Below are 56,738 nucleotides of genomic sequence, written 5' to 3'. Positions count from 1 at the left end.
TGTAGTTGTTACAGTCTGTGCGGTCCCCCTTCTTAAAAAAGGGGGACCACCAGGGCATCCTTCCAATCCTGCGGAACCGGTCCAGTGGTCCAGACTGTTGTTATGATGTCATATAGGGCAATCTGTGCACAAACGCCACCCTCCCTCAGCATTTCGCTTGGGAGATCATCTCTGCCCGCTGCCTTTCCTGGTCTCAGACTCCGGATCGCCTTCAGTACTTTCTCAACAGATGGCACCTCAGCCAGCCACTCACAGGGGGTGATTTCTTCCAATATTTGAGGCACCGCAGCCTCAGCAGAGTCATCCTCACTTTGTGCCACGATGTTTTCCTGGATAAGGGTTTTTCCCTCCCCCAGGACCTCACAGAAATGCTAAGCAAATCTGCAAACCTGTTCCTGGGGGTCGGAGAATGGATCACCTTTTTTTCCCCTAATGATGGTAATAGGTGTGGCGCTGCAGGTTACTTTTTGATGGAGTTAAATAGAGATTTGTGATCACGGGCCACTGAGGCAGACTCCACCTCCTCAGCAACCCGCGACCACCACCCATCCTTGCAGCGCCTCATGGCTCTCCGAACCTCTGAGCGAAGGCTACGGTAAGCCTTCTCATTCTCTGACGTGGGATTCTGTAGCCGATGACAGTGGGCCTGTCGCTTTTTCTCAACCATCCTGAACACCTCCTCTGTCAGCCAGGGTGTCTGGGGAGGTCTGGACCGCATACCCAAAGCAGCCATTGCAGCTGCATGAGTCACAGTCTTAAACCTCGCCCATTTACCTTCGACATCAGGAGGAGTCGGGGACGATGCCAATCTCAGCCACAAGCGATGATGAAATTCTCGCTTGCAACTTTCATCAGATAACTGAGACCAGGCCACTTTTGGTTGGAATGGGGTCCTGGGTGTACACCCACCACTGGAGTGGAATAATGGCAGGCGCATCTTACAGATGACTAGTCGATGGTCAAAGGGCAGATCAGCTCCACGGTAGGTCCTGGTGTCAAGGACATGGGCTCGCATCCGCTGGTCCGTCACTATGTAGTCCAGCAGATGTTCTTGCTTGGATCCGGCATGCATTCATGATGTTGTGTGGATGCGCCGATGCCGGAACAGCGTGTTGGTAATTACAAGCCCATGGGCTGCACAAAAATCTAGCAGCCTCCTACCGTTGTTATTGAGCTGATCTGGCCCATGCCCTCCAATCACTCCAGACCAGGTGCAAGCATCATGACCAACTCGGGCATTGAAGTCACCCAACATGATGACTCTATCTCGAGGGGCCACTTTAGCCAGCACCTGTGACAGGAGGTCATAGAAGGCATCTGACTCATCGGCTTTGCCTGCAGCCCTCCACGGATGTTCATCTTCGGTGGGGGCATACGTAACCACGACCACCATTCCTTGCCTCCGATTGATGGGAAGGCGAGCCCAAAGTAGCCTGGGGCTTACAGCTTCCCACACCTCACCACCACGCTCCCACGCCCCCTTCAATCTTTTGTTCAAAAGAAGAGTCACACCCTGTTGTTTGGCAGTCTGCTGCCTCGAGTAGAGGACTGTCCACCCCTCATGGGGGCAGGAGAGAGAACCGGTCCACCGGACCTCCTGAATGCCACATAGATCCAGGCGGTACCGGTCCAGCTCCCGACAGAGGAGTGGCAGCCTCTCCTCCGCAGTGAGCGTTCGAATATTCCACGTGGCCACACGAAGTGGCTTTCGTTGTTTCTGGAGGAGCCCCGAGGGTAGAGATTCAATCTCCTGGCTCCGCCAATTGTGGTTTGGCCAGGAGACGTCATAGTGGTAATTTATTGAAGGTGGAGGGGTTACCAGCCCCTTGCACCCGTCCAGAGCCCCCGTTTAGCCTTTGTGATAGACACAGACGCCATGAGGGTAGGAGCCAATCGGAATTGGCCCTCTCCCCAGAGCACTGTCCACGACAGAGTTGCCCGTTCGGCACCGTGAGGAGGAAGGGGGGGAGGGCGGGTTGAGAAATGTGACGTCACATCAAAAATGCGCAACTTTAAATAATTTTAATTTTGATTTAAAGCTTTCGTGACTGCAGTGATTCATATTCTTGGTTCTTTCGGTAAAGTCACGTAGAAGGGAAAACAATAAAATAATAAATATATATAACATATTCTTAGCTCTTTCGGTAAAGTCACGTTGAAGGGAAACAATAAAATAATAAAATAAATATAAAACAATAAAAATTCTCACGACGTTTCGACCATAACACAAACGTGACTTTACCGAAAGAGCTATGAATAAATATAAAACAATAAAATTCTCACGACGTTTCGACTGCAACACAAGCAGTCATCATCAGGTGTGAAAACCAACGACAAGAAACATTTGAAAGAAGTGGCGGTTTCTATTTAAATAATTTGTCATTAAATAGAATTGCTATAACAGCACTAATTTTTATTAATTGACATTATTGACTATTTGATTATTTAAATTCACTAAGGTCACCTTTTATTTATTCCACTGTAGTGTTGTAAGGACGAGCAGACTTCTTTAGGAGGCACACTGCTTTTATTGTATTATTTCCTTATACAACGCTTAACACACACAGAGGGATATTCAGTCCCCTCACCCGATACCCTAAGGAGGTACAGCCTCCGGACTTGGCGGGACTCACACGTCTACCGCCAACCTCCTTGATACCTAAGGAGGTACAACCTCCAGACTTGGCGGGACTCACACGTCTACCGCTATCCTAGTCCTCCGGCTAGGACCTAGGGGAGGCTATCTGACCCACCGCTGGCCCGGTGGGTCCTGACCACTGGGTATGCCGAGCCTTGGCCCTCAGAAGGGCTGGGAGGCTGGTCCAGGGTCCTAGCTAGGCTCCAGCCCAGTCTTCTATCTTCGTGCAGGGAGAGAACTCCCCGAGGTCCGTTGGGTCACCCGTCTTATACTCCTTCGGGGCCGGGCAGAACCAATCACACATTCCCACGTGGAACCGTCTGATTGGTTCGTACCAAACCCTGGCCACGATCCGTTTCACCTCGACTGACCCCAACCGTTGTACCCAGGGGTAATGCTGCACTGCCCTGGTGGCAATGCAGGTTGCGCAACAGCGCGTAGTTAACACCTCTACACCACGAAGGGGCATTTTGCCTCTCCATGGGAGAATGGAGAAGCATAAATGTTGTAAGAATTTTTTTTTCGAATAATTGTTATTGAACATTTTTAACTCTAATGATTCAACCAGGGCTTTTCATTCTGTGGAATGAATAAGTGATTGTTATAATTATACCCTCCAATTTGCTTCGTTCTACTACAAAGTTTCAAGTACTTTTTATTTTTTTACTGTGTAGGAACCTCCTGGTTATACCACCAGCCCACAGGGGATTATTGTGTCCGTCCGTCCGTCGTGCATCCAAACATGGGAGGGTTAGGGCTGGGTGGGGAGGGGAGGGTGGGAAGGGGCTGGGTGGGGAGGGGCTTGGTGGGGAGGGGCTGGGTGGGGAGGGGAGGGTGGGGGGTGGGAGGGGTGGGGCTGGGTGGGGAGGGGAGGGTGGGGGCTGGGTGGGGAGGGGCTGGTCACCCCGTGGTGCCCCCCTTATAAAACTCAACGTTTCACCAACTCACTCCAGGCTTGTGCCCGCCCTCACAGTCGGGCACATTGTTGCTGAACACACCACGTGGTGGTGGTGTGTTCAGCATTGTTGCTGAACGCACCACGTGGTGGTGGTGGTGTGTTCAGCATTGTTGCTGAACACACCACGTGGTGGTGGTGTGTTCAGCATTGTTGCTGAACGCACCACGTGGTGGTGGTGGTGTGTTCAGCATTGTTGCTGAACACACCACGTGGTGGTGGTGGTGGTGTTCAGCATTGTTGCTGAACACACCACGTGGTGGTGGTGTGTTCAGCATTGTTGCTGAACACACCACGTGGTGGTGGTGTGTTCAGCATTGTTGCTGAACGCACCACGTGGTGGTGGTGGTGTGTTCAGCATTGTTGCTGAACACACCACGTGGTGGTGGTGTGTTCAGCATTGTTGCTGAACGCACCACGTGGTGGTGGTGGTGTGTTCAGCATTGTTGCTGAACACACCACGTGGTGGTGGTGGTGGTGTTCAGCATTGTTGCTGAACACACCACGTGGTGGTGGTGGTGGTGTTCAGCATTGTTGCTGAACACACCACGTGGTGGTGGTGGTGGTGTTCAGCATTGTTGCTGAACACACCACGTGGTGGTGGTGGTGGTGTTCAGCATTGTTGCTGAACGCACCACGTGGTGGTGGTGGTGTGTTCAGCATTGTTGCTGAACACACCACGTGGTGGTGGTGTGTTCAGCATTGTTGCTGAACACACCACGTGGTGGTGGTGGTGGTGTTCAGCATTGTTGCTGAACACACCACGTGGTGGTGGTGGTGGTGTTCAGCATTGTTGCTGAACACACCACGTGGTGGTGGTGGTGGTGGTGTTCAGCATTGTTGCTGAACACACCACGTGGTGGTGGTGGTGGTGTTCAGCATTGTTGCTGAACACACCACGTGGTGGTGGTGGTGTGTTCACCACGTGGTGGTGGTGCCACCGTTGTTGTTGTTGTTGTTGACCCTGGCAAATTGACCGGGCAAGCCCGACGTTCCTACCAGCATCCCTCCGCGGGTAACGCGTTTATAGTCACAATCACTTTTTGATATATATATATTTTTTATAATTATAAAATAAATTCAGTATAATATTCTGAACATCTGCGGTTTTAGTTAGACGTTGAATAATTTTCAAGTGAATTTTATGCAAAATTTCAGCTTTCCAACGCCTGCTTTTTTAATACATCAGAGTCGCAACGTCGCATTAAAATATTAAATCCGCACTACAACGACAACAGTTTAAAGCGATTTGAAGCAAATTTTATTTTCAAAATGGAAATGTTTATATATATTTATTAAAACATTTTGGGGGGCGAGGGGATGTGGGGGGGGTGTGGGGCAGAGCTTTGTGACGTCATATTCGAGGGGGGTCTGACTTCTGGTGATGCCGTGTGACGAGGGGGGGGGGGGTGGGTAGGGTGGGGGTCAGAAATCGTCAAAAATCGCGTGACGTCATTTATGGACGGCCCCTTAACCACGACGCCATGGCGACCTGCCGCAGAAACCCTAAACGAAGTGGACCAAGTGGTGGCCGGGGATTTTGAAACGTGTGCGGAGTAATTCATCTGCAGCAGGGCCAGTGACGGATTATCCTTGGGGCCGTCCATAAATGACGTCACGCGATTTTGGACGATTTTTTACCCCCCCCTCCCCCACAAATATGACGTCACAATGCTCTACCACCCTCCCCCCCCCAAAAAAATATATATTAAACATTGCTTCAAATGGCTTTAAAACTATTGTCACATTGTAGATGCGTGTTTAATGTGGTGCCACACTCAGATGTTGCAGGAGAAAACATTTATTTAAAAAGTCTATTTAATTAAGTAGAAACGTGTTGTCTGTATTTATTTATAAAGTTGCCGCATTTTGATGTGACGTCACATTTCTCAAACACCACCCCCCCCCTCTCTCGTCACAAATGTCTGACCCCCCCCCCCTTACGTGCAAGACGACATTCATGGAAGGCCCCCTAGCAGCAAAAGTAGCTACAGCACGTGTAGTAGTAGTAGCTACATCACGTGTAGTAGTAGCTACATCACGTGTAGTAGTAGCTACATCACGTGTAGAGGTAGCTACATCACGTGTAGTAGTAGCTACATCACGTGCAGTAGTAGCTACATCACGTGTAGTAGTAGCTACATCACGTGTAGTAGTAGCTACATCACGTGTTGTAGTAGCTACATCACGTGTAGTAGTAGTAGCTACATCACGTGTAGTAGTAGCTACATCACGTGTAGTAGTAGTAGCTACATCACGTGTTGTAGTAGTTACATCACGTGTAGTAGCTACATCACGTGTAGTAGTAGCTACATCACGTGCAGTAGTAGTAGCTACATCACGTGCAGTAGTAGCTACATCACGTGTAGTAGTAGTTACATCACGTGTAGTAGTAGCTACATCACGTGTAGTAGTAGCTACATCACGTGCAGTAGTAGCTACATCACGTGTAGTAGTAGCTACACCACGTGTAGTAGTAGCTACATCACGTGTAGTAGTAGCTACGTCACGTGTAGTAGTAGCTACATCACGTGTAGTAGTAGCTACATCACGTGTAGTAGTAGCTAAATCACGTGTAGTATTAGCTACATCACGTGTAGTAGCTACATCACGTGTAGTAGTAGCTACATCACGTGTAGTAGTAGCTACATCACGTGTAGTAGTAGCTACATCACGTGTTGTAGTAGCTACATCACGTGTAGTAGTAGCTACATCACGTGCAGCAGTAGCTACGTCACGTGTAGTAGTAGCTACATCACGTGTAGTAGTAGCTACATCACGTGTTGTAGTAGCTACATCACGTGATGTAGTAGCTACATCACTTGTAGTAGCTCCATCACGTGATGTAGTAGCTACATCACGTGTAGTAGTAGCTACATCACGTGTTGTAGTAGCTACATCACGTGTTGTAGTAGCTACATCACGTGTAGTAGTAGCTACATCACGTGTAGTAGCAGCTACATCACGTGTAGTAGTAGCTACATCACGTGTTGTAGTAGCTACATCACGTGTTGTAGTAGCTACATCACGTGTAGTAGCTACATCACGTGTTGTAGTAGCTACATCACGTGTTGTAGTAGCTACATCACGTGTAGTAGTAGCTACACCACGTGTAGTAGTAGCTACATCACGTGTAGTAGTAGCTACATCACGTGTAGTAGTAGCTACACCACGTGTAGTAGTAGCTACATCACGTGTTGTAGTAGCTACATCACGTGTAGTAGTAGCTACGTCACGTGTAGTAGTAGCTACATCACGTGTAGTAGTAGCTACATCACGTGTAGTATTAGCTACATCACGTGTAGTATTAGCTACATCACGTGTAGTAGCTACATCACGTGTAGTAGTAGCTACATCACGTGTAGAAGTAGCTACATCACGTGTTGTAGTAGCTACATCACGTGTAGTAGTAGCTACATCACGTGTAGTAGTAGCTACGTCACGTGTAGTAGTAGCTACATCACGTGTAGTAGTAGCTACATCACGTGTAGTAATAGCTACATCACGTGTAGTATTAGCTACATCACGTGTAGTAGCTACATCACGTGTAGTAATAGCTACATCACGTGTAGAAGCAGCTACATCACGTGTTGTAGTAGCTACATCACGTGTAGTAGTAGCTACATCACGTGTAGTAGTAGCTACGTCACGTGTAGTAGTAGCTACATCACGTGTTGTAGTAGCTACATCACGTGATGTAGTAGCTACATCACTTGTAGTAGCTCCATCACGTGATGTAGTAGCTACACCACGTGTAGTAGTAGCTACATCACGTGTTGTAGTAGCTACATCACGTGTAGTAGTAGCTACGTCACGTGTAGTAGTAGCTACATCACGTGTAGTAGTAGCTACATCACGTGTAGTAGTAGCTAAATCACGTGTAGTATTAGCTACATCACGTGTAGTAGCTACATCACGTGTAGTAGTAGCTACATCACGTGTAGTAGTAGCTACATCACGTGTAGTAGTAGCTACATCACGTGATGTAGTAGGTACGTCACGTGTAGTAGTAGCTACATCACGTGTAGTAGTAGCTACATCACGTGTAGTAGTAGCTACATCACGTGTTGTAGTAGGTACGTCACGTGTAGTAGTAGCTACATCACGTGTAGTAGTAGCTACATCACGTGTAGTAGTAGCTACATCACGTGTAGTAGTAGCTACATCACGTGTAGTAGCTACATCACGTGTTGTAGTAGCTACACCACGTGTTGTAGTAGCTACATCACGTGTAGTAGCAGCTACATCACGTGTAGTAGTAGCTACATCACGTGTAGTAGTAGCTACATCACGTGTAGTAGTAGCTACATCACGTGATGTATTAGCTACATCACGTGTAGTAGCTACATCACGTGATGTAGTAGTATCTACATCACGTGTTGTAGTAGCTACATCATGTGTTGTAGTAGCTACATCACGTGTTGTAGTAGCTACATCACGTGTTGTAGTACCTACGTCACGTGTTGTAGTAGCTACATCACGTGTAGTAGTAGCTACATCACGTGTAGTAGTAGCTACATCACGTGTAGTAGTAGCTACATCACGTGTAGTAGTAGCTACAACACGTGTAGTAGTAGCTACATCACGTGTAGTAGTAGCTACATCACGTGTTGTAGTAGCTACATCACGTGTTGTAGTAGCTACATCACGTGTTGTAGTAGCTGCATCACGTGTAGTAGTAGCTGCATCACGTGTAGTAGTAGCTACATCACGTGTAGTAGTAGCTACATCACGTGTAGTAGCAGCTACATCATGTGTAGTAGCTACGTCACGTGTTGTAGTAGCTACATCACGTGTAGTAGTAGCTACATCACGTGTAGTAGTAGCTACATCACGTGTTGTTGTAGCTACATCACGTGTAGTAGTACCTACATCACGTGCAGTAGTAGCTACATCACGTGTTGTAGTAGCTACATCACGTGTAGTAGCAGCTACATCACGTGTTGTAGTAGCTACATCACGTGGTGTAGTAGCTACATCACGTGTAGTAGCAGCTACATCACGTGGTGTAGTAGCTACATCACGTGTAGTAGTAGCTACATCACGTGTAGTAGTAGCAGCTACATCACGTGTAGTAGCTACATCACGTGTAGTAGTAGCTACAGCACGTGTTGTAGTAGCTACATCACGTGTTGTAGTAGCTACATCACGTGTAGTAGTAGCTACATCACGTGTAGTAGTAGCTACATCACATGTAGTAGTAGTTACATCACGTGTAGTAGTAGCTACATCACGTGTAGTAGTAGCTACATCACGTGTAGTAGTAGCTACATCACAGAGGAATGGCAGACTCACCTCTACATACACACACTATAACCAGTCAACCGGAACCTCCTGTATTCTAGCTCCCGACAGCGGAATGGCAGACTCACCTCTACATACACACACACTAGATTCCAGTCAACCGGAACCTCCTGTATTCCAGTGATCCACGTGGCGCAGGTCCAGCTCCCGACAGAGGAATGGCAGCCTCTCCTCTGTTTGCGCAGAGTAACGTAGTCACTTTAAGATGTTTTTCTTGTTCATGTTTTCGTGTTTTTGCGTTTTTGTCGCGGTTGCAACCCGATTCAAGGCTCGAATGTCTCACAGGGCTCTACCAAACGAATGAATCTGAAACTAAATGAAATGAACGAAACTCGGTGCTCCAATGTGTAACCTAGTGCGGTGGTGTGCGGCTGGCGGGAGACGGTGGGGTGGTGGTGATGAAGGTGATGAAGGTGATGGTGGTGATGAAGGTGATGAAGGTGATGAAGGTGGTGGTGGTGGTGTGGTGGTGGTGGTGGCGATGAAGGTGATGAAGGTGATGGTGGTGGTGGTGGTGGGGTGGTGGTGGTGGTGGTGGTGTTGGTGGTGGTGGTGATGAAGGTGATGGTGGTGGTGGTGGGGTGGTGTTGTTGGTGGTGGTGGTGGTGGTGATGAAGGTGATGGTGGTGGTGGTGGGGTGGTGGTGGTGGTGATGAAGGTGATGAAGGTGGTGGTGGTGGTGGTGGTGGGGTGGTGGTGGTGGTGATGAAGGTGATGAAGGTGATGGTGGTGGTGGTGGTGATGAAGGTGAAGGTGATGGTGGTGGTGGTGGTGGGGTGTTGGTGGTGATGGTGGTGATGGTGGTGGTGGTGGTGTGGGGTGGTGGTGGTGGTGAAGGTGGTGGTGGTGGTGGTGGTGGTGTTGCCCACACAACCCCCTCGTGTGTCCACAGTGTCGGCCTTCAGAGGCGCCGCTACTCGTCAACAGCACTTGCTCTCAACAGCCTCATGAACGAATCTCTCATGGTAGGCTATCAACATATACGAGCACAGAGACAATTTCAACCGAGAAGATGGATTCTGGGCTTAGCAATCATTGGAAGGATTTGATAAACCATTTCAGGTTTTAATTGATTGTTCACGCTTACGGTGGATTTCAGACAGCACACATTAATTTTTCGTCTCCCCCCCTCCTCTTTTCCGAACATAGATGGACTACTCCTTCTAAACAAATTGTCAAATCGCTCTCCGTGGTGCTAACGTGAATAAATAAATAAATACAAGTCGCCACTTCTTTCAAATGTTTCTTGCCGTTGGTTTTTCACACCTGATGATGATTGCTTGTGTAGCAGTCGAAACGTCGTAAGAATTGTATTGTTTTATATGTATTTTATTATTTTATTGTTTCCCTTCTACGTGACTTTACCGAAAGAACCAAGAATATGAATCACTGCAGTAACGAAAGCTTTAAATCGAAATGTAACATAACTAGTATTTCATATACTTAGCTCTTTCGGTAAAGTCACGTTGAAGGGAAACAACAAAATAATAAAATATATATAAAACAATAAAAATTCTCACGACGTTTCGACCATAACACAAACGGTCATCATCAGGTGTGTTGGTTTGCATAAATTTATTTATTTTTAAACGGTGTATTTATTTATTTATAAAAACGTTAGCGCCACGCGCAACGATTTGGCAGATTATTTAGAAGGACTAGTCCATCTATGTTCTGAAAAGAGGAGGGGGGAGACGATTTTTTTTATAATGTATGCTGTCTGAAAGCCACTGTAAGCGTGAACAATCAATTAAGACCTGAAATGGTTTATCAAATCCTTCCAATGATTGCTAAGATAGAATCCATCTTCTCGGTTGAAATTGTCTCTGTGCTTGTATATGTGGATAGCCTCATGAACGAATCTCTCATGGCAGCCAGATGGCTTACAAAAAAATATAACTAGCATTCTTGGTTCTTTCGGTAAAGTCACGTAGAAGATAATTTTATTGTTTTATATATTTTTATTATGTTATTGTTTTCCCTTTCTTCTACGTGGCGGTGACTTTACCGAAAGAACCAAGAAGGCGAATCCCTGCAGTCACGAAAGCTTTAAATCGGAAGCTTGGTTGGGTTCATCTTCGTTGGGTCTTTGGTCTAAAGTTGCGTCGGTCGGTTCGAAAAAGAAAAAAATTAACGAAAATAAACCGACGACGACGTTTCGATGGCGACACGTGCTGCCACCTTGTGTGCTGCCCTGCAGGCTGTCACCTTGTGTGCTGCCCTGCAGGCTGCCACCTTGTGTGCTGCCCTGCAGGCTGCCACCTTGTGTGCTGCCACCTCGTGTGCTGCCCTGCAGGCTGCCCTGCAGGCTGCCACCTTGTGGTGCCACCTCGTGCTGCCTGCAGGCTGCCACCTCGTGCTGCCCTGCAGGCTGTCACCTTGTGTGCTGCCCTGCAGGCTGTCACCTTGTGTGCTGCCCTGTAGGCTGCCACCTTGTGCTGCCCTGCAGGCTGTCACCTCGTGTGCTGCCCTGCAGGCTGCCACCTTGTGTGCTGCCACCTCGTGTGCTGCCCTGAAGGCTGTCACCTCGTGCTGCCCTGCAGGCTGCCACCTCGAGCTGCCCTGCAGGCTGCCACCTTGTGTGCTGTCACCTTGTGTGCTGCCCTGCAGGCTGCCACCTTGTGTGCTGTCACCTTGTGTGCTGCCACCTCGTGTGCTGCCCTGAAGGCTGTCACCTCGTGCTGCCCTGCAGGCTGCCACCTCGAGCTGCCCTGCAGGCTGCCACCTTGTGTGCTGTCACCTTGTGTGCTGCCCTGCAGGCTGCCACCTTGTGTGCTGTCACCTTGTGTGCTGCCCTGCAGGCTGCCACCTTGTGTGCTGCTGCCCTGCAGGCTGCTACCTTGTGCTGTCACCTTGTGCTGCTGCCCTGCAGGCTGCTTGAGCGGCAGCCTTTGGAACTTGTCGAACTTCTTAGCCGCGTCGTCGGCGGCTCCGACCTACTAATAAACCCCGCGTTCAAATCCAATAACAGGTCCCTGCAGGGTGGGCTGGTAGGACAAGTCTCTGCGCTGTCTATTGCTGATTTTATACACCCCAACAGCACGAGATTTCACTTCGTTAAAGTATTGAAAGGGGACGGACGGACGGACACATTAATCTATTGCAGGCTGGTACACTCAGTTTACAACTTCGTTCCTACCAGTAAAAAATGTGTTTCATGCCATTTGTGGCGCCCATTGTAAAGCATAAACACAGTGAGATATTTACACCATTGGAAACCAATTATCACACCGAGATATCTCAGAATATTGAAGTCAGCCCCCCACCCAAAGTCAAAATCCTGGCTCCGCGATCGAAACGTCGTACTTTATTTGTATTCACGCGCTTTTATTTAACTCACTCTGTCTGTTGTTGTTGTTGTATCTTCAAATCTTGTAACTCAACTTTGAACCCACTTCCCTGCAATGTGATATCGCCTGAAAACTTGCTATACTCACGTGATACTGATGACAATGCGATAGTCCATCATTACAAAAAAACCAATTAAATATTTTTAAACCATCTTTTTAAAATGCTGTGTTTCGGCTTGTGTCTAATTGTCCACTCACGTTGGCTGTAAATCACCACGGGTCCCAATACGTTGTGGCCAAGCGTCAGGGCCAATTCCTTGGAGTTGTGGAGAGTTTTGCCATTACTAGTAGGGTACATTTATGATTTAAAGCTTTCGTGACTGCAGTGATTCATATTCTTGGTTCTTTCGGTAAAGTCACCACCACGTAGAAGAAGGGAAACAATAAAATAATATTATTATTTAAAATATTATTTTATTGTTTCCCTTCTACGTGGCGACTTTACCGAAAGAACTAATAATATAACAGAGGTTGTTTAAAAATATATTAATATTATTTATTGTTTCCCTTTTATTTTAAATAATATTATTTTATTGTTACCCTTCTACATGGTGGTGACTTTACCGAAAGAACCAATAATATAACAAAGATTGTTTAAAAATATATATTAATATTATTTTATTGTTTCCCTTCTTCTACGTGGTGGTGACTTTACCGAAAGAACCACGAATATGAATCCCTGCAGTCACGAAAGCTTTAAATCAAAATCTTTTTTTTGGACATGCTATGTTTCGGCTTTGTGTCTAATTGTAAATCACCACGGGTCCCTCTTACGCTGTGGCCAAGCTTCGGGGGGCCAATTCCTTGGAGTTGTGGAGAGTTCTGCCATTACCTGTAGGGTACATTTAAATTAAAAATCGTGTTTCTTAAAAAAAAAGTTTTTTTAAAATATAACTTTTCTTTTTAAACCTATCTATACGTGACTTTACAGAAAGGCCCGACGAAGATGAATCCCTGCAATTACGAAAGCTTCGAAGCAAGACTCGGATTGGGTTGTTTCCAAAGTGATGGTTTGGCATGAATTAAGTTTCCAGGAGGAGAGGAGGGGTGGAGCGGGGGTGGAGGGGGGTTTACGATCAGAGGAAACGAGAATATGCTCGGAGTAGTCGGAACTTTGTTTCGTTCATCATTTTGTTTTTGTGTTAATGCTTTGCTTTATGTAAACCCCCTTCTCACCCCCCCCCCCATTTTTAAATGAAATAGTTCTCTCTCCCCATCTCTTTTTCTTTCCCCCCCCCCAACTCATCCTCCTCCCATCTCTCTCTCCCTTCCTCTATCTTTCTCTATCTCTCTCTCCCATCTCAACCTCTCTCTCTCTATTTTACGATCAGAGGAAACCAGAAGATTCATAATAAAGGTTTTTGGGTTAGATCGCGTTGTTTATAAATGTGTCGTAACCCTCCACCACCCGACACGGCCAATCAGTGTCACGTTGACAAAAGACACAAATAGTTCACTACTTTAGCCCACCGGTGTGTTGTTGAAGAGTGAATCCACAACATTTACAGTTTGAGTTGTACTGTGACGTTTCGCTGGTAAATACATCCAGCATCATCATCGGGCAATTCGCCAGAATGGTAAAGCCCTCTCCACTTGCTCCCGGTTTTATATAGCAGCAGCAGCAGCAGGGTGACGTCATCACTTAACTATGAATAATATTGGTCGCGAAAGTCTACGTGTTAAACTGAAACCAGAAGATGATCGGTGTGGTCGGCACTTTTGCTTCGTTCGTCATTCCGTTTTTTGTTATTGCTTTGCTTTATGCAAACCTCCCTCAAACCCCCCTTTTAAAATGAAAGATTTAACGAAATATTTTACGCTCTGCTCTCCTTCTTAAACCCCTTCTCTCTCTCTCTCTACCCAGCCCCTCGCTCGAATCATCGCACGATCATGACCACAACCACCACCACCACTACGAGTCATATCATGGTGTTTAATACAATAATACATACCGTTATGTTTAAACGCACGTGCGCGCGCGCGTGTGTGTGTGTACACGTGTTCGCACGCGCACACGTGTACACACACACACACACACGCGCGCGCGCACGTGCGCGCACAGCTGACAAGAGAATACACAAACCCACTGGCGTCCATATACACGAGTGTGTGTACGTGTGCGTGTGTGTACGTGTGTGTACGTGTGTACGTGTGTGTGTACGTGTGCGTGTACGTGAGTGTGTGTACGTGTGTGTGTGTGTACGTGTGTGTGTACGTGTGTGTGTACGTGTGCGTGTACGTGAGTGTGTGTACGTGTATGTGTACGTGTATACGTGTACGTGAGTGTGTGCACGTGTATACGTGTATACGTGTACGTGTGTGTACGTGTGTATGTGTACGTGTATGTGTGTACGTGTACGTGCACGTGTGTGTATGTGTACGTGTGTATGTGTACGTGTGTATGTGTACGTGTGTGTGTACGTGTATGTGTGTACGTGTATGTGTGTACGTGTGTGTGTACGTGTGTGTGTACACGTTTGTGTGTACGTGTGTGTGTTTACGTGTGTACGTGCTGGTACGTGTGTGTACGTGTGTGGACATGTGTATGCATGTATATATAGGTGTATGTACATATATGTGTACATGTGTATATATGTTCATGTATATATGTGCATACATGTCTGTGTGTATATATGAGTATACATGTCTGTATTTTATATAACATGTACACGTGTGTGTGTGTATGTGTAGTATTGGAGAGTGTGTGTGGTAGTGGAGTGTGTGTGTGGTAATGGAGTGTATGTGTGGTAGTGGAGTGTGTGTGGTATTGATGTGTGTGTGTGTAGTATTGGAGTGTGTGTGTGTGGTAGTGGAGTGTGTGTGTGGTATTGGTGTGTGTGTGTGTGATAGTAGTGTGTGTGTGTGGTAGTGGAGTGTGTGTGGTAGTGGAGTGTGTGTGTGATATTGGTGTGTGTGTGTGGTAGTAGAGTGTGTGTGTGGTAGTGGAGTGTGTGTGTGTGTGGTAGTGGAGTGTGTGTGTGGTAGTGGAGTGTGTGTGGTATTGGAGTGTGTGTGTGGTATTGGTGTGTGTGTATGTGTGGAAGTGGAGTGTGTGTAGTAATGGTGTGTGTGTGTGGTAGTGGAGTGTGTGTGGTATTGGTGTGTTTGGTAAGAGTGTGTGTGTGGCAGTGGAGTGTGTGTAGTAATGGTGTGTGTGTGGTAGTGGAGTGTGTGTGGTATTGGAGTGTGTGTGGTATTGGTGTCTGTGTGGTAGTGGAGTGTGTGTGTGGTAGTGGAGTGTGTGTGGTATTGGAGTGTTTGGTAATGGAGTGTGTGTGTGGTAGTGGAGTGTGTGTGGTATTGGAGTGTGTGTGGTATTGGTGTCTGTGTGGTAGTGGAGTGTGTGTGTGGTAGTGGAGTGTGTGTGGTATTGGAGTGTTTGGTAATGGAGTGTGTGTGTGGTAGTGGAGTGTGTGTGGTATTGGAGTGTGTGTGGTATTGGTGTCTGTGTGGTAGTGGAGTGTGTGTGTGGTAGTGGAGTGTGTGTGGTATTGGAGTGTTTGGTAATGGAGTGTGTGTGTGGTATTGGAGTGTGTGTGTGGTAGTGGAGTGTGTGTGTCGTAGTGGAGTGTGTGTGTCGTAGTGGAGTGTGTGTGGTATTGGAGTGTGTGTGTGTGGTAGTAGAGTGTGTGTGGTATTGGTGTGTTTGGTAATGGAGTGTGTGTGGTAGTGGAGTGTGTGTTTGTGTGGTATTGGAGTGTATGTTTGCGTGTTATTGGAGTGTGTATGTGTGGTATTGGAGTGTGTGCATCTGTTTGTGCATCTGTTTGTGCATCTGTGCATGTACAGGGTGTTTCAAAAATGTTTTCATTCTTCTGAGAATTTGCAACAATACCACAATAAATGCATCTCCGGGCTCTGAAGACCAACCTGGAGACCACCTCCTGGAACAAGATTCCGCGTTGATAACGCTGACGAACAAGTGGAGACTGACTTTATGAAGCTATTAACATTACATTTGTTATCATGTTACAGAGTGCCTTGTCCCCGTTATTTTCCACTTAAAAACAATAGTCCTATATAGGTGTTAACATTTACTTTAAGCATCCTGTATATATGTGTGCGTGACTGTGTATGCGTGTGTGTATCTGTGTGTGTAGCTGTGTGTATCTGTGTGTGTATCCGTGTGTGTATCCGTGTGCGTAGCTGTGTGTGTAGCTGTATGTGTATCCGTGTGTATACGTGTATCTGTGTGTGTAACCGTGTGTCTATCAGTATGTGTATCCGTATGTGTATCCGTGTGTGTATGTGTATCTGTGTGTGTATGTGTGTGTATCTGTATGTGTATCTGTGTGTGTATCTGTGTGTGTATCTGTGTATATCTGTGTGTATCCGTGTGTGTATCCGTGTGTATATCTGTGTGTGTATCAGTGTGTATCTGTGTATGTATCTGTGTGTATGTGTGAATGTGTGTGTATCTGTGTGTATCTGCATGTGTGTGTGTATCTGTGTGTGTATCTGTATGTATATCTGTGTGTATATCTGTCTATCTGCGTGTATATCTGTGTGTATCTGTGTGTATATCTGTGTATCTGTGTGTATATCTGGGTGTATCTGTGTGTGTATCTGTCTGTGTGCATCTGCGTGTGTGTATCTGCGTGTGTCCTTGTCCTATGTGTACACGCGGCGTCTGTACGTTCATACAAACCCCAAATTCACGACGACGACGACAACAACAACATCGACATCACCACCACCATCAGCAGCATCATCATCATCATCAACACTGATTTTGTTCAAAGCAGGCAAATAACAGATCCCGTTCCAATACATAAGTTCTCCTCCCGGCACACCAAGTCCACCGTCGCTACTGATCCACATCTCTCCTGCCGTGTCTCCTCGCGGCACGCATAGTCCCGTACCCTCGGACCCAACTCCTCCTCTGTGCGTACGCACGGCACACCACGTCCAGTCTGCTCCCCCGGCGGCACACAACGTCCAGGCCTGCTCAGCCCCATCGCTTCATGTGTGTGTGTGTGTGTCTACCCGGTCACAGCATGTCCAGGCGACTGATCCACATCTCGCCTTCCACGTCGAACTCCAGCCATACCGCGTCAAGTATCGATCTCAACCATCTCTCGTTCTCTCTCTGTGTGTGTCATGCACGGCACACCACGTCCAGTCTTCTCCCGGGGTACACAACTAGTCCGGCATACTCCAATGCCTCTCCTCAACGTCTCTCTCTCTCTCTCTGTGTCTCTCTCTCTCCCTCTCTGTCTCTCTCCGTGTGTCTCTCTCTCTCCCTCTCTCTCTCCGTGTGTCTCTCTCTCCCTCTCTGTCTCTCTCTCCGTGTGTCTCTCCCTCTAACTCTGTGTCTCTCTCTCCGTGTGTCTCTCCCTCTAACTCTGTGTCTCTCTCTAACTCTGTGTCTCTCTCTCTAACTCTGTGTCTCTCTCTCTCCCTCTCTGTCTCTCTCTCCGTGTGTCTCTCTCCGTGTCTCTCTCTCTCTCCCTCTCTGTCTCTCTCTCCGTGTGTCTCTCCCTCTAACTCTGTGTCTCTCTCTCCGTGTGTCTCTCTCTCTCCCTCTCTGTCTCTCTCTCTCCGTGTGTCTCTCCCTCTAACTCTGTGTCTCTCTCTCCGTGTGTCTCTCTCTCTCTCCCTCTCTGTCTCTCTCTCCGTGTGTCTCTCCCTCTAACTCTGTGTCTCTCTCTCCGTGTGTCTCTCTCTCTCCCTCTCTGTCTCTCCCTCTCCATGTGTCTCTCTCCGTGTCTCTCTCTGTGTCTCTCTCCCCATCTCTCTCTCTTACCCTGTCTCTCTCACTCTCTCTCCGTGTCTCTCTCTCTCCCCATATCTCACTCTCCGTGTCTCTCTCTCTCCCCATGTATCTCTCACCGTGTGTCTCTCTCCCCCATGTATCTCTCTTACCGTGTGTCTCTCTCTCCCCGTGTCTCTCTCTCTCTCTCTCCACGTTTCTCTCTCCGTGTGTCTCTCTCCCCATCTCTCTCTCTCTTACCATGCCTCTGTCTCTCTCTGTGTCTCTCTCTCTCTGTGTGTCTCTCACTCTCCGTGTCTCTCTCTCTCCCCATGTATCTCTCTCTGTGTCTCTCTCCCAATCTCTCTCTTACCATGCCTCTCTCTCCCTCGCTGTCTCTCTCTCTCTCTTCGTGTCTCTCTCTCTTCGTGCCTCTCTCTCTTCGTGTCTCTCTCTCTTCGTGTCTCTCTCTCTCTTCGTGTCTCTCTCTCTTCGTGTCTCTCTCTCACTCTTCGTGTCTCTCTCTGTGTCTCTCTCCCCATCTCTCTCTTACCATGCCTCTGTCTTTCTCTTTGTGTCTCTCTCTCTCTCCGTGTCTCTCTCTCTCTCCGTGTCTCTCTCTCTCTCCGTGTCTCTCTTTCCCCATGTATCTCTCACCGTGTGTCTCGCTCTCTCCCCGTGTCTCTCTCTCTCCCCATGTATCTCTCTCTGTGTCTCTCTCACTCTCTCCCCATCTCTCTCTCTCTCTCCCCATCTCTCACTCTCCGTGTCTCTCGCTCACTCTCCATGTATCTCTCTGTGTGTCTCTCTCCCCATCTCTCTCTTACCATGCCTCTCTCTCTCCGTGTGTCTCTCTCTCTCTCTCTTTCCTCCTCCTCTCCTATATATTAGGCTATATCATTTATGTTATAATAGTTGTAGATTTGAGTGAAGCCATCTCGCTCTCTCTCTGTGTCTTCTCTCTCCGTCTCTCTCCATCTCTCTCTCTTTTCCAACCTCTGACCTCCGGCCTCTGAGTCTCTGTTTCTCTTCGGGGCAGAGTTCAATAGAGTTCAAGAGGCCTAGCTCCTGGTCGCAGTAGAAATCTGCGGAAGTTCCAACGGAGCAGAAATCCGCGGAGGCTCCGATGAGGTGGAAATCCACAGAAGCCGAGGAGGGATTCCTCTGGGGTTTGAAGGCGTGGGAGGTGGAGAAACCGAGGGACGAGACCTGGGGGAGAGAGAGATGAGAGGGATGAGAGGTAGGAAAGAGGGGGAGAAGTGGAGAGGAATGGTTGATGAGTGGGTGAGTGAATGGGTGAGTGAATGGGTGAGTGAATGGGTGAGTGAATAGGTGAGTGAATGGGTGAGTGAGTGGGTGAGTGAATGGGTGAGTGGGTGAGTGAATGGGTGAGTGAATGGGTGAGTGAATGGGTGAGTGAATGGGTGAGTGAATGGGTGAGTGAGTGGGTGAGTGAATGGGTGAGTGGGTAAGTGAATGGGTGAGTGAATGGGTGAGTGAATGGGTGAGTGAATAGGTGAGTGAATGGGTGAGTGAGTGGGTGAGTGAATGGGTGAGTGGGTGAGTGAATGGGTGAGTGGGTAAGTGAATGGGTGAGTGAATGGGTGAGTGAATGAGTGAATGGGTGAGTGAATGGGTGAGTGAGTGGGTGAGTGAATGGGTGAGTGGGTGAGTGAATGGGTGAGTGGGTAAGTGAATGGGTGAGTGAATGGGTGAGTGAATGGGTGAGTGGGTGAATTAGTGAGCGGGTGGGTGAATTAGTGAGCGGGTGGGTGAATGGGTGAGGGAATGGATGAGTGAATGGGTGAGTGAGTGAATTAGTGAGCGGATGGGTGAATGGATGAGTGGGTGAATTAGTGAGTGGGTGGGTGAATGGGTGGGTGAATGGGTGAGTGGGTGAATTAGTGAGCGGGTCGGTGAATGGGTGAGTGGGTGAGTAAATGGGTGAGTGGGTGAATTAGTGAGTGGGTGAATTAGTGAGTGGGTGAATTAGTGAGTGGGTGGGTGAATGGGTGAGTGGGTGAGTGAATGGGTGAGTGGGTGAATTAGTGAGTGGGTGGGTGAATTGGTGAGTGAATGGGTGAGTGAATGGGTGAGTGAACGGGTGAGTGGGTGAATTAGCGAGCGGGTGGGTGAATGGGTGAGTGGGTGAGTGAATGGGTGAGTGAACGGGTGAGTGGGTGAATTAGTGAGCGGGTGGGTGAATGGGTGAGTGGGTGAGTAAATGGGTGAGTGGGAGAATTAGTGAGCAGGTGGGTGAATTAGTGAGTGGGTGGGTGAATGTGTGAGTGGGTGAGTGAATGGGTGAGTGGGTGAATTAGTGAGCGGGTGGGTGAATGGGTGAGTGGGTGAGTGAATGGGTGAGTGGGTGAATTAGTGAGTGGGTAGGTGAATGGGTGAGTGAATGGGTGAATTAGTGAGTGGGTGGGTGAATTGGTGAGTGAATGGGAGAGTGAACGGGTGAGTGGGTGAATTAGTGAGCAGGTGGGTGAATGGGTGAGTGGGTGAGTAAATGGGTGAGTGGGTGAGTAAATGGGTGAGTGGGTGAATTAGTGAGTGGGTGGGTGAATGGGTGAGTGGGTGAGTGAATGGGTGAGTGGGTGAATTAGTGAGCGGGTGGGTGAATGGGTGAGTGGGTGAGTGAATGGGTGAGTGGGTGAATTAGTGAGTGGGTAGGTGAATGGGTGAGTGAATGGGTGAATTAGTGAGTGGGTGGGTGAATTGGTGAGTGAATGGGAGAGTGAACGGGTGAGTGGGTGAATTAGTGAGCGGGTGGGTGAATGGGTGAGTGGGTGAGTAAATGGGTGAGTGGGTGAATTAGTGAGTGGGTGAATTAGTGAGTGGGTGGGTGAATGGGTGAGTGGGTGAGTGAATGGGTGAGTGGGTGAATTAGTGAGTGGGTGGGTGAATTGGTGAGTGAATGGGTGAGTGAATAGGTGAGTGAACGGGTGAGTGGGTGAATTAGTGAGTGGGTGGTTGAATGGGTGAGTGGGTGAGTGAATGGGTGAGTGGGTGAGTGAATGGGTGAGTAGGTGAATTAGTGAGCGGTGGGTGAATTGGTGAGTGAATGAGTGAGTGAATGGGTGAGTGAATTGGTGATGAGTGAATGAGTGGGTGAATTAGTGAGCGGGTGGGTGAATTGGTGAGTGCATGGGTGGATGAATGGGTGAGTGGGTGAATTGGAGAGTGAGTGAGTGAGTGAATGGGTGAGTGGGTGAATTATTCAGCAGGTGGGTAAATTGGTGAGTGAATGGGTGAAAGGGTGAGTTAGTGAGCGGGTGGGTGAATGGGTGAGTGAATGGGTGAACGAATGGGTGAGTGAATTGGTGAGTGAATGGGAAGGTGAATTGGTGAGTTAATGGGTGAGTGAATGGGTGAATGGGTGAGTGGGTGAATCAGTGACTGGGTGGGTGAATTGGTGAGTGAATGGGTGAGTGAATGGGTGAGTGGGTGAATTAGTGAGCAGGTGGGTGAATTGGTGAGTGAATGGGTGAGTGAATGGGTGAGTGAATAGGTGAGTGGGTGAGTGGGTGGGTGAGTGAGTGGGTGAGTTAGTGAGTGGATGAGTCAATGGGTGAGTGGGTGAGTGAATGGATGAGTGGGCGAGTTAGTGAGTGGATGAGTAGGTGAGTGAGTGAGTGGGTGAGTGATTGTGAGTGAATGGGTGAGTGAACAGGTGAGTGGGTGAATTAGTGAGCGGGTGGGTGAATGGGTGAGTGGGTGAGTAAATGGATGGTTGAGTGAGTAGGTCAGTGAATGGATGAGTGGGCAAGTTGTTGGATGGGTGAGTGGATGATTGTGTGAGTGAGTGGCTGAGTAGATGGATGGGTGAGTAAGTGGAAGAGTGAGTGGATGGCTGAGTGAGTGAGTGGTTGGGTGAGTGGGTGGGTGAGTGGGTGGGTGAGTGGGTGAGTGGTTGGGTGGGTAGATGAGTGAGTGGGTGAGTGGGTGAGTAGTTGGCTGAGTGGTTGGGTGAGTAGGTGGGTGAGTGGGTAGGTAGATGAGTGGGTGGATGGGTGAGTGGGTGAGTGGTTGGCTGAGTGGGTGAGTGGTTGGGTGAGTGGGTGGGTGAGTGAGTGGGTGGTTGGGTAGATGAGTGGGTGGGTGAGTGTGTAGATCAGTGGGTGGATAGATGAGTGGTTGGGTGGGTAGATGAGTGGTTGGATGAGTGGGTGGGGTGGGTGGGTGAGTGAGTGGGTGGGTGGGTGAGTGTGTGGGTAAGTGAGTGGGTGGGTGGGTGGGTGAGTGGGTAGATGAGTGAATGGATGGATGAGTGGTTGGCTGAGTGAGTGAGTGGTTGGGTGAGTGGGTGGGTGAGTGGGTGGGTAGATGAGTGAGTGGATGCGTGAGTGGATGAGTGGTTGGCTGAGTGGGTGAGTGGTTGGGTGAGTGGGTGGGTGAGTGGTTGGGTGAGTGAGTGGGTGGTTGGGTAGATGAGTGGGTGGGTGGGTAGATGAGTGGGTGGGTAGATGAGTGGTTGGGTGAGTGGGTGAGTGGTTGGGTGAGTGGGTGAGTGGTTGGGTGAGTGGTTGGGTGAGTGGTTGGGTGGGTGGGTTGATGAGTGAGTGGTTGGCTGAGTGGGTGAGTGAGTGGTTGGCTGAGTGGGTGAGTGAGTGGGTAGTCAGTGAGTCACCACCTGTGTCTCAGGGCTGGGATCCAGGCGAGGGACAGGATGAGGAGGAGGAGGAGGCCGAGGCTGAGGCACCACACCAAGATGACCACGGGAAGCACAGCCTCAGTGTGAAGCCTGGAGTCTAGGCCTGAGACAGGAGGGGGGTTCAGTATCATCAGCAGCAGCATCATCATCATCAGCATCAGCAAAATCATATTCAGCATCATCAGCAGCAAGGGAAGCAGCATGTCCTCACCCAATGCTGCGTTTGTCTACAATGCTGCTGATGATGCTGGCACAGATGATGATGATGCTGCTGATGATGATGCCACTGATGATGATAATGCTGCTGCTCATGATGATGATGCTGCCGATGATGATGATGATGACGCTGATGCTCATGAAGATGATGATGCTGATGATGTCACTAATGATGATCATGATGACCCTGCTCATGAAGATGATGCTGCTGATGATGTCACTGATGATGTCACTGATGATGATGATGCTGCTGCTCATGAAGATGATGATGCTGATGATGCTGACGAAGCTGTTAAAGCTAACGATGATGAAGACGATGCAGACACTGACAATGTCTGTATCTTGAACTTATTTCGCACCTCATGGAGCCGGTCATGCTAATAAAAGTATTTGGGGAAGGAATTTGTCTTCAATCGAGATGATTTAAAAGTGCATAGCTCCACGCTCTTACAAATAGTGCTGCCGATAGTGATGATGGTGGTGATGATGCTGGTGATGATGATGCTGGTGATGATAATGGTGATGATGATAATGGTGATGATGATAATGGTGATGGTGATGATGATAATGGTGATGATGGTGATGATGGTGATGATGATGCTGGTGATGATGATACTGATGATGATGCTGATGATGCTGCTGATGATGATGATGGTGATGATGATGCTGGTGATGATGATGATGCTGATGGTGATGATGATGCTGATGGTGGTGATGATACTGATGATGGTGGTGATGATACTGATGATGATGCTGATGATGCTGCTGATGATGCTGATGATGGTGATGGTGCTGATGATGATGGTGATGGTGCTGATGATGGTGATGATGCTGATGATGGTGATGATGATGGTGATGCTGATGCTGATGATGGTGATGATGATGATGGTGATGATGGTGATGATGATGATGCTGTAGATGATGCTGATGGTGATGATGGTGATGATGATGGTGATGATGATGGTAATGATGATGATGCTGATGGTGAGGATGATGATGCTGATGAGGCTGGTGATGATGGTGCTGATAATGAGGCTGCTGATGATGCTGATGAGGCTGGTGCTGGTGAGGCTGGTGCTGATGATGATGATGGTGCTGATGATGATGATGGCGATGGTGCGGATGATGATAATGGCGGTGCTGATAAGGCTGCTGATGATGATGGCGATGGTGCTGATGATGATGGCGATGGTGCTGATGATGATGATGGTGCTGATGATGAGGCTGGTGCTGATGATGATGATGGTGCTGATGAAGATGTGGGTGATGATGATGATGATGGTGCTGATGATGGTACTGATGATGATGATGTGGGTGATGATGATGGTACTGATGATGATGGTGATGATGGTGATGATGATGATGGTGATGATGATGGTGATGATGATGGTGATGGTGGTGATGGTGCTGATGATGATGGTGATGATGATGGTGGTGATGGTGCTGATGATGATGGTGATGATGATGATGGTGGTGATGGTGATGGTGATGATGGTGATCCTCATGATGGTGATGATGATGGTGATGATGGTGCTGATGATAATGGCGATGGTGCTGATGATGATGGTGCTGATGATGATGGTGGTGATGATAATGATGATGATCATGGTGCTGATGATGATGATGGTGATGATGATGGTGATGATGATGATGGTGATGATGGTGATGATGGTGATGATGGCGATGATGGTGATGATGATGGTGATGATGGTGCTGATGATAATGGCGATGGTGCTGATGATGATGATGATGAGGTTGATGATGATGATGAGGCTGATGATGATGATGGTGCTGATGATGATGGTGATGGTGGTGATGCTGATGGTGATGATGGTACTGATGATGATGATGGTGGTGATGATGGTGATGATGATGGTGATGATGATGGTGGTGCTGATGATGGTGCTGATGATGATGATGATGCTGATGATGGTGCTGATGATGATGATGGTGCAGATGATGATGATGATGCTGATGATGATGATGGTGCTGATGATGATGATGGTGCAGATGATGATGATGGTGCTGATGATGATGATGATGATGCTGATGATGATGATGATGGTGCTGATGATGATGATGCTGATGATGGTGCTGATGATGATGATGGTGCTGATGATGATGATGATGATGCTGATGATGATGATGGTGCTGATGATGATGATGATGCTGATGATGATGATGGTGCTGATGATGATGATGATGATGCTGATGATGATGATGGTGCTGATGATGATGATGGTGCAGATGATGATGATGGTGGTGCTGATGATGATGATGATGCTGATGATGATGATGGTGCAGATGATGATGATGGTGCTCACCGGCGCTGCGTTTGAGACGTGTTGGGGTCGTCTGTTGCTCACAGCGCTGACCCGAAAACCCAGCCCGGCACCTGCAGGGTCATCATCGGGTCAAGGGGTCATGAGAGAGACAGCGGGGGTCACGACAGACGTAGGGGTCAGAAAGAAAGTGAAGTGGGGCATGTGGAAAATATCACCGACTTCTAGTGTCTCTCTATCCACGTGTCTCTCTCCCCGTGTCTCTCTCCACCATGTCTCTCTTCCCGTGTCTCTATCTGCCCTTGTCTCTCTCCCTGTGTCTCTCTTCCCGTGTCTCTCTTCCCGTGTCTCTCTCTCCCCGTGTCTCTCTTCCCGTGTCTCTCTCCCCGTCTCTCTCCCCGTGTCTCTCCCCGTGTCTCTCTCTCTCCCCGTGTCTCTCCCTCCCTCTGTGTGTTTCTCTCCCCGTGTCTCTCTCTCTCTCTCCCCGTGTCTATCTCTCCCTGTGTCTCTCTCTCCCCGTGTCTCTCTTTCTCTCCCCGTGTCTCTCTCTCCCCCGTGTCTCTCTCTCCCCGTGTCTCTCTCTCCCCTTGTCTGTCTCTCTCCCCGTGTCTCTCTCTCTCCCCGTGTCTCTCTCTCCCCGTGTCTCTCTCCCCGTGTCTCTCTATCCCCTTGTCTCTCTCTCTCCCCGTGTCTCCCTCTCCCCGTGTCTCTCTCTCTCTCTGTGTTTCTCTCACATGCACGACAGTCCCGTGTCTCTCTCCCCGTGTCTCTCTCTCCCCGTGTCTCTCTATCTCTCCCCGTGTTTCTCTCTCCCCGTGTCTCTCTCTCCCCTTGTCTCTCTCTCTCCCCGTGTCTCTCTCTCTCCCCGTGTCTCTCTCTCCCCGTGTCTCTCTCTCTCCCCGTGTCTCTCTCTCCCTCTGTGTGTTTCTCTCTCCCCGTGTCTCCCTCCACGTGTCTCCCTCTGTGTTTCTCTCACATGCACGACAGTCCCGTGTCTCTCTCTCCCTCTCTTCCCGTGTCTCTCTCTCTCCCCGTGTCTCTCTCTCTCCCCGTGTCTCTCTCCCCGTGTCTCTCTCTCCCCGTGTCTCTCTCTCCCCGTGTCTCTCTCTCTCCCCGTGTCTCTCTCTCCCCGTGTCTCTCTCTCTCCCCGTGTCTCTCTCCCCGTGTCTCTTTCTCTCCCCGTGTCTCTCTCTCCCCGTGTCTCTCTCTCTCCCCGTGTCTCTCTCTCTCCCCGTGTCTCTCTCCCCGTGTCTCTCTCTCCCCGTGTCTCTTCCCCGTGTCTCTCTCTCTCCCCATGTCTCTCTCCCCATGTCTCTCTCTCTCCCCATGTCTCTCTCCCCGTGTCTCTCCCCGTGTCTCTCTCTCCCCGTGTCTCTCTCTCTCCCCGTGTCTCTCTCCCCGTGTCTCTTTCTCTCCCCGTGTCTCTCTCTCCCCGTGTCTCTCTCTCTCCCCGTGTCTCTCTCTCTCCCCGTGTCTCTCTCCCCGTGTCTCTCTCTCCCCGTGTCTCTTCCCCGTGTCTCTCTCTCTCCCCATGTCTCTCTCCCCATGTCTCTCTCTCTCCCCATGTCTCTCTCCCCGTGTCTCTCCCCGTGTCTCTCTCTCCCTCTGTGTCTCTCTCACATGCACGACAGTCCAGTGTCTCTCTCTCTCTCTCCCCGTGTCTCTCTCCCCGTGTCTCTCCCCGTGTCTCTCTCTCCCTCTGTGTGTCTCTCTCACATGCATGATAGTCCCGTGTCTCTCTCTCCCTCTGTGTGTCTCTCTCCGTCCCTCTCTCTCCCCGTGTCACTCCCTCCCTCTGTGTGTTTCTCTCCCCGTGTCTCTCTCTCTCCGTGTCTCTCTCTCTCTCCCCGTGTCTCTCTCTCCCCTCGTCTCTCTCTCTCCCCGTGTCTCTCTCTCCCCGTGTGTCTCTCTCTCCCTCTGTGTGTCTCTCTCTCTCCCCGTGTCTCTCTCTCCCTCTGTGTGTCTCTCTCTCTCCCCGTGTCTCTCTCTCCCCGTGTCTCCCTGTGTGTGTTTCTCTCACATGCACGACAGTCCCATGTCTCTGTCTCCCCGTGTCTCTCTCCCCGTCTCTCCCCCCGTGTCTCCCTGTGTGTGTTTCTCTCTCCGTGTCTCTCTCTCCCTGTGTGTATTTCTCTCCCCATGTCTCTCCCCGTGTCTCTCTCTCTCCCCCGTGTCTCTCCCCGTGTCTCCCTCTGTGTCTCTCTCTCCCCGTGTCTCCCTGTGTGTGTCTCTCTCACATGCACGACAGTCCCGTGTCTCTCTCTCCCCGTGTATCTCTCCCTCTGTGTGTCTCTCTCTCTCTGTGTTTCTCTCTCTCTCCCCGTCTTTCTCTCTCCCCGTGTCTCTCCCCGTGTCTCCCTGTGTCTCTCTCCCCGTGTCTCTCCCCGTGTCTCTCTCTCCCCGTGTCTCTCTCTCCGTGTCTCTCCCCGTGTCTCTCTCCGTGTCTCTCTCCCCGTGTCTCCCTGTGTGTGTCTCTCTCTCTCCCCGTGTCTCCCTGTGAGTGTCTCTCACACGCACGACAGTCCCGTGTCTCTCTCTCCCCGTGTCTCTCTCCGTGTCTCTCTCCGTGTCTCTCTCTCCCCGTGTCTCCCTGTGTGTGTCTCTCTCACATGCACGACAGTCCCGTGTCTCTCTCTCCCTGTGTCTCTCTCTCCCCGTGTCTCCCTGTGTGTGTCTCTCTCTCTCCCCGTGTCTCCCTGTGTGTGTGTCTCTCTCTCTCCCCGTGTCTCTCCCCGTGTCTCTTTCTGTGTTACTCTCTCCCTGTGTGTCTCTCCCCGTGTCTCTCTCTCCGTGTCTCTCTCCCCGTGTCTCCCTGTGTGTGTCTCTCTCTCTCTCCCCGTGTCTCTCCCCGTGTCTCCCTGTGTGTGTCTCTCTCTCTCCCCGTGTCTCCCTGTGTGTGTCTCTCTCTCCCCGTGTCTCCCTGTGTGTGTCTCTCTCTCTCCCCGTGTCTCCCTGTGTGTGTCTCTCTCACATGCACGACAGTCCCGTGTCTCTCTCTCCCCGTGTCTCCCTGTGTGTGTGTCTCTCTCTCTCCCCGTGTCTCTCCCCGTGTCTCTTTCTGTGTTACTCTCTCCCTGTGTGTCTCTCCCCGTGTCTCTCTCTCCGTGTCTCTCTCCCCGTGTCTCCCTGTGTGTGTCTCTCTCTCTCTCCCCGTGTCTCTCCCCGTGTCTCCCTGTGTGTGTCTCTCTCTCTCCCCGTGTCTCCCTGTGTGTGTCTCTCTCTCCCCGTGTCTCCCTGTGTGTGTCTCTCTCTCTCCCCGTGTCTCCCTGTGTGTGTCTCTCTCACATGCACGACAGTCCCGTGTCTCTCTCTCCCCGTGTCTCTCTCCGTGTCTCTCTCCCCGTGTCTCCCTGTGTGTGTCTCTCTCTCTCCCCGTGTCTCTCTCTCCCTGTGTCTCTCTCTCCCTCTGTGTGTCTCTCTCTCTCCCTGTCTCTCTCGCTCTCTCCCTCTGGGTGTCTCTCTCTCCCCGTGTCTCTCCCCGTGTCTCTCTCTCTCCGTGTCTCTCTCCCCGTGTCTCTTTCTCTCCCCGTGTCTCTCTCTCCCCGTGTCTCTCTCTCTCCCCGTGTCTCTCTCTCTCCCCGTGTCTCTCTCCCCGTGTCTCTCTCTCCCCGTGTCTCTTCCCCGTGTCTCTCTCTCTCTCCCCATGTCTCTCTCCCCATGTCTCTCTCTCTCCCCATGTCTCTCTCCCCGTGTCTCTCCCCGTGTCTCTCTCTCCCTCTGTGTCTCTCTCACATGCACGACAGTCCAGTGTCTCTCTCTCTCTCTCCCCGTGTCTCTCTCCCCGTGTCTCTCCCCGTGTCTCTCTCTCCCTCTGTGTGTCTCTCTCACATGCATGATAGTCCCGTGTCTCTCTCTCCCTCTGTGTGTCTCTCTCCGTCCCTCTCTCTCCCCGTGTCACTCCCTCCCTCTGTGTGTTTCTCTCCCCGTGTCTCTCTCTCTCCGTGTCTCTCTCTCTCTCCCCGTGTCTCTCTCTCCCCTCGTCTCTCTCTCTCCCCGTGTCTCTCTCTCCCCGTGTGTCTCTCTCTCCCTCTGTGTGTCTCTCTCTCTCCCCGTGTCTCTCTCTCCCTCTGTGTGTCTCTCTCTCTCCCCGTGTCTCTCTCTCCCCGTGTCTCCCTGTGTGTGTTTCTCTCACATGCACGACAGTCCCATGTCTCTGTCTCCCCGTGTCTCTCTCCCCGTCTCTCCCCCCGTGTCTCCCTGTGTGTGTTTCTCTCTCCGTGTCTCTCTCTCCCTGTGTGTATTTCTCTCCCCATGTCTCTCCCCGTGTCTCTCTCTCTCCCCCGTGTCTCTCCCCGTGTCTCCCTCTGTGTCTCTCTCTCCCCGTGTCTCCCTGTGTGTGTCTCTCTCACATGCACGACAGTCCCGTGTCTCTCTCTCCCCGTGTATCTCTCCCTCTGTGTGTCTCTCTCTCTCTCTGTGTTTCTCTCTCTCTCCCCGTCTCTCTCTCACCCCGTGTCTCTCCCCGTGTCTCCCTGTGTCTCTCTCCCCGTGTCTCTCCCCGTGTCTCTCTCTCTCCCCGTGTCTCTCTCTCCGTGTCTCTCCCCGTGTCTCTCTCCGTGTCTCTCTCCGTGTCTCTCTCCCCGTGTCTCCCTGTGTGTGTCTCTCTCTCTCCCCGTGTCTCCCTGTGAGTGTCTCTCACACGCACGACAGTCCCGTGTCTCTCTCTCCCCGTGTCTCTCTCCGTGTCTCTCTCCGTGTCTCTCTCTCCCCGTGTCTCCCTGTGAGTGTCTCTCACACGCACGACAGTCCCGTGTCTCTCTCTCCCCGTGTCTCTCTCCGTGTCTCTCTCTCCCCGTGTCTCCCTGTGTGTGTCTCTCTCACATGCACGACAGTCCCGTGTCTCTCTCTCCCTGTGTCTCTCTCTCCCCGTGTCTCCCTGTGTGTGTCTCTCTCTCTCCCCGTGTCTCCCTGTGTGTGTGTCTCTCTCTCTCCCCGTGTCTCTCCCCGTGTCTCTTTCTGTGTTACTCTCTCCCTGTGTGTCTCTCCCCGTGTCTCTCTCTCCGTGTCTCTCTCCCCGTGTCTCCCTGTGTGTGTCTCTCTCTCTCTCCCCGTGTCTCTCCCCGTGTCTCCCTGTGTGTGTCTCTCTCTCTCCCCGTGTCTCCCTGTGTGTGTCTCTCTCTCCCCGTGTCTCCCTGTGTGTGTCTCTCTCTCTCCCCGTGTCTCCCTGTGTGTGTCTCTCTCACATGCACGACAGTCCCGTGTCTCTCTCTCCCCGTGTCTCTCTCCGTGTCTCTCTCCCCGTGTCTCCCTGTGTGTGTCTCTCTCTCTCCCCGTGTCTCTCTCTCCCTGTGTCTCTCTCTCCCTCTGTGTGTCTCTCTCTCTCCCTGTCTCTCTCTCTCTCTCCCTCTGGGTGTCTCTCTCTCCCCGTGTCTCTCCCCGTGTCTCTCTCTCTCCGTGTCTCTCTCCCCGTGTCTCCCTGTGTGTGTCTCTCTCACATGCACGACAGTCCCGTGTCTCTCTCTCCCCGTGTTTCTCCCCGTGTCTCTCTCTCCCCGTGTTTCCCTGTGTGTGTCTCTCTCTCTCCCCGTGTCTCCCTCTGTGTGTGTCTCTCTCTCTCCCCGTGTCTCCCTCTGTGTGTCTCTCTCACATGCATGACAGTCCCGTGTCTCTCTCTCTCTCACCGTGTCTCTCCCCGTGTCTGTCTCCGTGTGTCTCTCTCCCCGTGTCTCTCCCCGTGTCTCCCTGTGTTTCTCTCCCCGTTTCTCCCTGTGTGTCTCTCTCTCCGTGTCTCCCTCTGTGTGTTTCTCTCCCCGTGTCTCTCTCCCCGTGTCTCTCTCTCCCCGTGTCTCTCTCTCTCCCCGTGTCTCTCTTCCCGTGTCTCTTTCTCTCCCCGTGTCTCTCTCTCCCCGTGTCTCTCTCTCTCCCCGTGTCTCTCTCTCTCCCCGTGTCTCTCTCCCCGTGTCTCTCTCTCCCCGTGTCTCTTCCCCGTGTCTCTCTCTCTCCCCATGTCTCTCTCCCCATGTCTCTCTCTCTCCCCATGTCTCTCACCCCGTGTCTCTCCCCGTGTCTCTCTCTCCCTCTGTGTCTCTCTCACATGCACGACAGTCCAGTGTCTCTCTCTCTCTCTCTCTCTCCCCGTGTCTCTCTCCCCGTGTCTCTCCCCGTGTCTCTCTCTCCCTCTGTGTGTCTCTCTCACATGCATGATAGTCCCGTGTCTCTCTCTCCCTCTGTGTGTCTCTCTCCGTCCCTCTCTCTCCCCGTGTCACTCCCTCCCTCTGTGTGTTTCTCTCCCCGTGTCTCTCTCTCTCCGTGTCTCTCTCTCTCTCCCCGTGTCTCTCTCTCCCCTCGTCTCTCTCTCTCCCCGTGTCTCTCTCTCCCCGTGTGTCTCTCTCTCCCTCTGTGTGTCTCTCTCTCTCCCCGTGTCTCTCTCTCCCTCTGTGTGTCTCTCTCTCTCCCCGTGTCTCTCTCTCCCCGTGTCTCCCTGTGTGTGTTTCTCTCACATGCACGACAGTCCCATGTCTCTGTCTCCCCGTGTCTCTCTCCCCGTCTCTCCCCCCGTGTCTCCCTGTGTGTGTTTCTCTCTCCGTGTCTCTCTCTCCCTGTGTGTATTTCTCTCCCCATGTCTCTCCCCGTGTCTCTCTCTCTCCCCCGTGTCTCTCCCCGTGTCTCCCTCTGTGTCTCTCTCTCCCCGTGTCTCCCTGTGTGTGTCTCTCTCACATGCACGACAGTCCCGTGTCTCTCTCTCCCCGTGTATCTCTCCCTCTGTGTGTGTCTCTCTCTCTCTGTGTTTCTCTCTCTCTCCCCGTCTCTCTCTCTCCCCGTGTCTCTCCCCGTGTCTCCCTGTGTCTCTCTCCCCGTGTCTCTCCCCGTGTCTCTCTCTCTCCCCGTGTCTCTCTCTCCGTGTCTCTCCCCGTGTCTCTCTCCGTGTCTCTCTCCGTGTCTCTCTCCCCGTGTCTCCCTGTGTGTGTCTCTCTCTCTCCCCGTGTCTCCCTGTGAGTGTCTCTCACACGCACGACAGTCCCGTGTCTCTCTCTCCCCGTGTCTCTCTCCGTGTCTCTCTCCGTGTCTCTCTCTCCCCGTGTCTCCCTGTGTGTGTCTCTCTCACATGCACGACAGTCCCGTGTCTCTCTCTCCCTGTGTCTCTCTCTCCCCGTGTCTCCCTGTGTGTGTCTCTCTCTCTCCCCGTGTCTCCCTGTGTGTGTGTCTCTCTCTCTCCCCGTGTCTCTCCCCGTGTCTCTTTCTGTGTTACTCTCTCCCTGTGTGTCTCTCCCCGTGTCTCTCTCTCCGTGTCTCTCTCCCCGTGTCTCCCTGTGTGTGTCTCTCTCTCTCTCCCCGTGTCTCTCCCCGTGTCTCCCTGTGTGTGTCTCTCTCTCTCCCCGTGTCTCCCTGTGTGTGTCTCTCTCTCCCCGTGTCTCCCTGTGTGTGTCTCTCTCTCTCCCCGTGTCTCCCTGTGTGTGTCTCTCTCACATGCACGACAGTCCCGTGTCTCTCTCTCCCCGTGTCTCTCTCCGTGTCTCTCTCCCCGTGTCTCCCTGTGTGTGTCTCTCTCTCTCCCCGTGTCTCTCTCTCCCTGTGTCTCTCTCTCCCTCTGTGTGTCTCTCTCTCTCCCTGTCTCTCTCTCTCTCTCCCTCTGGGTGTCTCTCTCTCCCCGTGTCTCTCCCCGTGTCTCTCTCTCTCCGTGTCTCTCTCCCCGTGTCTCCCTGTGTGTGTCTCTCTCACATGCACGACAGTCCCGTGTCTCTCTCTCCCCGTGTCTCTCCCCGTGTCTCTCTCTCCCCGTGTTTCCCTGTGTGTGTCTCTCTCTCTCCCCGTGTCTCCCTCTGTGTGTGTCTCTCTCTCTCCCCGTGTCTCCCTCTGTGTGTCTCTCTCACATGCATGACAGTCCCGTGTCTCTCTCTCTCTCACCGTGTCTCTCCCCGTGTCTGTCTCCGTGTGTCTCTCTCCCCGTGTCTCTCTCTCCCCGTGTCTCTCTCTCCCCGTGTCTCTCTCTCTCCCCGTGTCTCTCTCTCCCCGTGTCTCTCTCTCTCCCCGTGTCTCTCTCCCCGTGTCTCTTTCTCTCCCCGTGTCTCTCTCTCCCCGTGTCTCTCTCTCTCCCCGTGTCTCTCTCTCTCCCCGTGTCTCTCTCCCCGTGTCTCTCTCTCCCCGTGTCTCTTCCCCGTGTCTCTCTCTCTCCCCATGTCTCTCTCCCCATGTCTCTCTCTCTCCCCATGTCTCTCTCCCCGTGTCTCTCTCTCCCTCTGTGTCTCTCTCACATGCACGACAGTCCAGTGTCTCTCTCTCTCTCTCCCCGTGTCTCTCTCCCCGTGTCTCTCCCCGTGTCTCTCTCTCCCTCTGTGTGTCTCTCTCACATGCATGATAGTCCCGTGTCTCTCTCTCCCTCTGTGTGTCTCTCTCCGTCCCTCTCTCTCCCCGTGTCACTCCCTCCCTCTGTGTGTTTCTCTCCCCGTGTCTCTCTCTCTCCGTGTCTCTCTCTCTCTCCCCGTGTCTCTCTCTCCCCTCGTCTCTCTCTCTCCCCGTGTCTCTCTCTCCCCGTGTGTCTCTCTCTCCCTCTGTGTGTCTCTCTCTCTCCCCGTGTCTCTCTCTCCCTCTGTGTGTCTCTCTCTCTCCCCGTGTCTCTCTCTCCCCGTGTCTCCCTGTGTGTGTTTCTCTCACATGCACGACAGTCCCATGTCTCTGTCTCCCCGTGTCTCTCTCCCCGTCTCTCCCCCCGTGTCTCCCTGTGTGTGTTTCTCTCTCCGTGTCTCTCTCTCCCTGTGTGTATTTCTCTCCCCATGTCTCTCCCCGTGTCTCTCTCTCTCCCCCGTGTCTCTCCCCGTGTCTCCCTCTGTGTCTCTCTCTCCCCGTGTCTCCCTGTGTGTGTCTCTCTCACATGCACGACAGTCCCGTGTCTCTCTCTCCCCGTGTATCTCTCCCTCTGTGTGTCTCTCTCTCTCTCTGTGTTTCTCTCTCTCTCCCCGTCTCTCTCTCTCCCCGTGTCTCTCCCCGTGTCTCCCTGTGTCTCTCTCCCCGTGTCTCTCCCCGTGTCTCTCTCTCGCCCCGTGTCTCTCTCTCCGTGTCTCTCCCCGTGTCTCTCTCCGTGTCTCTCTCCGTGTCTCTCTCCCCGTGTCTCCCTGTGTGTGTCTCTCTCTCTCCCCGTGTCTCCCTGTGAGTGTCTCTCACACGCACGACAGTCCCGTGTCTCTCTCTCCCCGTGTCTCTCTCCGTGTCTCTCTCCGTGTCTCTCTCTCCCCGTGTCTCCCTGTGTGTGTCTCTCTCACATGCACGACAGTCCCGTGTCTCTCTCTCCCTGTGTCTCTCTCTCCCCGTGTCTCCCTGTGTGTGTCTCTCTCTCTCCCCGTGTCTCCCTGTGTGTGTGTCTCTCTCTCTCCCCGTGTCTCTCCCCGTGTCTCTTTCTGTGTTACTCTCTCCCTGTGTGTCTCTCCCCGTGTCTCTCTCTCCGTGTCTCTCTCCCCGTGTCTCCCTGTGTGTGTCTCTCTCTCTCTCCCCGTGTCTCTCCCCGTGTCTCCCTGTGTGTGTCTCTCTCTCTCCCCGTGTCTCCCTGTGTGTGTCTCTCTCTCCCCGTGTCTCCCTGTGTGTGTCTCTCTCTCTCCCCGTGTCTCCCTGTGTGTGTCTCTCTCACATGCACGACAGTCCCGTGTCTCTCTCTCCCCGTGTCTCTCTCCGTGTCTCTCTCCCCGTGTCTCCCTGTGTGTGTCTCTCTCTCTCCCCGTGTCTCTCTCTCCCTGTGTCTCTCTCTCCCTCTGGGTGTCTCTCTCTCCCCGTGTCTCTCCCCGTGTCTCTCTCTCTCCGTGTCTCTCTCCCCGTGTCTCCCTGTGTGTGTCTCTCTCACATGCACGACAGTCCCGTGTCTCTCTCTCCCCGTGTCTCTCCCCGTGTCTCTCTCTCCCCGTGTTTCCCTGTGTGTGTCTCTCTCTCTCCCCGTGTCTCCCTTTGTGTGTGTGTCTCTCTCTCCCCGTGTCTCCCTCTGTGTGTCTCTCTCACATGCATGACAGTCCCGTGTCTCTCTCTCTCTCACCGTGTCTCTCCCCGTGTCTGTCTCCGTGTGTCTCTCTCCCCGTGTCTCTCCCCGTGTCTCCCTGTGTTTCTCTCCCCGTTTCTCCCTGTGTGTCTCTCTCTCCGTGTCTCCCTCTGTGTGTTTCTCTCCCCGTGTCTCTCTCCCCGTGTCTCTCCCCGTGTCTCTCCCCGTGTCTCTTTCTGTGTGTTTCTCTCTCCCTGTGTGTGTCTCTCTCACATGCACGACAGTCCCGTGTCTCTCTCTCCCCGTGTCTCTCTCTCCCCGTGTCTCCCTGTGTGTGTCTCTCTCTCCCCGTGTCTCTCTCCATGTCTCTCTCCCCGTGTCTCCCTCTGTGTCTCTCTCTCTCCCCGTGTCTCCCTGTGTGTCTCTCTCTGTCCCCGTGTCTCTCCCCGTGTCTCTCCCCGTGTCTCCCTGTGTGTCTCTCTCTCTCCCCGTGTCTCCCTGTCTGTGTTTCTCTCTCCCCGTGTCTCTCTCTGTGTGTCTCTCTCACATGCACGACAGTCCCGTGACTTCAGCTCCTTGCACCCTCTGGCAGGTTCCTCCGTTGAAGCAAAACCCGTGCTGGAGTTTCGGTTCGCAGGGGTGGAGGTGCCCCGTGCCTGCACACAGAGACGTTGGGAGAGATGGCGGGGAAGGGGGCAACGTGTGGGAGAGACACGGGGTGGAGGGAGAGAGACACGGGGTGGAGGGAGAGAGACACGGGGTGGAGGGAGAGAGACACGGGGTGGAGGGAGAGAGACACGGGGGGAGAGACACGGGGAGAGAGAGAGACACGGTGAGAGACACGGGGAGAGAGAGACACGGGGGTAGAGAGACACGGGGAGAGAGATACACGGGGGGAGAGGGAAAGAGACACGGGGTGGTTGGAGAGAGACACGGGGGTAGAGAGACACGAGGAGAGAGAGACACGGGGAGAGAGATACACGGGGAGAGAGGGAGAGAGACACGGGGTGGTTGGAGAGAGACACGGGGTGGAGGGAGAGAGACACGGGGAGACACGGGGAGAGAGCAACAGAGAGACTCAATAATTGTTTGGCAGCTACTCATCTGCCAGTTCATGTTCTAAGATTCACACAAAGGTCCCCCGTATAGTCTCATAAAAGCTGTTGGGGCAAGTGCTGTTAATGATCATCAGTTCCTATAGAGGCCGGCACAGCACACGAGGGGGTGGGTGGCCAGCACCACGCACGATCGCCTTTGTCTCCCCTGTAGCGATGAAATTCTCACTTGCAACTTTCATCAGCTAGCCGAGACCAGGCCACTGTGGATTATAAATAATAGATGGGCACCCATCACCACAGTGGAAGAATGGCAGCTACATCTTAAAGATGCCAAGCCAAAGGTCCATGGGGCAGACGAGCTCCAGGGTAGGTCCTGGTGTCAAGGACATGTGCCCAAAAATCCACTGGGGTCCATCACTTCATAGTCTAGCAGATGTTCTTGCTTGGCCCCAGTGTGCATCCATGATGTTGTGTAGATGTGCCAATGCCGGAACAACGTTGGTGATTAAAGGTCGTGGTCTGAGCTTGGCTGTGTTCACTCCAGCGCTGTCCTCGAGAGAGTCTGGTCCCTTCACCTGATGAAGGCCGCTTGTGTTGTGGCCGAAACGTTGTGAAATTTAGTTGTTTTATTTTTTTACCTACGTGATTTTACCGAATACAACCAAAGAGTATGGATCCTTGCAGTCACGAAAGCTTCAAATCTAGGATTAAAAGCCCATAGGCCGCACAGAAGTCTAGCAGCCCCCTATCGTTATATTTGTTGCCGAGCTGATCCGACTCATGCCTTCCAATCACTCCAGCCCAGGTCCCCATGTCATTACCCTCTCGGGCATTAAAGTCCCACACAAAGATCCCCCGTGTAGCCTGTAACAGACTGTAGGGGCGAGTGCTGTTAGCGAGCAGCACCTATGAAGGCCGGTAGCGGTGCACGAGGGGGGTGGGTGGCCAGCACCACGCCCGACCGCCTTTGTCTCCCCAGTGGCGATGTTTTTTTATCCACCGCACCAGGTACTCATTTGAGGCTGAGTCGACCTAGGGGAGGCCCGGGGCCGGTTCAGATAATCGTCCACCGGTGTTGGCCGTGAGCAGGGAAATCGAACCCGGGTCGCCAGGTTCGTAGCGCAGCGCAGCGTAGCGCTAACCGCTACACCACCGCTCCCCCACACTCTCACTCACACAGACTCACATTCTCACTCGCACATAACAACAACCGGCGTTAGCCAATAAGTGACATTGGCATTACCATGGCCCTTGTACAAGCTGAAGCCACGTGAAGCATCGAAGGCCCGCTGGCAGGTCATGGGGCAGACCCAGGTGCCACGGGCACCACCGGTGCCCCCTACTGTGCCAATGCACACACAATCGCTCGTATACAACAACAACAACCGCCATTCGCCACTACGTGGCGGTGACGTCACCACGAGGCTTGTGCCGGGCTACGTGCGAGTTGAGGCCACGTGAAGTGTCGAACGCCCGCTGGTAGGAGGTCACGGGGCAGACCCAGGTGCCTCGGGTCCACTGACTGAGATGAGTGACTGATGCACCACCTGTCGCCCCCTACTGTGCCAACCTGCTGTGCTTGAGCCACCCGGCGCTCCGCTCGTTGTTCTGAGCGTCGCTCCTCCGCCCTCCGTTGTTGTTGGAGGGTGACTGCCTCAAAATGGCCAGTAGTAGCGTCCTTCACGAGCCTCCTCCATAGAGGCCGATTTTGACACTGCTGGTACCAGTCATCGGCAAATCCACTCAGCTCCACATCCTCCTGTACCATATCACTTCATCTCTTCTCTAGCCCATGCCGCGCCCATTTAGTCCCCTCTATCCGGCCGAACAAAAGCTGTTTCGGCATGCGGTGGCTTAGCATGCGGGCTACATGACCCAGCCAACGCATTCTTGCCTGCCAGAGGAGCTCACCGATGGAACTTTGGCCAGATCTTTAAAGGATTTGTGAGCTCCTCACACAATCCAGCCTGGTTAAACCCAAGATGGATCGTAAGCAGACCAACCTAAATGTTTCTAACCGGCGAAGATGTTCCATTAGGGGGGGGGGGGTCCACGTTTCGCAAGCATAGAGAAGGGAGGGAATGACCGTGGCCGAGAAGACCTGAAGCTTAGTGCGGAGCGACAGACCAGGTAGCTTCCACACAGCGTTACGCAACCGATTAAAATATAATGCCGCTCGACCGATTCGGAGTGAGACCTCTGCTTTTAAACTGGAGCCAGTCATAAGCACACTACCCAGGTATGGGAAACTCTCCACTCTCTCCACAACTGCCCCATCACCGATTGGGAGTTGTGGGTTTTAGAGGGCGCGGTAGCAGAGGCAAGCGATCTTGAAGGAAATCCTGGTCGGAATGGTTAATGCAGTAAACATGAATCCTTGCAAAAAAAAAGGTTTCAGTTGTTGCCAGAAAAAAGGAGAAAAACCCTATTATTACATTTTGGTACTGACAAAAGAGGTCTAATGATGTAGATGCTCACCCCGAGCCCTCATTACTTTGATAGCGGCATTGTCTTTGAGTCGTGTGACGCCTTTTGGCGTCATCTGATCGAGCAACCAATTGGTGGTCGAGGCTATCAGAATCAGAATCAGAAAGGGTTTTATTCGCCATGTAAGTTCACACCGACACGGAATTTACTTTGGCAGGATGGTGCATACATTCAACATATAGGAATCTAAAATCTTAAATAAGTTTTAAACAAGTCTTACTATAATAAGGGTTAAAAGTCTAACACTAAGGGGCTGAAGTATATAAAATTAAATAAATATCGAATATAAAATAGCTTTAAGATATAATTTAAAAATACAAATAGGGAAACATAGTTAATATCAGCAACGTGTCGTTATGTAGATCAAATGTTAAAAACAGTGTTAGCCCTTGGCCTTGTTTAACAGGCCAGCAGCAGATGGGAAGAAACTGTTTTTATGGCGTGAGGTTTTGGTCCTGAAAAAAAAAAGAAAAGAAAGCCGTCCCTTGGTGTGGACCAATCAGTTTCAAGGACAATGCATCATCATATTATATTATCATAGTGTGGTTTTTGTTTGCATTTTGACTGCAGGTGTTGTGGTTAATGCAGTAAACATGAATCCTTGCAAAAAAAGGTTTCAGTTGTTGCCAGAAAAAAGGGGGATAAAACCCCTATTGTCATTACAACTCGGTCAATGTGATTTTGGAAGCGTCGCAGATTTTTGTTTTGTTTTGTTTGCTTGCTTAGAGCGGACCGGACGAGGGCCGGGTTGCAATAGTCTAGCCGTGGCCCAACGACGCTGCGGGCAAGAGGCATTTTGCGATGTTGGAGGTGACGGGCGGACGTAGATGGCGGAGGGACCCAAGATGGAAGTTGCAGGACGTGAGGACGAGGTTGACGTGGGCGTCCAAGGAGGGGACTGGGATCCAGAGCGACGCCGGGAAATGTCACACACCTCGCGCTCCACACAGCAGCACTGACACGAAACGCATTGGCGGTGTAAATCAGGGGAGACATCTCTCTCTCTCTCTCTGTGCTCCCTCGTAATCTTTACAGCTCCCCCCGGCACTTTCCCCTTTCCTCTCTGTCCCTCTCTCTTAAATCTCCCCGAATCTCCATGGCTTTCTCTATAATCCCCGCTCATCCCCTCTCTCTTAAATCTCCCTGCCTCCTCCCTCTCTCTCTCTCTTAATTCTCCCGTTTTCATCCCTCGCTCTCTCTCTTCAATCCCTCTCCGGCATCTCTCTGCATCCCTCCACTCTCCCCCTTCAAAGCCCTGCTGCTCTCTCTCAAATCTCACTGTACTCTCCATGGCTCTCAGTCCTCTCCCTCCCTTGAATGTCTCCCTTCCGCAACATCCACCCGCTCTCCCTTTCCTCTCCCCGCTCTCTCCTCTCTCCATTTTATCCTCTCACCCCGCTCTCTCCTACCCCAGCTCTCGCCTCTCTCCCGGCTCTCTCCTCTCTCCCCACTATCTCCTCTCTCTCCTCTCTCCCCGAGCTCTCCACCCACTCCCAAGGGACCTGCGCGGCCGAAGACCCCAGAATGACAAACGCCTCCGTTCCTACAGCTCCTCCCACTCTCCCTTCTCTCTCTAACACTCTGCCTCTTCTCTGCTCTCCCTCACTCTCCCTTCTCCACCTCCTCGCTCTCCACCTGCTGCTCCCCCTTCTCATTCTCCTCCAACTCTCCCTTCTCTCGGTCCCTCTCTTCCATATCTGTCCCTTCTCTCTCCTTTCCTCCATTCTCCATCTCCCCCCCCCCCCTCTCTCCTCCCCACTCTCCCTCCTCCGTCTCCCCCCTTCTCATCCATCTCCCACCCCCCTCTCTCCCTTCTCTCTCTCTCTCTCCTTTCTCTCCTCCCACTCTCCCCCCTCCCTCCCTTCTCCATCTTCTCCCTCCCTCCCTCCCCCTTATAAATGTGGGCTCTGTGCAGATCTCCTGGGAGGCCCATGTGCATTCACCATTAGCATCGCCGCTCAATAGAGACCGGGGCCTCTCTCTCCCCCCAAACACGTACACAGCCTGACTCATTGCATCTGTGCACACACTCGTACATGCACACACCTCGGCATGGTCCGTATGGGTGTGGGTGGACAGCGCCACGCTCGATGTTTTTGTCGATGTTGACACACCGCACCAGGTGCTCATTTGAGGCCGAGTCGAGTTCGGGGAAGCCCAGGACCGGTTCAGATCATCGCTATCGCCGGCGTTGGCCGTGAGCGCGAATCGAACTCGGGTTACCGGGATCGTAGGGCAGCGTGCCGGCCGCTAAGCCACCACTCCCCACTCATACAGACACACACACACCTCTATATATACACACACACACACAACTACATATCTCACATATCTCACACATCTACACACACGTTACTATACACACACACCTCTATATACACACACACACACAACTACATATCTCACATATCTCACACATCTACATACACTTTACTATACACACACACCTCTATATATACACACACAACTACATATCTCACACATCTACACACACGTGTTACTATACACACACACCTATATATACACACACACAACTACATATCTCACATCTACACACACGTTACTACACACACACCTCTATATATACACACACAACTACATATCTCACACATCTACACACACGTTACTATACACACACACCTCTATATACACACACACACAACTACATATCTCACACATCTACACACACACGTTACTATACACACACACCTCTATATAAACACACACACAACTACATATCTCACACATCTACACACACGTTACTACACACACACACACCTCTATATATACACACACAACTACATATCTCACACATCTACACACACGTGTCACTATACACACACACCTCTATATACACACAACTACATATCTCACACATCTACACACACACCTTACTATACACACACCTCTATATATACACACACACACACAACTACACATCTCACACATCTACACACACACGTTACTATACACACACCTCTATATATACACTACATCTCACACATCTACACACACACACGTTACTATACACACACCTCTATATATACACACAACTACATATCTCACACATCTATACACACACACACGTGTTACTATACACACACCTTTATATAAACACACAACTACATATCTCACACATCTACACACACACACGTTACTATACACACACCTCTATATATACACACACACAACTACATATCTCACACATCTACACACACGTTACAATACACACACACCTCTATATATACACACAACTACATATCTCACGCATCTATACACACGTTAATATACACACACACACATCTAAACACCTCTGCATCGACACTTAGACACAAATCTACGTAACCTCTATATGCATCGACATCTCTCATGCATGCAAATCTATACAAATGTTTATACATACACACACACAACACGCAACTCAATATACACACGTACAGTAATCTAAACTCAAACACACACCTATGCACACACATAAAGACCTCTGCAAACATACATGTGTAAAATCATCGACACAAAGATGCCCCATGTTACCCACCCCAAGCTGCGCCATTCGTGAATGGTACCAATGCAATGGTACCATTGAATGGTCCCAATGAATGGTATCAATGCAATGGTACCCATGAATGGTATCAATGCAATGGTACCAATGAATGGTCCCAATGCAATACAATCGTACCAATGAATGGCACCAATGAATGGTATCAATGAATGGCACCAATGAATGGCACCAATGCAATGGTACCAATAAATGGTACCAATGCAATGGTCAAATGAATGGTACCAATGCAATACATTCGTACCAATGAATGGCACCAATGAATGGTATCAATGCAATGGTACCAATGAATGGTACCAATGCAATGGTCAAATGAATGGTACCAATGCAATACAATCGTACCAATGAATGGCACCAATGAATGGTATCAATGCAATGGTACCAATGAATGGTACCAATGCAATGGTCAAATGAATGGTACCAATGCAATACAATCGTAGCAATGAATGGCACCACTGAATGGTATCAATGCAATGGTACCAATGAATGGCACCAATGCAATGGTCAAATTAATCGTACCAATGAATGGCACCAATGAAGGTATCAATGCAATGGTACCAATGAATGGTACCAATGCAATGGTCAAATGAATGGTACCAATGCAATACAATCGTACCAATGAATGGCACCAATGAATGGTATCAATGCAATGGTACCAATGAATGGCACCAATGCAATGGTCAAATGAATCGTACCAATGAATGGCACCAATGAATGGCACCAATGAATGGCACCAATGAATGGCACCAATGAATGGTACCAATGCAATGGTACCAATGCAATGGTACCAATGAATGGCACCAATGCAATGGTCAAATGAATCGTACCAATGAATGGCACCAATGAATGGCACCAATGAATGGCACCAATGAATGGTACCAATGCAATGGTACCAATGCAATGGTCAAATGAATCGCACCAATGCAATGGTCAAATGAATCGTACCAATGAATGGCACCAATGAATGGCACCAATGAATGGCACTAATGAATGGTACCAATGCATGGCACCAATGAATGGTACCAATGCAATGGTACCAATGCAAGCTGACACGGCACACGAGGGGTAGGGGAAGGGTTGTGGGGGGTGGTCAGCACCACAGGCAAAGGTCCACCGTGTAGCCTACATAGCCCATTAGGGCAAGTGTGCACACAACACACAAGCAGACACACAATTACAGACACCTCTACACACACCTAGACACCCCTATACAGACCTATACACCCCTATACACACCTAGACACCCCTATACAGACCTACACCCAGACACCCCCACACACACCTACACCCAGACACCCATACACACACCTACACCCAGACACCCCTACACACACCTACACCCAGACACCACTACACACACCTACACCCAAACAAAGCCTACACACACATACACCGACACACCCCTACACACACCTACACCCAGACACCCCTACACACACCTACACCCAGACACCCCTACACACACCTACACCCAGACACCCCTACACACACCTACACCCAGACACCCCTACACACACCTACACCCAGACACTCCTACACACACCTACACCCAGACACCCCTACACACACCTACACCCAGACACCCCTACACACACCTACACCCAGACACCCCTACACACACCTACACCCAGACACCCCTACACACACCTACACCCAGACACCCCTACACACACCTACACCCAGACACCCCTACACACACCTACACCCAGACACCCCTACACACACCTACACACGGACACCCCAATACACACACCTACACCCAGACACCCCTACACACACCTACACCCAGACACCCCTAAACACACCTACACCCAGACACCCCTACACACACCTACACCCAGACACCCCTACACACACCTACACCGAGACACCCCTACACACACCTACACCCAGACACTCCTACACACACCTACACCCAGACACCCCTACACACACCTACACCCAGACACCCCTACACACACCTACACCCAGACACCCCAATACACACACCTACACCCAGACACCCCTACACACACCTACACCCAGACACCCCTACACACACCTACACCCAGACACCCCTACACACACCTACACCCAGACACCCCTACACACACCTACACACAGACACCCCTACACACACCTACACCCAGACACCCCAATACACACACCTACACCCAGACACCCCTACACACACCTACACCCAGACACCCCTACACACCTACACCCAGACACCCCAACACACACCTACACCCAGACACCCCTACACACACCTACACCCAGACACCTCTACACACACCTACACCCAGACACCCCTACACACCTACACCCAGACACCCCTACACACAGACACCTCTACACACACCTACACCCAGACACCCCTACACACCTACACCCAGACACCCCAACACACACCTACACCCAGACACCCCTACACACACCTACACCCAGACACCTCTACACACACCTACACCCAGACACCCCTATACACAGACACCTCTACACACACCTACACCCAGACACCCCTACACACCTACACCCAGACACCCCTACACACCTACACCCAGACACCCCAACACACACCTACACCCAGACACCCCTACACACACCTACACCCAGACACCTCTACACACACCTACACCCAGACACCCCTACACACAGACACCTCTACACACACCTACACCCAGACACCCCTACACACAGACACCCCTACACACCTACACCCAGACACCCCAACATACACCTACACCCAGACACCCCTACACACACCTACACCCAGACACCTCTACACACACCTACACCCAGACACCCCTACACACCTACACCCAGACACCCCTACACACAGACACCTCTACACACACCTACACCCAGACACCCCTACACACACCTACACCCAGACACCCCTACACACAGACACCCCTACACACACCTACACCCAGACACCTCCTACACACACCTCTGTACACACCCCTACACGTACACACATTTAGGCTACATGTTAGCAAGTTTAACACGTAGGCTTTCGCGACAAATATTACCCACAACATAGGTTGAAGGGTTATATCGCGTAGCAAGGTAGTAGCCATGCTTCTCTCTTGAATCTCCCTCCAGCATTCCCGTGCCTCTCCCTCCTGTCCGATGCTCTCTCTTAAATCTCACCGTGCTCTCCACGGCTCTTCGCTCTCTCTCTCTCTCTCCCCCCCCCTCTCTCTTGAATCCCCCTCTTTCCCACAACATCCTCGTCTCTCCGTTTCCTCTCCACGCTCCCTCCTTTCTACGGCGCCGGCGAAGGGCGCGGCGAACGTGGAGGTGGGCGGCCTGGACCCCCGTGCCCGGCCACCTTCGTCTACCCAGAGATTAAACGTTCAATGCGCCCTGCGCCGCGGTCAATAATCTGAGGCCGAGTCGACCTCGTTGGGGGGGAGGTCCGGGTACCGGTTCGGTTCGGAGAAGCTCCATCACCGGCATTGGCTGCCGTTTGGCGGGAATTAAAATGGGGTTTAATGCCCGGTTCGAAGCGTAGTGCGGTGCAAACGACTGCCCCCTGACCCCCCGCTATAACCCATCGAAGCGCAAACTGAAATGCGCACATCCGTATAGGCATCCCGTGGTGCGACGCACACACAAAAGAGAAACGCGAACCCATACGGACAGTCAGGGGGCTAGTAGCGGCATCGATGGAGGCTTGCACGACACACGGGGGCGATCGGCACACCAGCAACACCCCTGACCGCGTATGCATCCCCCAACCCCCCCCCCCCCACCCCCCCCCCGCCCAGCCCCAGCGGCGATGTTTACACAGCGCGCTGGGGGTACTCATTCGGGGCCGAGTTGACCTCGGAGAGGCCCGGGGAACCGGTTCAGGTAATCTCTCACCGGCGACCGTGACCACGAGCGGGAAGGAAGCTTGGGTCGCCGGCTTCGTAGCGCAGCGCTAGCCGACTTTTGCCACCGCTCCCCACAAGGACTCGCCTCCACGCGAACGCACGTCGATCTAGGGCATGCGCGCATCTATATAAAGAGAATGAAACAAAATCACGACGTTTCGGCCCTTCGCCTGATGAAGGCCGCTTGCGTTGCGGCCGAAACGTCGCGATTTTTGTTGTTTTATTTTATTTTTTTAACCCACGTGACTTTACCGAATAGAACCAAAGAGCACGGATCCTAAATTTTGATTCGAAGCTTTCGTGACTGCAGTAATTCATATTCTGAGCTCTTTCGGTAAAGCCACGTTGAAGGGAAACAATACAATAATAAAATATATATATAAAACAATAAAATAATATTGTTTTATATATATTTCATTATTGTATTGTTTCCCTTCAACGTGACTTTACCGAAAGAGCTAAGAATATAGTATGGATCCTTGCAGTCACGAAAGCTTCAAATCTAGAATCCTATGTCATGCACACAAAGACCCCCCTCTCCTCCCCACGCTTATCCTTGCACTCCTGCTCCCACCCTTGCGGCCGAAACGTCGCGATTTTTGTTGTTTTATTTTATTTTTTTAACCCACGTGACTTTACCGAATAGAACCAAAGAGCACGGATCCTAAATTTTGCTTCGAAGCTTTCGTGACTGCAGTAATTCATATTCTGAGCTCTTTCGGTAAAGCCACGTTGAAGGGAAACAATACAATAATAAAATATATATATAAAACAATAAAATAATATTGTTTTATATATATTTCATTATTGTATTGTTTCCCTTCAACGTGACTTTACCGAAAGAGCTAAGAATATAGTATGGATCCTTGCAGTCACGAAAGCTTCAAATCTAGAATCCTATGTCATGCACACAAAGACCCCCCTCTCCCCCCCACGCTTATCCTTGCACTCCTGCTCCCACCCTTGCGGCCGAAACGTCGCGATTTTTGTTGTTTTATTTTATTTTTTAACCCACGTGACTTTACCGAATAGAACCAAAGAGTATGGATGCTAAATTTTGATTCGAAGCTTTCGTGACTGCAGTAATTCATATTCTGAGCTCTTTCGGTAAAGTCACGTTGAAGGGAAACAATACAATAATAAAAAAATATATAAAACAATAAAATAATATTGTTTTATATATATTTTATTATTGTATTGTTTCCCTTCAACGTGACTTTACCGAAAGAGCTAAGAATATAGTATGGATCCTTGCAGTCACGAAAGCATCAAATCTAGAATCCTATGTCATGCACACAAAGACCGCCCTCTCCTCCCCACGCTTATCCTTGCACTCCGGCTCCCACCCTTACACGCACGGCACCCGCACACACACACACACACATAGATCCCGTGTGTAGCCTCCCACGGCAGGCTGTAACAGCGCTGAAACCGAGAGACCTGGTGGATCCTGTCGGTAGCGTAGAACTCGCACGGTGAGGCTCACACTGCGGACTCCGCAAGACTCTCCGAGCTCACCAGTGGCGGGCTGCGGCAACGGTGATGCACTAAGCAAACTCTAGGAGCAAGTGCCATTAGCGAGCGAGCGAGCGAGCGCACACACAAAGATAAAGACAAAGATCCCCCGTGTAGCCTGCAACAGACTGTAGGGGCGAGTGCTGTTAGCGAGCAGCACCTATGAAGGCCGGTAGCGGTGCACGAGGGGGGGGTGGGTGGCCAGCACCACGCCCGACCGCCTTTGTCTCCCCGGTGGCAATGTTTTTTTATCCACCGCACCAGGTACTCATTTGAGGCTGAGTCGACCTAGGGGAGGCCCAGGACCGGTTCAGATAATCGTCACTGTGGTGTTGGCCGTGAGCGGGAATCGAACCCGGGTCGCCAGGTTCGTAGCGCAGCGTAGCGCTAACCGCTACACCACCGCTCCCCCCACACACACACAGATAGACACACACAGATGCACGCCTGAGACAAAGGCAGGTGCATGCGTATACCCGTACAACACAAAGAATCCCAATTTCCCTGGGTCCTCCGGTTTTCCCCCCTCTCGCGTTCAGGATCAACGCGTGTTTCAGAATACTTGACCGCAGACAAATTGCCACGTGATGTTTGTGGGCAGGTCGCTTCTGAAAAAGAGCTACGCAGCTTTAGGGGGCCGTTTGGGGGGGGGGGCAAACGTTGTTAGTGAGCAGCAGCAGCAGCAACGAAGGCCGGCATGGCACACGAGGGGACTGGGTGGCCAGCACCCATGCCCAGCCGCCTTTGTCTCCAAAACGGCGATGTTTCCACATCGGACCGGGTACCTATTTGAGGTTGAGGTTGATCCAGGCGAGGACCAGTTCACATTAAGTTCCACTGGCGGTGCTGGCCGTCAGCGGGGAAAACAAACCCCGGGTCTCTGCCCGGGTTCTTAGTGCAGCACAGGGCGCAGATTGTCTGCCCTGTCACTCCCTACAACCCTAATAACCTTGACGGACCATTGGGGTAAGCGCCGGTAACGGGTAGCTCTGATGAAGGGCCCCGGGCAATGGCACCTGAGGGGGTGGGTGGTCACAGCTCCATACCCGGCCACACTCCTCTCCCGAGAGGCGATGTTTACTACACACTGCAGCAGGTACTCATTTTGAGGCCGAGTCGACCGAGAGGAGGCCCACGGCCGGTTCAGATAATCGCCACTGGCGTTGGCCGTGAGCAGGGATCAAACCCAGGTCCCTGGTTCGTAGCGCATGCGCACGGACACGCGAACCGCCCTTTGCCACTAAGAGGCGGTTTACGTCGCCATGGCGCTCGTGCCAGGCCAAGTGCACTTTAAGGCCACGCGAAGTCTTGAACGCCCGATGGCGCTGCCCCCTACTTTGACAACCTGCTGTGTTTTTAGCCGCCCGGCGCTCCGCTCGTTGCTGTGAGCGCCGCTCCTCCGCCCACCGCTGTTGCTGGAGGGCGACTGCCTCCGACTGCACCAGCAGCGTCCTTCACGAGCCTCCCCCACCAGAGGCCGATCTTGACACCGCTGGTACCGGTCGTCGGCAAGTCCGCTCGGCAACGCGTCCCCCTGTACCACTCCACGCAGCCCCCGCTATGCGGCCGGACAAAAGATGTTTAGGCACATGGCGTCTGGGCATGCCGGCTACACGACCCAGCCAACGAAACCTTGCCCGGCAGAGTTCACCGATGGGGCTTTGTCCGGGTCCTTCAAGGCTTCGTGAGACTCGTCGCCTCACACAATTCAGCTCCTCGCACGCAGGCGGACGAGCGCAGAGAGACGCAAAACCACCACGCGAACGCAGACCCCCCCCCCCCACAGACTCGTACGGGCGCGTGCACGTGGGGGGGGGGGGTGGGGGTGGGGGGGGGGGGGACACACTCCCACCCCCCCCCGCGCGCCCTCGTCCCGTCACTTACGGAATCCCGTTCCCTCCGCGCGAGGGGCGGCTGTGAGGGTCGGCCCCCTCGCCCGCCCCTCCTCCTCCTCCTCCTCCTCGCTCCTCCCCTCGCCCGCCCTCGCCTCCCCGCCTTCGTCCCCGCCGTCGGCGTTCACGTCGGCGTCCCCGTCGTCCTCGTCGTCGGTTACGGTGGCCGCCGCCGCCCCCCCGGTCCTCGTCCCCGCCCCTCCTCCCGCCCCTCCTCCCGCTAACCGATCCTCTACGGGCCAACCTCCGCTGCCCTCCCCGCCCCTGGGGCCCCACGGCGGCCACGGAGGCCCAGCGCCGTCCGCGCCGCCCGGCTGCGCCCGCTCCGAAGCCTTGGCCGGCGGGGGCCCCGGCCCCGTGGGCGGCAGGTTCGGGGGGCGGGGAGAATGAGGCCTTCGCGGCGGGGGCGGCGGTGGGGATGGGGGCGGGGACGACGGCGTTGCCGCGACGTCGCCGCCGGTGGGCGGGGTCGGCGGGGGAGACGCAGAGGCCGGGCCGGGGCGGGACGACGCCGGGCCCTCGCCCTGCGAGGACGACGCCCCGCCGCCGGCCTTGGCCAGGCCCGGCGGCGGCGGCGGCGGCGGCGGCGGCGGGCGGAAGGCCCCGGAGCTCCCCGACCCCGGCGACGTCCAGCGCAGCGCCGCCGCCGCCAGCCCCGTGACCAGCAGCGCGGCGAGCAGCGCCGACACGGCGAGGCGCTCCCTGCGGGGCCGCCGGCGGGGTGCCGACGCCTCGCCCGCGACGGCTTCGTCTTCGCCGAGGCCCGGCGGTGGTGTCCGCCGGGTTCCGGCGAGGACGGCGGAGGCCAAACGGCCCAGGCTGCTCATGCAGCCGCAGCCGCAGCCGCAGCCGCCGCCGCCGCCGCCGCCTTCGTCCAAATCGTCAACCGCCGTCTCTTCTCCGTGTCCGCATTCCGATGACGCCGTGGCCGCGGCCGCGGCCGCCACTGCCGACGCGGCCGCGGCAGCTTCCACCGACGCCGTCGGCGCCACCTGGACCTTGCCCGGCGCTTTGTCCACGCCGTGGGAGGTGGGGCGCTGCTGCTTCTGCTGCTGCTTCTGCTGATTCTGCTGCTGCTGCTTCTGCTGATTCTGCTGCTGCTGAGCGACGTGGAGGCCCCGCAGGCTGGAGGTGCTCTCGCTGCCCGTCACGCGGCTCAGGCGGCTGCCGACGGCGCGGCTGCTGCCGTCAAGCGGCGGCAGCGGCGTGACGGCGGCGCCCTCGCCGGGACCCCGCGGGGAGCCCGGCGAGGGCGACGCGGGGTCCTTGCCACCGCCTCCGCCGCCTCCGCCGCCTCCGCCGCCCTTCCCTCTCCGCGGCAGCGTCGCCATCACGTGGCCGCGACGGCCGGCAGGGGTCCTGGAAAATTCGGCGGCGGCGGCGGCCTCCTCCTTCGAAACTGGCGAGGGAGCTCGCCAACGGACCTGCCGACGCCGGTCGCCCCGCCGGGGCGGCGGGGAGCAAGGGGCCACCCCCGGCCCGCGGGCGTCCGGAAGAGGCGCGGGAAAGGAGGTAAAAATGGAAGGAGGTGGTGGGGACGACGACAACGACGACAACGACGACAACGACGACGACGACCGAGGTGTCGGCTGTGCGCGGTCCGCGGGCGGTGAAGCTCTTGCGCCGGACGTTCCGTCGGGCCGCCGAAGGTCGGGCGCGGGGCCGGAGCAGGCGCAGCCGCGGAGGGCCGCCGCCGCCGCCGCCGCCGCCGCCGCCGCTGCTGCCGCTGGGACGGCGGCGACGTCGGAGGGAGCGGTGGAATGGGGGCGCGGAGCGGCGACCGGGCGCGACGCTCGCGGACGCGCGGCGCCCGCGAACGCGGCGGGCGCCGGAGGTCACTCCGCAGCCGAGGCGGCTGACGGGGAGGGCCGGAGGCCTCGGAGTCGAGGAAGTCCCGAGCCGGTGAAGGAGCAGCGGAGGTGAAGAGCGAGGGAGAGACACGAGGAGGAGGAGGAGGACGAGGAGGAGGAGGTAGACGCCGACCCAGAGAAACCGGGCAACTCCGCTCCCCTCCGCACCACGGGGACGCTCGTAACCGCCGGTGGCGGCGGGCGCGCCTCGCCGCTGGGCAGGCTCTAGGCCTCCGCCGTCCGGCTGCGGGTGAAATCGCGGCAAGGGCGGCGGCGGCGGCGGCGACAGCAGCGGCAGCCTCCATCTTCCAGCGATGACATCACACACGTGCGGGAGCAGCCTGGGCTTCGACGACGCTGCCCCGGTGAGAAACTCACGCCCGCGGCCCCGGGGGGCTCACGGGACGGGGTGGGGGGCTCGCGTCTCCCGCTGCCCGGCTCGGCGGTCGAACTCGAAACGACTTTTCTTTGGTGTCCGGTGTTTGACGTTCCGATGTCACCGGCTTCGCTCAACTTTTCCCGGCGTTTTTAGACTCGGGTTGTTCCGGCTTTTCTGATCCTGGTTCTTCTCACCACCCAACCTTCCAAACCCCCCCCACCCACCCCCCCCCTCCGCTCAAACAATCGTCACCAATCCCGATTAAATTTCTAGGGGATTTGCCGATCAAAAGTTCAGTTCGTTGTTTTTCTCTGGCTTCAGGTTCCGATTGATCTCGTCCCGTCGATCCCCGATTCACATTCCGATCCAGCTTCCCGAATCCGCGAGAGCTCTCCCGGTTTCCAGGGCTTCTCTCCCTCACTTTCCGCGCAAAAAAAATTCCGACGCAAAGTTCCGGCGCCTGTGACGGCCAAGTTAAATTCCCCGAATCGACAGTCCCCACTCTGGCCTCCGAATTCGCCTCCCCCCCCCCCCCTGGGGCCACAGCCTTTCAAGTGAACCGGGCCGAGACCGACGTTGGGATTCGACGCCTCGCAGGTATCACATTCGTCCACCGTCGTCGCAGATCCCGAACGAGGAAATGAACGAGCGCCGCCCACGGGCGCTTGCGAAAAAAAATTCTCCCCCTCGTCGACGCTCGCGGCTCCAATGCGGTCCGCGGACACGAGGGAGATGTTCCCCCCCCCCCCGCCCCGCCGCCCCCGCCCCCGCCGCCCACTTCGAGGCCCACGGGGAAAGGAAGAAAAACTCTCTTGGCTGAGGAGGAAGTCTCCACTGCTGCCACAGAAACGGGAGAACGCCCCCCCCCCCCCCCCCCCCCCAGAGTTTGCACAGCGAAGAAACGGAGTCTGTCGCCCCTCCTTTTTGGAATTCGGTGAACAGCAGCGGTTCGCCGTTTGCAACACAGCCCTCTCGCGGGTTTTGTGCAGCTTTGCGGGGGGGCAGGTTGAGACTGCTGTTGGTGGCAGAGGTGGAGTGCTCCCTAACCTAGAAGCCAACGCCGAAACTAACACTTAAATGTAAGGCCAACGCCTTGCAGTGAATCCTCACTGCCGATGCGAAAACCTCGATCCTAATGCCGATCCTAACCTCTAACGCCTAAGCCTTGACTCTGAGGCTTATCCACACCTCCAAACACTAAACCACAATCATAACGCTAAACTGTAACCCCAGAAACCTTGACCGTAACCTTGATCCTATCACGAACCTTAAATCCTGAAACCGTAACTCTTATAGCCGGTTCAAACCCCTGAAACTCTAACCCCATACACCAATCACCTTGCCGTTGACCCTGAACTTGGAACTCTGACCCCCCAAATCCCTGATCCTAATACGAACCCCCAAATCAAACCTAACCACTCAAACTTAAATCACCCGAAACATCGAAAACCTTCGACCCAACGAGTTTCGCCTTAACCAACAACAACAAAATAAATCAACAATTCAACCTTTTTATATCCCAGTGTCCTGACTCTTTCCTTAAACTTCTAAACCTCTCATGAGATGCCTCCCCAACACCCACTGCTAAAAGCCAACGCTTTGTGCTCCTCTTAATCCCAAACAAACGAATCCCTTAACTCTGACCGTAAAGGGCAGAGGGACCGGCCAGAACCGGCATGAACGCAGTGATCGGTGTTGTCAACTCTGACAATAATGCCCCTAACGTGTCACATATATCGATACACACACACACACACTGTGGTAGAGGTTATACGTTTCAAGTACTTTACATTACTAAGGTAGAGGGATAACTTAATGAGACTAACAAAGGGCCATCTAATGTGCGGCGTGTTTGTCTACATTTGTGTCCGTGTATTGCGCGTGTCTGTGTTTGTCTGACTGTATGTCTGTGTGTGTCTATGTGTGCGTGTTGGCGTGTGCGTGTCTGTGCATATAATGATCTAAGGGGGACGGTGGTCGTGACTGCGAATCGAGCTCGGGTCTCTGCCGGCTTCCTAACAAGCAGCCGCAGCGGTTCGCGCAGAGAAACGTCAACCGCTGCACCACCGCGCTCCAAGCACAGCGTCGATACTTTAACACTCTTAAACAAAATAGATCGTTCCTGGATAAACTTTAAGTAAACTTATTGCACGAATTAAACAAGCAAGCGGCTGTAATTACACGTTACATTAATTTGCTATTTTCCCGTTAATCTGTGTAAAGTGCTTGTGCCCTGAATGTGAGCTTTAAGTTCCCTCACTGGCTTCTAGTCCTAGCCAATCAGATCACAGTATTTTCCTATCATCGAGCAAACGGGTATTCGCTATTTCACAACATTCCAATCGGCTTCCACCAGAATCTGGCAAGAACCAATGAGATCACAGCAGGGCGATGTACCATCCAACCAAGGCTAAGTAGCTTTGTTTTGTCGACCAATCAGAATAGGTTAGAGCGGCTTCTTCAGGACAGCCAATCACGATGCACCACAATCTTGTCTTGTTCCATCAGATCACAGCGGTGTTTGATGATCATCCAATCAGCTTTCATCAGGGTCAGTTAGTTGCCTGATCAGAATCAAGTTGGTCTCAAAATCATCCAATCGGCTTCCAGAACAATATTTAGCCGTCCAATCACATCACAACACCGTCCTGTACCATCCAATAAGGTTCAAGCACGTTTTTAAATCCTTCAATCAGCCTTCAGAAGAGTCCTTTAGCTGTCCATTCCGGGTTGCAGTAGGTCCCAAAGATGTCCAATCAGCTTCAAGTTTGTTCAAAAAATTATCCAATCAGCTTTCAGGAAAGAGCCCTTGGCTGTCGAATCCGATGACGTCCTTACAACACAGCTTTCAGAAAGAGTTCAAAGTTGTCCAATCAGCTCCAAGTTTGGTTTCAAAATCAACCAATCAGGGTTCCGTAGGCTCCAAGGTGTTTCAGCAGGGTTGGCGATTGACCAATCACGTGAGACAACGGATCGATGATATGTTCCACTTTGGTCCCGCCCCGAAAAGCAAAGTAATAAATAAATAAATATGAAAGTAATGGATTTGGTCTCTATTGCACGAGAAAATAAATAACAAATAGTAAAAAAAAAACGCATGCGCAAACACACACACACACACACGCTCGAACACACACGCTCAATCTCTCTCAACACTCACACTCGCTCACCAAACATCTATCTGGATCCTAAGGGATGCGGAACTGGAACACAGCGATACCTCAGCTTCTGAAGAAGCTGCCCGCTTCTCACTCAATCTTCGGCAAAAATGCGATCAACGCAGATCCCGACCACCATCTCATCAGCATCCGAGCCAGACCGGCAGCGTCTCCATCGGTGTCTAATTGATGACCTCAACCCAAAATAAATTGCCAGCATCTGAAGATTGACGCGAGAGTGCTTCGATTCCGACCGATGCTTTGACGAATTTTATCGCCAAAATTTGCGTCGAATCTCTCGGCATCCGACGGATCTACAGTTTGTTTATCGATGTCTAACAGAGCGGATTTTTGTTCACATTGCCAGCTCCTGGATGAATATTCATGAGCGTCTGAAGACCCTAATGAGGTAGATGGCTTACAGCGCAATTGTAATAAATATCTCCGATAGTTTATGTGTCTCCCCAGTGCTTACATTCAATACACATGATTAGTTGTGAGTCAATGGGTCTCTGTGTGAGTCTATGGATTTGTGTGTGATGCTATGGGCCTATCCATAATAATGGGTCTAATTGTTCGTCTTTGTATCTTTTGCGAGTCTACGGGCTCTGCTTGAGTCTGTGTGTCTATGAGAGTCTATGGATCTCTATGCGAGTCCATGGGTCTGTGTGCAAGTCTGTGGTTCTATGTGGGCGTCTGTGGGTCTCTGCCCGAGGCCGTGGGTCTCTGCGTGTCTGTGGGTCTCTGTGTGAGTCTATGGGTCTCTGCGTGAGCGCGTGGGTGTCTGTGTGAGCCTACGAGTCTCCTCGAAGCGCCTCGAGTCTACGCGAGGGAACCACGAGAAGCTTTCACCGTGCGAGTGACCGATGTCCCGACGTTATAAACCTGTGCCTCTTACCAAGCGCCTGTTGTCCGGTTCTCATTAGATTTTCCGTACATTCAGAAAAAAAACGAATACAGAAAAGGTGATCCCAGTCGCTCCTACCCCAATTGCGTTAACACAATGATGGGTATAGTGACGCGTTATGGAGCCTAGACACACACACAGTTACGCACCTCCCTTGCAAAATTCCCCCCGTATAGCCTTAAACAGACTGTTGGGGGAGAGCACTGTTAGGAGCGAGTAGCAGCAGTACCTATGAAGGTCGGCACTGTGACACGCGAGGGGGTGAGTGGACCAGCACCACGCCCGCCTTTGCCTCCCCTAGTGGCGATGTCTACACATCGCGGCCGGTACTCATTTGACGCCGATTCGACCTCGGGGAGGCTCGGGATCGGTCCCAATTGTTGCCACCACTATTATTATTTTGTCCATGAGCGGGAATCGAACTTGGGTCCGCCGTAGCTCTCCGCACAGACGCACGTGCTCACACACTCACTCACTCACTCCCCTTAACGGTGACCGGTTCCTGACTTCGCAAAGAACCAGTTACCAATAGTTAAACTGGTTACTGGTTTAACTCGCACTCTCACACATATAACAGCAGCAACCGCCATTCGCCACTAAGTGGCGGTGACGTCACCACGACGCTCGTGCCAGGCCACGTGCACCTTGAGGCTACCACGTGAAGTGTCGAACGCCCGCGGGCAGGTCACGGGGCAGACCCAGCAGGTGCCACGGGGTCGACTGACCGAGATGACCGAGATGAGTGGCTGATGCACCACCTGTGCCCCCTACTGTGCCAACCTGCTGTGCTTTAGCCACCCGGCGCTCCGCTCGTTGTTGTGATATATAACAGCACACACACACACACGTATACAGGCAAAGGTCCTCAGCGTAGCCTACATAGCCCGCTGAGACAAGTGCACACTAAATATACAAGCAGACACGCAATTATATGCACAGCTATACACAAACCAATACACAACGGGACACACACCTACACCCAGACACCTCCATACACGTACACACGCAAAGATAGAGATCCCCCAAGTAGCCTTAACAGCAATTGGGGCAAGTGCCGTTGGCAAGCCGCAGCCCCGCC

General features: G+C 52.5%; 1 protein-coding gene across 1 annotated transcript; it reads right to left on the bottom strand.

Annotated features, from left to right (window-relative positions):
- Nucleotides 1-16,164: 16,164 nt before the first annotated feature.
- LOC116938039 (uncharacterized) lies at nucleotides 16,165-51,006 on the bottom strand. Its single transcript, XM_076058239.1, has 5 exons — nucleotides 49,359-51,006; nucleotides 35,540-35,648; nucleotides 25,137-25,207; nucleotides 22,576-22,699; nucleotides 16,165-19,148 (listed from the first exon to the last, which is right to left on the bottom strand). The coding sequence occupies exons 1-5, from the start codon at nucleotides 50,695-50,697 to the stop codon at nucleotides 19,001-19,003; spliced, it is 1,791 nt and encodes a 596-aa protein (XP_075914354.1). The 5' UTR covers nucleotides 50,698-51,006; the 3' UTR covers nucleotides 16,165-19,000.
- Between the last annotated feature and the right edge of the window lie 5,732 nt (nucleotides 51,007-56,738).

The sequence above is a fragment of the Petromyzon marinus genome (genome assembly GCF_048934315.1).
Source record: "Petromyzon marinus isolate PM22_M1 ecotype Great Lakes invasive population chromosome 68 unlocalized genomic scaffold, UKy_Petmar_22M1.pri1.0 chr68_unloc.3, whole genome shotgun sequence".
In the NCBI taxonomy this organism is placed as follows: Eukaryota; Metazoa; Chordata; class Hyperoartia; order Petromyzontiformes; family Petromyzontidae; genus Petromyzon; species Petromyzon marinus.
Note: the sequence above shows the minus strand (reverse complement) of the source record. Positions and strands in the feature narration are given on the sequence as shown.

Excerpts from the sequence above, each read along its gene's own strand:
- LOC116938039 (XM_076058239.1), bottom strand. The coding sequence starts at position 50,697 with ATGGCGACGCTGCCGCGGAGAGGGAAGGGCGGCGGAGGCGGCGGAGGC. Across the intron at positions 25,208-35,539 it reads GTCACGGGACTGTCGTGCAT|GTGCCGGGCTGGGTTTTCGG; the intron begins GTGAGAGAGACA and ends ATGACCCTGCAG. Across the intron at positions 22,700-25,136 it reads ACGTCTCAAACGCAGCGCCG|GCCTAGACTCCAGGCTTCAC; the intron begins GTGAGCACCATC and ends CTCCTGTCTCAG.